The sequence below is a fragment of the Scardinius erythrophthalmus genome, assembly GCF_964197995.2.
Source record: "Scardinius erythrophthalmus genome assembly, chromosome: 24".
Lineage (NCBI taxonomy): Eukaryota > Metazoa > Chordata > Actinopteri > Cypriniformes > Leuciscidae > Scardinius > Scardinius erythrophthalmus.
The window spans coordinates 27,255,994-27,328,082 of NC_138244.1; the positions used below are offsets into that span (position 1 = coordinate 27,255,994).

Sequence of the window (72,089 nt, forward strand, 5' to 3'; positions counted from 1 at the left end):
GAGGAAACGTCTTAGAGCCCCACACAGTCAGAGACAGCACAGCCATCCACAGCCATCACAGAATTCCTCTTCCCGACCAAGTTTTCCACTGCCAGGTTAGAACTAGGGATGTGTCATGATTGTCCGAAACAAGTGCATTTTTGAAGGGGCAAGTGAGTGAGATTTTTACTTCTGGACAAGTAGCCAGTACATGGCTCAACAATAAGGACTGCTCGATGATGCTGAGGACAGCTGATTCATGCGCAAGTGTTATCATTATATATAGATCCAAAGAGTCATGCTTAAAGATGGCCATCTTTAAATATCTGCAAAGACCAGAGCATTAAAATTACAGAAATGTAGGCCTATATTACATGTATAGTCTCTCACTTTATTTGCTTCTATTTTAGAACACTTTTAGAACACTTGATGATTATCTAATAAAATCCTCAGAACTGAAGCAATGCTCTTATGGCTACAGCTACAAGTGCTTGAATGGGATGGATTACTCAAATAAGCAAATTCAGTCATTTACAGCCTAAATTTTAGCTCCCTAAATTACTTGCCTATATGTTTACAACAACTTCCAACATGGTTCTGTCAATCATAAACAAGGGCCAGAACTGTTTTTTTAGGTTAGTAAATGATGACATGATTTCATTTTTTTGTTGTTGTTAATTATTAATTAAATTGGTGTGTGCCTAAAAAGCTGATAATTTGAATCGGGTGTTTTTGATCAGAGAGAGAAAACATTTGCACTGCTAGGGGTACCCCAGAACCAGGTTTGGGAAACACTAAGATAGTTTATTATCACTCAAGATTTTTTCAGATGTTTTCCCTAATTTTAGTGTGTTTTATCTGCAGTCTGAGTCATCTTTGACTGAACTTCACACAATGATTGAGTGGCTAAAGAACAACAGAAGCCCTCACAGCCAAGTCGAGGAGTTAATGATACGTACAGCACCTCATCGTGCTGCGTGGATTCGATCCTCTGGTACAAAAACCTTTGAGGAAATAAACAGAGAATATCCCAGACTTTACGATTTTCCTGGAATGGTGAGTATAATTATATGCATTTTAGGGAATTTACTGAAGGGTTTTCTTGGCCTGTAGTAGAAATCCTACATTATTTAGAAAAGTAAAATGCTTCAATTTAAATGTTTTTGTTTAGATATCACAGGACTTTGGAGTTTTATTCCCTGACAATGCAAACCGCCTTTATGAGTTTTGGGCTCCTGTCTTCACTGACCGGATTTTACCTTTTGCAAGAAAAGAACCCAAGGCTGCTGATGTCCTTCTAGAAAGTCTGGAAACATTGTCAAATGGTAGGACATCCTATTAAAATCACATAAAGTATACCATTTCTAGTCTCTGTACAGGTAGTTTCAGATCTGTTGACCAAATTATAGTTTCATATCACTTTATGAAATTTCCAAAATTACTTTTAGTATCTAAATATCTATGGTAAGCACACTCTTTCTGGCATGTTATTGAATAAAAAAGGTACATTTCTTCAGGAATACTGTAATTATTTAAACAAGAAAAAAGTAGGGTGAGACTTGATTTGATCCATTGGTTTTTGAAAACTGTAAGCATTCTTTCTGTAAACTTGTCGTTCAAGATGTTCGTGGTGAAGTTGCCTTTAAAACCCTTCCTGCTGTTCTGCCATCATCGCCATACCGCACAGATGGGAAAATGGTCCGTCCAACTTATGCTGAAATAAAGTGCAGCTTCATTGACATTAAACCAGTAACTTAAAGCAACACTGCAACATTAGCTGTTAACTGGCTTTTTTATATATATATATATATATATATATATATATATATATATATATATATATATATATATATATATATACTGAAGGGGGTGGATTGGAATCCACTGCTGCTTCAATGTATATGTAATAAGTGTGATTATCATCAAGGTATTAATCAATATTTTTCCTTCTAAATATCTCAGGAGTTGGATAAATTCTCTGGAGATTTTACTTTGTTATAGAAGTTACCAGTGTGATTACTGAAATGTTCTTTTCATGTATTCTTTAATGTCAGTATTTGATATTTGAATGCAGTAACAATGCTTGCCTATTTATCCCGGCCTAAATTAAATAGGGACTTGTTTTGTGTTTGAGAAAGGTCTTCAACATGTTAAAACACATAGGGGTCATTGAAGTCTATAGTTTAAGGGACCATTTGTCAGTTAAAGCCTATATTTTCCATTTAGACTAAAGTGTCCAATCCTGAGAGAAAGAACTTGTTATCTTGATGTTTTGAGAAGAGACTCCTGTTTATAGTTAGAGCCTGGCCAAATCCAACCTTAGAAAAGCTGTGTGTCGGTGTGTGTTAGTCTTCTTGCTTACAGGTTAAGGAACAATTGGCATTGTTGGAGATTGACTGAGTTGTTGTTCGAGACATGCTGGCACCCAGCCACCCAAATCTGCGACCTGGAAGGTCACGACGTGCCTAACTTTAGGGTTTGAGTGTCAGCTGCATAATCTATGGAGATATGCTTCAGTCTATCTGTATATCTGTGGAGAATTACTATGTTTATCTATTTCTTGGCCAATCAGAATCATTCAACCTGTAAGCAATGATGTAGCTAGACCTTGGAAATGGTATAACTGCTGTGATCTTTGTAACTGTAAGCAGGGCGGCCTACGAACTCCTGATATATATATATATATATATATTATTATTAACAGGTTTAGGTAACACCCTAGACTGAGGGTCTGGCCAATACTAATTCAATCAGCATAAGGCTCCAAGAGCCATTTGGGCTCTGAAAGCCATTTGCAGAACAAAAGGTGAGATTCTCAGTGAATCATTCGTGTGCTAATCCCATCAGTCTGAGTGAAACTGGGGCTCCAAGAGCCATTAAAGACAATAAGGAGAGAACAGGAACTGCAACTTTGCTGAGATCTTAACCTTAAAAGCTAAAATCAGTATTCTTCACCGTGATGTTATGTAAGGAAGCATATCTGAAATAGATTCTTAAATTTGTAACCCTTCAGTGTTTATTTTTTATTGTATTCAATTTGTGTACTGTATGTACATATATATATATATATATATATATATATATATATATATATATATATATATATATATATATATATATATATATATATATATATATATATATATATATATATATATATATATATTATTATTGTTTTTTTTGGGGTTTTTTTTGGAAGGCACATCTGTGTACGTTTTTAATTTATGTACAGTATAGCCATTTTTAATAAGTATGTTTATTTATTTTGTGGTGGCACATCTGTGTATGTTTTTAATTTATGTACTGTATGTGCACGCATGTTTTAAATTTAATATGTATATTTTAATATTTGCACATCATAATTGTTTGTTCTTACACGTGTATATTTACATACTAAGCTCACTAATATTTATTACATTCATAATTTAATACTTAAAACATTTATTGTTTATACTCCAATAAAAAAAAAAAAAACATCTATTTGAAAACAATGTCTATTTTATTTATTAAAATAAGGTTATAAATAAATAAAAAAAATTACTCAACTGTTGCAACTGGTATTTAACCCAATGCATTGGGTTAAAATAACCCACAGTTGGGAAGGTGCTATACCACCCCATAGTTTGGTTATTCGTTGGGTTATTTTTAACCCAACATTTTTAAGTGAGATCAAACAGTCAATATACATCAATACATTTTAAATAATTACTTTTACCATTTTATATATATATATATATATATATATATATATATATATATATATATATATATATATATATATATATATATATATATATATATATATATATATATATATGAGTACACCATGCATTTGAACCTTCTTTTTTCACATTTCTAATAAAAGACAAAGTTTTGTTACTGGTCTTACTATTGTGTTTGTTTTGGTTTGAACTCGTACAGATCTAACCAAACCCTTTTTATCTGGAAAAGTCTCTAGTACACTTCCAAGAGTCCAAGAATTGCGTGGGGTTGTAGAATCTGCAATGAGTACAATATCACCAGGCATAAGATTGCGTCTCTCTTTGGTCCATTTTTGCCTTTCCTGTAACAAAGGCAAGTAGGCCTACTCTTATCCATCTTTTCCAAAAAAGATCTGAAAGGTATTGTACTTGTTTCCACATTCTTCTTACATACTGATCTGATTTCTCAAAAAGACCAGGAGGATAGACTGGTTTTCTCTTCATTGTAAGCAGATGATTGGGGGTAAGTGCTTCAAGATCATTTGGATCTCCGGACACTTTGGTGATGGGTCGATCATTGAGAATTGCCTCGGCTTCACACAGAACAGTGTGTAATCCCTCATCATCCAGCGTTTGTTGATTCAAAATGGAGGACAGCACCATTCTTACCATTCTGAGGATGCGCTCCCGTGCGCCACCATGATGTGAAGCTGTAGGTGGATTAAAACTCAATTGAATTCCTTTGTGCGCTAAAACCTTTGTGATTTTATTTTGATTTAACTCTGCCAGTGCTCTTTTCAATTCCTTTTCTGAAATCTTTTCTAGTAAAATTTGTTCCATTGTGAGACCTCATATGACTTGTCCTCTTCTGCATATGAATCGTCACAAAGCATTTATGCAATAATCAGTGTCCAATGAGTATGCCACCTCCAAATGAACTGCCCTACTGGCCATGCATGTAAATTACGCCATAGCGTTTCACACAAGTTCAACCTCTTTTTACATCAATGGGGCCAAAGTAATCTACTCCTACATTTGAAAAAGGAGGTAGATCTGCAGTTACTCTTTCTTCGGGTAAGTCAGACATTGTTTGCTCTCCTAGCTTACCTTTGTGTCGTTTGCAGAAAGTACAGCTTGAAATAATCTTTCTGGCTGTTGCATTGGCTTGAGTAATCCAGTATTTTTCTCTTAATATAGACAGCATATGGTTTCTTCCACTATGGCCACTCTTTACATGAAAATGCCTAAGAATCAGTTTGGAAATATGCTGATCTTTAGATAAAATAACTGGATGTTTCCTTTCCTCAGGCATAGCAGCTTTGCATAACCTGCCACCGATTCTCAGCAATCCATCTTCTAGAATGGGGCTTAATTTGTGAATAGCACTGTGTTTTCTGATTTCACATCTTCCAGATTTCAGTGATGAAATCTCGTGGCTGAATTTTTCCCATTGACAGGACTGGATTATAGCCTTTTCCGCCTCCAAAAAGGTCGTCTGGAGACGAGCACTTTCCTCCAAATGAAGCTTTGATTTGTTGTAACCTGTTCTAACGCATTGGAATCCTTTAAAGTTGTCATCAATTGTTTTCAAATTCACTCTTAAAACAAATTAAATATTTTGCATCAAACTGTTGTCACAACTTCTAATTAAACTATCTTCAACCTACAATCAACATTGAGTTAGACAAACTTAATTTGAAGCATAAACACAAACAAATCGATAAGTTGATTACTTATAAATATTAAATTGTTGTTTAAACTAGTTTAAACATGACTTGCTTATAAAGGGAGTGGTGGCCCTCTAATCTATTTTAGTTCATTTTTTTTTTTTTTTTTTTTTTTTAAGTACAAATCAACCATTTTTATTCTTAAAAAATGTCAGCACGTCATGGTAATTTTGTCTGTACTTCTGCAAATCCATCTTTTGTGTTTTTGATTTTTTACTTTTCTCTTAACTTAAACAGTGATTCCTTACTTTCATTGGTAGTTTGTTTATTGGTATAAGGCATTAATACCTGTTGTTGGAAGGTAAGGCACGTTTGAGTGGGTTTCAAATGTAAGGGAACAGTTCGTTGTTGATGAGATATACACACACGAGTTGGGTAATGTTGTGAGTAGGCCATTTACACAAGGAGCAAGGAAGAAAAAGACAACCATCCTTTCAAAATTTTAAACTAATAAGACTGAAAGATGGACGAAATTTATAGACATGCTCAGCCTAAAAATCTTCTCAAAAACCTGAAACAGTGTTGTCAGTGTTTCTATTAGCGGATTCATCAATTCTCGTATAATTAAGGGCTACAGATAAAGAAACACAAAAGCTCTTTATCTGAGGAGATGGGTGGCTCTTAAAAGAGCCTTTGGGGTAGTTGAAGTCAGGCACGCCTCACTTTGAGCTGGTGTATTTGGTGACGGCCTTTGTGCCCTCGGACACGGCGTGTTTGGCCAGCTCTCCGGGCAGCAGCAGACGCACGGCGGTCTGGATCTCTCTAGAAGTGATGGTGGAGCGCTTGTTGTAGTGCGCGAGGCGAGACGACTCACCGGCGATGCGCTCGAAGATGTCGTTGACGAAAGAGTTCATGATGCCCATCGCCTTGGAGGAGATGCCGGTGTCAGGGTGAACCTGCTTCAGGACTTTGTACACATAGATAGCATAGCTCTCCTTCCTGGACTTTCTGCGCTTCTTTCCTCCCTTACCGGCGGTCTTGGTGACGGCCTTCTTTGAGCCCTTCTTGGGCGCGGACTTTGCTGGTTCAGGCATGATGATGCGAGATCAAGAGACTGACAAAGTTTTGTTCCCTCTTGTGTGATACAGAGGTTTTTATTCACTGCCCTATGCTAATTTTCAAAGGGATACGAGAATTCTCTGATTGTCTGTTTCCATAGGCCAAACCCATAAACTCGTACTTCATTGGACAACTCAAAGCATCGCGAGGGCCAATCACAGGCGGATAAAAAATAGTCCCGCCCACAACTCCCCTAGATTCCCCGTTGTTTCGTTTCCCGCTCTTTTGTTCAATATTTTTGAGAAAATAAGCTGTTCTAATATTGTGCATCATCGAGTAATTTTAAAACCCCTTATAAATCCATTGAGTGAGTTTAAAAAAAAAAAAAACGGTGTAGGCCTACTTATGAAACTATTGTTGAGACGTTTAACCCTTAAACAGGCAACGTGAACCACAAGTTACATTGTAGCTGCCTTCAAAGGCAACTCATATATTTCAATTCAATATGGTTAACAGTTGACAGACTGTTGTTTTTTTTGTTTTTTTTCAAAATGAATTCAAAATGTTTATTTGTGTTTATTTCTGAGAACTCTTATGTTAGTGACAATGCTTGACTAAGAACTGTTCATGCATAGTTAAAAATGCAAGAAAAAATGGATATTTGAGCTTTTTTTGCTGCAAATAAAAAAAACAATATTTAAAGAACTGTCAACTGTAAAAAAAAAACTTTTTGAGAATATACATAACATTGCACTATCCAAATTTAAATGGTTGTAATTCAAGAATGCTTTGGAATATAGACATACGTTTGGTCTTGTTTTAAAATAAAATAAAATGTAACTTCAAAAAATCAAAGTATGAAAAAGTTATGGAAGTTTACATTTACTGTAAATCAGATGTACTTTACTAAATATGTAGCGATAACAAAATCTAAGTTTCCATGAGATTTTGTTTAGGCACTGAACCAAAAAGAGCCACTACTGTTTTTTATGCATTCTCCTTTAACAAATTTATTTCTTTTTAGTCTCAATATCACAAAACAATTATGCAGGCAGATATGGAACCGTGAGACTCAGACCTTTCCGACGATATGTGTTTTGTCAAGATTAGAAATGTTTTGTTATTATAAAGAAGTTAAAATCAATTTAGTAATATGAAACCTGACACTAGGTGAGGAGCTCCTAAAATAATTTAAAGTACCATTTTTATGGTAATGCAAGGTCCGATTTCAAAACGGGTTTCACATGCTGAATCTTCAGTTTGTAAGCTTTTGAACGATATATAATCAGGTGAAGTATAGGATATAATTGTTTTAAACATGCAGTGGTAAGTGGACCAGTAACAGTTAACAGATTAATGACTTGGTCTATACCCTATAATCAGACAACGTGAACTGGGAGTTACAACTCATAAAATCCAAACTATATCAGATATTAAAAATAATAATAATTGGATATGTTTTAAGTACAGATGATATAAAAAAATGACATGAAATTATTTTTTGCTTATTTTTCATTCTTGCCTGTTTGAGGGTTAAATTACAGAAAAGCAAATATAAGCTCATTTGACCGTTTGTGTACAATATATAGCATTTGCGTCTGCATTTTCACTTCTGCTAACTGTGGTACTATTTTGATTTAATTGCTTTTTTCTTAGTTTCGCAAAAGATTATTAGTTCAATTGATTACCATGTGTAAAACAAATGTTTACATTTTTAGGTGTTATATCAATTAAAGAAAAGGAAAATTATGTTAAGGCTCATTTATTTCTGTATTTAGTGGAGTTCATCCTGGACGTTTTATACTTGACTCTATGACTGACATGATCAGCACATTGTCTCTTTATGTGACAGAGTGTGTGGCTCTTAAAAGAGCCGTTGGGTTTGTGTGGTTTCTCCTGGTTTCAGGCGTTTATCCGCCGAAGCCGTACAGGGTGCGTCCCTGTCTCTTCAGCGCGTACACAACATCCATGGCGGTGACGGTCTTTCTCTTGGCGTGCTCGGTGTAGGTGACGGCATCGCGGATCACGTTCTCCAGGAACACCTTCAACACTCCGCGGGTCTCCTCGTAGATCAGACCGGAGATGCGCTTGACGCCGCCGCGGCGAGCCAGACGACGAATGGCGGGTTTGGTGATTCCCTGGATGTTATCGCGCAAAACTTTACGGTGACGCTTAGCGCCTCCTTTCCCGAGTCCTTTACCGCCTTTGCCTCTTCCAGACATGTTTCACTCCGACTTCCTCAGTCAGTCAATGAAAGACAACGAATAGAGTCTGAGTGTGTGGGTGTTAGAAGGAAGCTTTTTACATTCGCTTACAGGACCTGACAGAAACCAGTGCTGCGTCACATGACACACACCCCTCCCCCAAAATATAGCTAGAGCACATGTGATTTAATCCAAACCCTGGCCTTTGTTTCATATTAAAATTCAGGTTTCATAAAATGTATTTCACAAAGATCATAATAAACGCCAGTCTCCAGCACATAAACGCCCTTTAAAGCGTAGTAGTCGCAGATTTCCATTATACAAGAAACATTCATCAAAAACACATGAGAAAACAAATGTTCAAGCACACAAGAAAGTATAAAAAAAATAGCAAACACATTCACAGAAAAATCCACAGTAATGGTGACAAACACGTAGCTATTCGCCACTGTACCCACCGAAAGTCCCATGGTCAATAGACCCTTTTACAGTTGGTAAACACGGTGACGTATTTGTGTGGGCGGAGCTTAGCTGGAGGCAGAAAGATTCCTCTGGCCGCTTCACTAACGTTAGTTTGCAAGTTTTGTTAGCTTGTTTTTTAACAATGACTGGAGAAAATCCGATTTTGTCTTAATGTGCAAGGTCACTCACTGTCCAGGATGCCGATTGTTATTTGCAAAAGTTAATTTTAACGGACGGAACCAGATGACCGTATACGCTCAGTCAATGGACGAACTGACAGGATTAACGTTAACGCTACCTCCGGTTGAGTGGCCTGACTTCTACACCTACCCGATAGAGAAACTGAGGGTAAAGAGAAACTGAGGACATATAAATATATTTAGATGCCTATATAATATAACTATGTGCTGAATGGTCATGTAAAGACTTGTGTGGTGCGATCCGCAGTTCTGCCTAGCCAGCGCCAAGACGACAATGTAAAGAGTGACACTACGGTGCAATTTTAATGATATGAATATTTTCTAGAAATAAAAATTCCAGATACAGCATACTCATTTTTCATTGATTCTTGCACCCAAGAACACAACAAGATGACTTTTAATAATAAAAATAATAATTTAAGCTCCTTATTATGTAGCCGAATCTGTGCTGGTTTGTATTGGCCGCCTCCAGTTTTCCGTTTGTTTTGCCTCCAGCTAGCGCCGTGACGTAGGCGCAAAAGGGGTCTATAAATACCGGTACCTGAAAATATTGAATTAAATTCATCACATGGGGCTGCAAACGCACTACCGTCCTTAAGAACCTCTTTGTTAAAATGAAATAGTCATATAACTGGACATTCGAATTCACAATAAATGTGTTGTTTCATTAAGAAGCAAAATATTGTAAGACACAAACAAACACATACACTTCACACAAAATATTGATTGAAGTGAACAGCACACAAAGGGAAACAATCCATTCTGTCCGGACGTGTTCCAGTGCAGTCAGACTCGCGATCCATATGTCCTAAAAGTAGTCAGCTCAGCTGCAAATATGGCTTGACCCTAACAAAAGGTTTCTCAGTGGTTTACAGTATTATCAGATGTACTTAAAAAGATACTAAAAGTTTACCAAAGTTTGACTCCAAGAAAGTCAAAATGGCGGCCGTCAGGTCCTTAAAATGACCATTACTCCTATACTGTTCTCATCTGACATGAAACAGCAAGCTAAACTCGTTCCTTCAAAAAGTTTTCCTCCGATGAATAGGCGATGTGTTGTTCTTGGCAGGTAATTTTAATGAAGAAAAGGTCAAACTGAAATAACAAACACACAAAATACAGGTAAGTATTTTCTGTATTACCATTAATTAATAAATAAAGTATTTATTTCCCCTTTACAGTTTGCACCTTCAAAATGATACAGGTAGTGGTGGGCAGATTGAGGCTTCGTGAAACAATGAAACAGTTGAAGCAAATGTGCCATATTGTGTCAAGGCTTCGAAACAATCCGACACCCGTCTCAACCGTGACACCTAGTGGTCATTTGCACTTGAAACAACCTTGACAATGAGCTGATTAATTTTTTTTTTTTTATTGTATTTTTCTAATATGTGAAGCTTGTAACCTGTAGGCTCCTCACTGTGCATAATGTTATTTTGGTCATGAAAAATGAATATTAATAAAGGAAATCAAGCCACAATGTCTCACTTTTTTATAGATTTTTATTCAAAAATATAAATTTCTCTGCTGTGGAAGGACTTAGCCTACTTCTTCTTTTTTTACAGATAATTTCTCCAGCCTTTGAAAAATCCTCTCACAAGGGACACTTGTTGCTGGCATGCAAAGATATTTTTAGCGAGGACATACAAATAATTATATTTCAAACAATGCATACCTTGCTTAGATGGCCCAGCAGTGTCAGTAGCAGGCCTATAGGGGAATGCTACCATCCTCTGCACCCTGCAAAATGGCAGGATGAGTGCTCCTCAAATGGCGCATCATGGATGATGTATTGTCGCAGTAGGCTAGCTGCCGATCACAATACACACATCTCACTGTATTTGGGGTTTCCAAATGGAAATGCTCCCACACCACAGATGTACGGCATCTCTTCTGTGGAGCCTCCATTTTTATTTATCTATCTATCTATCTATCTATCTATCTATATATATTTCTATCTATGCATCTATTAAAGGGCACCTATTATGCCCCTTTTTAGAAGATGTAATATTGGTCTTGGGTGTCCCCAGAATGCATTTGTGAAGTTTCAGCACAAAATACCCCACAGTTAATTTATTATAACCATTTGAAAATGTCATTTTTGGGGCCTGTTTTAAAAAGAGCAGTTTTGTGTGTACCACTTTAAATGTAAATGAGCTGCATATCCCCGCCCTGCTGCTGGACCTAGATGATGAAGAGAGTCCAGAATAAACACGAATGAGAATGGACTAAACGTCTCGGAATGGATATTTGATACATTTATGTACTTACAAAGTTTTAATCGCGTCCCCTTTGCCATTATGGATGTGCAACACACACACACACACACGAACTGTGATAACGTTCGCGCAATTTTTTGAAACTACACACACACACTACTGTGATAACGTTTGCGAAGTACAAACGATTTATTTATTTATTTCTTAAGGGGAGGGAGATAGACGTTTATATAGCCTACTGTCTATGGAGATAGAGCAGATCTTAATTTATTTACATTTGTAAATGCTGCAAAAAAAATGCCTACGTGACAAAACTGTCTGACGTTGTTTGTTGAGACATCCTATGACGACAATAAATAGCTTTAGACGCATTTGTTGTTGAACTGGCTGACATCGATTGAAATGACTATTTGCTCAAAAATCATAAAATACACTTACTTTTTCTGGAGGTGACGTTGGATCGCGAACTGTAGGCAATGATCCACACTTGAGGATTAACTTTGACCCTCGTTCACTAAACAGTCAGTCAGAACATGAATCTCGTATTTAGGAAGTTTAAGTGGTGCCTTTTCTTCATAAATAAAATCCATCCGCTGCGTTTTCAGTGGCTCTGATGTCAGTGAAGACTATGTCCATTCTTGCATCCCACAACAGAACACACTTCTTAGGAGACATTACACACCGGCTGTCGTTGAAACAATGGAGGATGCAGATCACAGAGGGCGGGGTCTATGCCAAAACCAGATGTCAATCAAATCACGTCGGTGGGGCTTAGCTCATTTCTACGTCACAGTGAGGGAAATCTAGAACAGGGTGTTCTGAGACAGTGCTTATGATTTATTGAGATAGTAAAAAAACTACTGGGTGGATTTTTATCATTCTAGGGTGGTTTTGCTCACACACTGCCAACACACATTTATGTTCAAACACCATGTAAAAGTGAATTTTGCATAATAGGTGCCCTTTAAAGAAAAAAAAACAGCATTGGGCGTTTATCTGTAGAGTGTTTCAGCCGCCCTTTTCAAACTGGCGCAATAAAATGCAACAGAATTTGATTTGTTAAACATGAAGGACTTATCAGTCTGGCATGGCCGCTCGCTCTAACGTTAACCTAGATAAATGTTCGCTTATATTATTAAGCGCATATCCGAGTGTTTGTGCGGAGTGTGGAGCGCGCACTGCATGGCACACATGGACGCGCCGGCGCCGGTGCCATCCCTCGCATTTTCCTATCAACAGTGGAAACAACTTAAATACTCCATTTCTGGTCATACAGAAAAGAATAATATATCAGTCGCAACTTTATTTGTGTAAACTCTCAACAACAAGAAAACGTTGTGCTTTTGTAAAATAAAAGAAAACAAACGCGCTTTCATGATCTCTGTGAATTGGAGCGCATCTAAAAAATGAACCGAAAAACAGTTAGCCTCACAGACATGAGAAATATAACTATCTATATAAAGTTTATAAATAAAATAAAAATGTCCACCAACGAAAAAAAAAGTCCAATCGAAAGCAAATACGGTAGGCTGCCATCTGATTATGTGATCCTGTCCGTATGAAAGGCGCATTCATTAGCCTACTTTTGCCGGTACTTTGCAGCAAGTTTTATAAGCTTGAGCGCGGAATAGTTATATATACACCCAGGATTGAATATAAACGTGCGATTAGTCCTAATTGCTTAAATAAATTACTACTAGTTTAGAAAAATCCTTTAGTCTATGGCAACTCTAATCAATAGCCTACATTTAATATTTGACATTAATTAGTAATTTTATCCAGCTCTTTACATTAAATTAGTTGAGTTAGCATAATTAGTTCATGAACAAATAAAATAATAAAATAAGGTTTAAATTATACCGGTAACATTTCTATATAGCATTGCTTATTCCACCACACAAAGGACTGTTTATAAGGTGACAATCCGTTATACATGTGAAGATTGTATATGGCTGTATCTTGAAGATTTTTGTATTGTATCTACTGTTATAAAGATGAAGATTGACATTTCGTTAATTAAACAAAATAAGAACACAATGTTGTAAAAAATAAACAACTTAGGCTATGTTCTGTTAGATGTGTTTTGACTACCCTTTAAGTTTAATTATCTCAAGGTAATGAAGATATAGCCTAACAAAAATAAATCTTAGGCTATATATAATTAATATATTATATAAAAAAAAACTTATAGGCCTAAATATATTTTTAAAAAGGGCCTCATTGATTCATTTTGCCTGATTGGGGGCTGTTACTATTTGCATAAGCTTTTTGAACGTAGAAGTGTGAAAAAGGATAGGCTGTCAATTTTATGTGGATTATAAAGGCAAAAAAAAAAGATGTCGTGACATCTCGTTATTACGAGAAAAATATGTAGTTTTAAGACATAAGATCACGTTATTACGAGAAAAGATGACGTTAAAACGACATAAGATCTCGTTATTACAACATAATTGAGGGGAAACAATAATATGTATGTGGCAGCAGCTATGCGTCACCGTAGTACTGCTCTTGATGTAAAGTGTAACAATTATCATCAGTTATCCTCTTGCGCCCTCTGTTGGCATTTGTACATAATATACATATGTGCATTGTTTATATATTTCTTCATGTATTTTAATAGTGTTGTTAAATTAAATAAAATAATTAATTACTTTTAATACCCTACTTTATTTGAACCAATTATATTGCCTCATTTGTAATTATGTATTTAAGTCATACTAAAGGCTATTGTTCACTTCAGATCTATCTTTATGACCAAAAAATATATAGCCTAAATAAATAGTCGACACTGACAGCCCTAGTCTTGAACATTTGACCATGAACCTACATTGTTTTGCATTTTGTGACTAAACGACTATTTCCCTGTCTTATATTTTTTCATTGTTGATTTCTTGAAAATAATAGGCTATTAAAATACTTTCTTGTCACCTTCTCCTCTAAACAATATCGTGAATAGTTTCATTTTGTGTATTCGCCCATTATGGTCAACTGTGTAAATTAAAATTATTACCACCTTCAAAAGTAAAAACTCAGACTGACACATTCCAGAATATTATGTTTATAGATTACAATTAATGAATTTATCTGTTCAACTTTAAAGTTGTTGTTAATAATTGTGCAAAAAGTTGTGACTTTGATGGTGTATAATTTACATAGCCCTCATATCCAGTAGAAAGTGAGTGAATTATTTAAAAAAAAAAAACTATGTTCGTAAACCATTCAGAGATGACATTACTGACATACACAACTTTGTATACAATACAAAATTTGTATCAATGACATTTTCAATGTCATCAGAATACAAGAAAAGAATGATTGATTAGAAAGATAACAAAGGAAAGATAAGAAAAGCTAGGGGGGGAAATAGATATTATTTTATTGTGATGCGACGTTGGAGTCATGCTGTGGTGAGACGTTGGTGTCACGCGTCTGTGATGCGACGTGCTGTGGTGAGACGTTGGAGTCACGCGTCAGTGGTGCGATGTGCTGTGATGCGACGTTGGAGTCATGCGTTGGTTTCACCCGTCTGTGGTGCGGCGTACCCCTTCTGTCACGTAAAAGTACACGACTGTAGACTTCGGTAAGTTATCCGTGGCATTATCCACTCGCCATACATCTGCGCTTCTGGATCTCGAAAAGCTTCGGAACATCAGTTTCACGTCAGCCATCCCTAGATACAGGTAAGTAAACAAATAAATAAACTCAGCACAAAACAAATAATATATTGCTCCTAAATTGGGTCTTAAGTTATTAAATTAAATATACTCACTGACACACCCCTTGACCGAACATAAGATGGATGGATAGAGATGGCATTAACTACAACATGTGCTTCTTCACGTCAGCCATCCCTAGATACAGGTAAGTAAACAAATAAATAAACTCAGCACAAAACAAATAATATATTGCTCCTAAATTGGGTCTTAAGTTATTAAATTAAATATACTCACTGACACACCCCTTGACCGAACATAAGATGGATGGATAGAGATGGCATTAACTACAACATGTGCTTCTTCACATTTGCGTCAGTTTGGTTTGAAATGTGCTGGGGACAGAGACGCATTCGGAAGTGCATTTTCAGAAGTGCTGGGTAAAATGACGCATTCATTTTTTTTTTTTTTTTTTTCTTTCGCACAGGTCATGTTTTGAAAGTCGATGTCCTGTAGCTTAGTAATGTAAATAAATAAAAATGTTTATAATTTTTTTAAAAAGTGTTGCTAACACAATTCAATTTAAATAGCACATTTGGTTTAATTTGTCATTTAATGAGGTCTAATATATGTTGTTAGCGGTGATAATTTTCACGTGAATAAATAAATAGATCCAACAATTTTAAGAGTGTATTTAAGTGGTCCAGTGGCAGAACTTTTGCCAAGTGTGTCAGAGGTTCTGGGTTCTTATCCGCACTCATATTTGTATTGGTATATTAATGCCGCAAGATGTTTCAAAAGTGATAGGGACAATATCGACCTCAGCAAAAAGTGGTGGGGACATGTCCCACCCGCCCCACCCGCAAATTACGCCTATGCTTCTTCAACATGGCCGCAACTGCAGCACAACAGGAAATTATCCCACCCACAAGAAATCCAAATTACAAAATAAAATACACACCTTCAAAATAAAGGCATTCTACATTAAACAGTCTCTTGTAACTTTCTTAATTATACCACAACTCCTTTGTATTCCTCCTAGACCAGGAATACTGGTGCCTGATACATGTTTGGGCCATATAATATTCTAATTAGCATATTTGCATGATGGATAAGTGGTTACAAGTACAATTATATATTAAAGCAATTGGTTACAAGCATATTTATGCGAAAAATAAGTACAATTTCCCTTAAAGGTTGTATCAGCGATTTCAGGCCCAAACATAAATGATCACATTCTAATCTTTCCTAACGATCCACTAGCTGCCCGGCCCATAAGCATGCCGTCAAAAAACGCGTTTCTGTAGGCAGCCTAGGCTCTGAGATCTGCACACAAAAACAATTGGTTTCACCACCACTCAAAACCAAAATAAATAGTGTTCCAACCAATCACCGACAGGGGTGGGTATTGTGAGGTTTTCGCGTGCAGCCGTCATAGGCAGCCGTGCACGAGCGCAAAACCTCACAACACCCACCTCTGTCGGTGATTGTGAATGTGATCATTTATGTTTGGGCCTAAAATCGCTGATACAACCTTTAAAGGGATACTCCACCTCTGGAAAGATGAATGTGTATTTAAATTGGGTCATTTATGTAGAAGAAATGTGAAATTATTTTTGAATTTGGAGCTTTCTAGACTGAGAAAAGACAGAAAATTTATTTTTGGCTCATGTGGATGAAAGACAACAACTCCCAGAATGCACTTGCTTCGCTGCTCTACGAGGCCACTCCCAAGCCACGCCTACCGGTTAGAGAGCAGTTTTAAATAATAAAGCTAACTAGTCTCCGTGAGTCTGCCCGGGTTTTTGAGATCGCATCGCACAAAATGTCCGGGATTCGGCTTTTGCGTTCTACAGTCGCCATCTCTCACGGAGGAGCGGGTATTTTCTTAGCAATGGTAAAACGCACATCAACCGATCATGCCACCGGCCTCGCGTCTTTCTCCCGCGGCCCTAGCCTCGTCCTGCTCGCCACAGTAAACATAATGAATGGCGACTCTAGAACGCAAAAGCGGTGGCGTGATTACTGATGAGCGGCGCCTGTGAGACGCACCGGTCTCGTGGGCTATCTCTCAGTGAGGAGCGAGTATTTTCTTAGCAATGTTAAAACGCACATCAACCGATCACCTGTTTAGCGTTCATGTAAACACTACATTCAGATTCACCAATCGGAATGAATGCAGTTAGATTGAAACAAAAGGTGTGCATGTAAACAATGAATGGTGACCGTAGAAAGCAAAGCCGAATCCCGGACATTTTGGACAATCTCGACGGCCGGACATGCAGGTTTCTGCCGGTGAAATCAAATGCACTGGCACTGATCTGTGATAAGTCTGTTAGTGCATTAGGTCCAACCCCCTATGGGCGGGTTTGAAAGGGTGGCAACTAGTGCTTGTAGTCTTAACAGAAATCCCCCCCTCTTACACTTCCTCCTACAATGACGCAAAATGACGATTTTTGCGTCATTGTAGGAGGAAGTGTAAAGAGGTAAATACAGATTTCTCTCGTCTTAGGGGAAAATGAGAAAATGTTGCACGACCATTCAATAGTATGACTGGGTTTCTAACATTGCAAAGCTTAATGCAAATGGGTGGAGTGTTCCTTGAAGTAATTGCATATTTTTCCTTTCTCATATCATTTTGCCTAGTGTTGGTGGTTTCTGTGGTTCATAAACATTCTTTTGATAAAGAATAAATTCATTAGAACATGTGTGGTACTGTAAAATTAGTCAAAACAGGGCTGCCACGTGAAGGCATGTGCTGATTGTCTGAATCCGTATAGAATCACGCCAAGTCATTGCGTCACTCACTCTTATACAGTGAACTCACCATCTGCTCCTCAGATTTTCCACCGAAGAAGAAGCAGCTCCTTCAGGAGCAAGAGGAGCTTGGCAGCGAACGCAGCGTTCCCTATTCAGAGAACATGGGTTACGCGAGTAACCCGAGACGTTCTCTTTCACAGGTTCACTCAACGCTGCGTAGCGATGACACAATGGGAAAGATATGCCACACATGCCAAGCTAAGCGCTGCCAGATCTGGCCCAACAAGGAACTGTCCTATTTTGTTTTGTTTTTTTTTTTTTGCCAGACCAGACTCAACTAGGACCTAGGCAACAAGTTCATATAGAAAGAACCCGGGAACCAAGGGCTGCATCTAAATCAAAGTTGTAAAACCTAATAAAAGTGTGCGGAGAGGACCAACCTGCCACCACACAAACATCCTCTAAAGGAACTCCCTTGAAAAGAGCCTGGGAGGACGCGGTACTCCTAGTAGAGCAAGCTTTAACGCCCAGAGGTGAAGAAAGCTTCTGCACCTCATAAGCCAGGGAAATTGTGTCTCTCACCCAGTGAGAGATCCTGTGCTTAGAGGCGGCGAGCCCTCAGTAGCCAGCCCCAAAGCATACGAACAACTGAGACGACATGCACCACAGCAGTAGCCACGACATAATCTCTCAAGGTGGTAGCAGCTGCTCCAGCCACAAATTTATCCTGTAGGAATTCCAGCACTGAACCGCCCGGGCAGCTGACTGGGTCCACTGCATGAGCCGAACACCAAGACTCAAAAACCTTCCACTTAGAGTAATACAGCCGTCTAGTAGAAGGTGCACAAACGTTATCAATGGTCTCCCAAACATCAGCGGGAAGACCAGATGCCACTGTCGCTAGCGATTGCCTCTTATCGACCACACCCACAGCCTCCATATCTTGGGTCGAGGATGCCAAATCCTGCCCTGGAGCTGAGAAAATTTTAAATCAGTGACCATTTTAGAGGGTTCACACACAGGCCTCTGTTTCGGGCTAATTCAGAGTTGTTTATTATCAAAGTTATATAACTCCAATTTAAGTTACTTTTGGGTGCAGTAATCTTTACATTGACTGTCAAGTGTGTGTTTTAGCAAAAAAGGGTATGTGTCCAAAAACACGTACTGAGTAGCAGTTAAATGACATAGGCTAAATTGTTTACATCTCTGGTTCACCCCAAACAAAGATAAAACCTTACAGTAATCTCACAAAATAATGTATTCCATAAGTATGTAATCATGTCAGTGCAATTCAAACAAGTCCAATGGGTTCATAGACCCAGAAAACATGGAGTTAGGCACCAAGATTACTTGGCTAGGTCAAATAATGAAGGAGTTAGGATACCTAACACCTAACCCTAAAAAAATTCTAACAAAAGGTTTCTCATAATATATATATATATATTATGAGAAACCTTTTGTTAGAATTTTAGTTAGGGTTAGCAGTGCAGTGTGCTACTTTTTTTCATATTGCGGGTGAAGAAGCCATTGTACAAGTGTACAACACATTCCAGTTCACGGAGCAAGAAGTGAATAAAATTGATGCACTAAAAAGGAAATTCAAAGAATATTGTGAGCCCAGAAAGAATCTGCCGCACATTCGCCATATGTTTTTTTACGAGAGCGCAAGGCTCAGAAGAAACAATTGATGCATATGTCACAGATCTTAAACACAAGGGGAAAGACTGTAAATTTGGCGACCTGACTGATTAATTGATCACGGATAGAATCGTATGTGGGATAAGAGACGACACTGTGCGTGCAAGATTGTTGCGTGAGGCAGACCTCACGTTGGAAAAAGCAATCAACACCTGCCAGGCCAACAAGTTAACGTCAAATCAGATGAAAATGCTAGCTGAAGAAATAGACGTAAAAAAAAATAAGCAGTGTCAAAAACAAAGAAAAGAGGAGGCAAAACAGTGCAAAGTGAACAGAAAAGAACACAGCATGCAATGGAAAGTTACCACAAAGCAAGCATGAAACGTTCAAGATGTGGCTACCAACATGAATACAAAAAGTGCCCAGCTTATGGACGAATTTGCAAAGTATGCAACAAACGAAACCACTTTGTAAAAATGTGTAGAACGCAAGTCTCCACCAAGAAAATACAGGCTGTAGTAGGGTTGCAAAGGGGCGGAAAATTTCCGGTAAATTTCCATGGGAAGTAAAGCTGGGGAATTTTGGAAATATTCATTACCACGGCAACCGCTTGCGCGACCACTCTGAAAGTAACTGTACACATAAGAGACGGATAGATACATTATTTAAGGTTATTTCTATTCGTTAGAATATTGATATATGAACTTGTTGTCAAGTAAGCCCCGTTGTGAGCACGTGCGTCTCTCTAAACTTTCAGTGTGCTGCACTGCTCTAGTTGACTTCTGCGCTGCTTCTACTTGACTTTTCTTTTGAAAACGTAATTCCTTTTGTGGATCCTCTTGGTCTTTCTTCATGTTTCTTTGACAAATATCAGTGTCTCAGTCTCACGCACGCTGCACATGAGTTAACCACGCCTACTTATTTACATGTTGCAGTATACACGGAATAAAAAAATCTGTTACGGTTGACATTTTCTTCCGTGGTAACGATACCGTCATACCGCCCAGCCCTACTTATGTGGTAAATAAAGTTATGCTAGCTTATTTAGCATCTAACTTATCAGCTTGCTATCTACTAGATGAATACATTTGTATGTGATATTTGCAATTTAAACATTTAATAAATATATTTCCCCATAATATCATCAAAACTTACTTCACTTTGTTTAGTCCACAGGCTCAAATGTGTGCCTTCAATAGTCTTGTGCTTTGGGCTTCTGTACATGTGATGGAGGCATGCACAGTGCCAGTAGGGGGTGTGGTTTCAATAGCCATGCAGTAAGCAGTGTGCTATGTGCATGGGATTGAGGAATGGTATGGATATTCAAGTGTATTTGAATGGCATCTGTTTGTTTTAGTCAAGATTATTCTAAAATATACTTTCCTCAACTATATTTAAGTTCCCTATGAAGAGCCAACCTTCAACTTTGAAAATTCCCAGTTTATTCCCGTTTATTCCCATAAATTCCTGTTAATTCCCTTAAATTCCCATTAATTCCCATTAATTCCCATGGAAAGTTTCCATCTTTGAAAATTCCCAGAATTTTGCAACCCTAGGCTGTAGAACAAGGGGAACAAAGTGATGAGCAAGATGATTTCTTTGTTGGAACCATTGATGGGCAAACAACAAACAATGAAAAATGTGCACACAGGCATCACTGAAAAACCAAATGAAAAAAGACAAATGGAAATAAACAAGAACGTTACGTTTAAATTAGACACAGGGGCAGCATGTCATGTAATACCCAACAATGTGTTCAGGTCACTGGAAACTCGAAAACTCAAAAAATCCACCTGTCACTAATTACATATTCTGGCCACAAGATGTCACCTGTGGGACAAGTTCAACTTACCTTCACCTACAGAAACCAAAAGCATATTATTCAATTTCAAGTGGTCGATGGCAACGTACCTGCACTTCATGGACGCACAACCTGTGAAAAATTAGGGATGGTGAGAAGAATATATGAAATAAAGATTAAAGATGATAACCCTTTGAAAACTTTGACGACCTGTTTTCTGGCCTTTGGGTGTTTACCAATTGAGCATCACATCAAAACAGACCCCAATGTCTCACCGGTGATTCATCCACCAAGAAAGGTTCCTGTAGCACTCAAGGACAAGTTAGTTGAAGAGCTACACAAGATGGAAAGCATGGGTGTAAAGCAAACAGAACCAACAGAGTGGGTGAACAGCATGGTAACAGTGGTAAAACCAAACAAGATATGCATATGTATAGATCCACAAGACCTTAATAAAGCAATAAAGTGTGAACATTACCCTTTATTGACAGTGGAAGAAGTGGTATCCAGCATGCCAAATGCAAAGATATTCTCAGCCCTGGACGCTAATCAAGGATTCTGGCAAATAAAATTGGATGATGAGAGTTCAAAACTCTGCACGTTCAACAAGCCAATGGGGAGGTATAGAAATCCTCGCTTATCATTTAGTGTGTCTTCAGCCAGTGAAGTCTTCCAGCGTGCTGTCGCGCTAGATGCTAGAAGGTCTTTAAAGGTCCCATGACATGCTACTTTTTGTAGGCTTTAATATAGTCCTTAGTGGTCCCTAGTACTGTATCTGAAATCTCTTTCCAAAAATTCAGCCTCGGTGCAGAATAATAGCCACTATACAAGCCAGTCCCAGAATGAGCTTCCTTCAGACGGGCCGTTTCGGTGTCTGTAACTTTAAATATTAATGAGGAGGAGAAAGGCGGCACAAGGTGGAGGGTGGGTGTGGCCTTGACCATCTTGCGGCAATGGTACCATGCATGTTTGCGTTGGATATATTGCAATGGCACGAAGACACGCAGTCGTTCAAGCATTTCAGTTTGACCCAGAATCTGATCCAGATGGAGAAGCAACGGATGAAGAAGTTGCAACTCAGAAGCTCCAGCAGGACGTTTCCAAATGGTTAGTTTAAAATATTATGTCTGGATACGGTACTTTATTCAGATGGTTTACAGTTATTATCATGTAGCTAACGCTAACCTACTGTTGCCTTTTCATGAGAGATCTGTAACGTCTGTAATTTATCTTATTACAATTACATCAAGCTCTGCGATCTTGAAATGCGGATATCGCGCGCGCCATATAACCAACAGGAGAACGGTTATCTAAATAACAAAGAAGTGTACAACACTCGCGTTACAGTGTGTGTATTCACACACATACTTGATGCTGTCTACCTTTATATTAGCGCAAGTAACTGCATAGCTAATGTGACAGCCACATTCTACGTGTAACAAGCTAGGTAACCATAAACAGTAAAGCAACACACTTATATATCATTAGTTGACTTAGCCTACTTGTCCGAGGTGTATAGCTGAGCCAAAGAGAGTTGGTACTGATCCAGACTCTAGTTTCAGACGTTCAGCAAGCCCAGCTCTTTATTAACCCAAGTTAAGGAAACAGTCGTCAGTGAAATGTTTGCCGCATACATGCAAAACTTTGGGAAGTTGAGTCGGCGCATTTCCAGAGAAAATTAAATGAATCCACTGGTTCTTCTGGGGCTTGGATGAAGGAACTAAAAAAATCATTCGGTGTACATTTGTACATCCAATTATTGAGCAATTATTATGCTTCGCTCGCTCAAAAGCCATGATATCTCTCGCGGACAAACTAAAATCGCACGCGCGTTCCTACTTCCTAGCTCAGTTTCTCAAGGGCGGAAAATATTCTCTGGAAGCAGAGAAAGGGGAGGTAACATTTCTCCTTATAACGTCCTAAGGAGGAGATTCAAGATCAGCCCGGTTGAGCTTCCATTTCTCAAAGGCAGAGAAAGATAGCAAAATCTCGATTTACACCAATTAAAATTTCTAGAAACTTGTGGAACATATACAGGCTAGGGGAAATCATATTAATGTTAACAAACCTCAGAAAATGAAAATTTCATGTCATGGGACCTTTAAGGTGTGGTCAACATCATTGATGACATCCTAGTATGGGGAGAGACAACAGAAGAACATGATCAAAGACTCATCACACTGCTGGACAGAGCAAGATAATAGAATTTCAAACTAAACAAGAGCAAGTGCCAGATAAGACCACCAACAATAAGATATATTAGACACATTATCTCAGAAGAAGGTCTTAAGCCAGATGATGAAAAGGTGAGAGCAATCGTGCAAATGCCACCACCTGAAAACAAACAAGCACTCATGAGATTCGTGGGTATGGTGCAATACCTATCCAAATTCATTCCAAATGTATCTGATGTCAGTGCTCCTCTTCGAAAGCTGCTAGAAGATGATGTTCAGTGGCACTGGGAGGAAGAGCAAAGAGAAAGCTTCACAAAAATGAAGAATTTACTGACAAATGCTCCAACACTGAGATTCTTTGATGTACAGAAACCAGTGACACTTTCAGTCGACGCCAGCTCAGAAGGCATCAGGGCAGTCATTCTGCAAGATAAAAAAAAACAGTGGCTTATGGATCACGTGCTCTCACAGATGCTCAAAAAAGATATGCGCAAATTGAAAAAGAGCTACTTGCCATAGTGTATGGATGCGAAAAATTTCACAAAAGTGATCACAAACTACTGGAAAGTATTTTTAAGAAATCACTGCACCAAGCTCCACCCAGATTACACTGCATGCTTCTCAGACTTCAAAGATACAGCCTAAAGGTAGCCTACAAACCAGGTAAAAAGCACTAAGTTGTACATACCTGAATGAGCATACAGAAGACTTGATTGGTCAAGAGCTAAAGCTGTGCTGGATAACAACATACTGTATCTGCCTGTGTCTGAAGAAAAGCTAAGTGTTTTCCACAGTACAACAGCTGCTGATCAAGAAATGCAACTAATGTGCAAAATGACCATGGATGAATGGGCTAAGGAAAGAAGTGATGTTTCGAAACTGATTCAAGTGTACTGGACATTCAAAGAAGAAATAAGCTTCAAATCAGTACTCCTTTTTTAAATCTGCAAAGCTCATAGGTTTCAAGCAAACTGAGACAAGAAATGATGATGAAAATTCACGAATCACACCTTGGAGTTGTAAAATGCAAAGAAAGAGCCAGAGATGTTCTGTATTGGCCGAACATGTCAACGCAAATTGAAGAGTTTGTCTCCCAATGTCCAGTGTGCAACACACATAAGAACAGTAATCCAAGAGAACCATTGATATAACATCCAATACCAGGAAGACCTTGGTCAAAAATTGGCACAGATCTATTCCATTATAAATGGTTCAGATTATTTATTGTCTGTTGATTACTACTCTAAATGATATTTTATTAACAAAGTTCGGGAGGAGCACTTTCAGATAATTAACACAAGTGGAGAGCACTCAGCAATCAATGGTAAGAGGTGTATCCACTCAGCAGTCTCACCTCATTCCATTGACAGCTTTGCAGCATCCCCCCACCACCCCTTCTTCACGCTTCTAGTCCTAAGCACTTACACAGACTCCGAGCTCGGAGCCCTCCCACCGGACAGCACGCCAAATACGCATTAAACTTTACCCCCTCAAATTATATGTAAGTGTGAACTTGTGAAATTCCCAGAAATCAGCAAACTGTCTGACACAACTGCTCAGAGTGTAATCGTGGCCATAAAATCTATGTTCGCAAAGCATGGTATACCAGATACTGTAGTCTCGGACAATGGTCCACAGTATGCCAGCACAGAGTTCAGCAACTTTTCAAAAGTGTGGGAATTCGAACATGTGACGTCCAGCCACGCACAGTCGAATGGACAAGCTGATCTAGCAGTCCAAACCATAAAAAACTTGTTAAAGAAAGCTCAGAGTGGCAAAAGTGACCCCTACATTGCTTTGTTGGAATACCGAAACACGCCATTGGATGGTATTGGGTATGATGGTATACTCACCAGTACAGTTACTAATGGGACATCGTTCAAAATCCAAAATACCTACTTCAGTCACCTTATTGTCGCCCGAGAGCAACATATCCAAGACAACCTGAAACTATAAGACAAGACAAACAAAAAACCTACTTTGACAGACACACAAGACTGCTTCCAGATGTCCACATAGGAGAAAGAGTGAGAGTGCAACTAGGAGATGTCTGGCAACCTGCAGTAATCATAAAAAGACATGAGCAACCAAGATCCTTCATCATACAAACACCAGATGGGAAAACATACAGGAGGAACCGAAAACATATTCTAAAGACTGGGGGAAAAAAGTCTCACAACAGAAACAGACAACAGTCAACGACACTAATAGTGAGATGGACTCACAGGTCACTGACACTCAGTCATCTACAACTGACAAGGACACACAATACACAGAACTGCCTGATTCTCAGCCACATGGATACATTACCAGGTCAGGTAGACAAGTGAAAATACCCTCAAGGCAGGCCCGGAGTGGCCATAGGGCCACGGCTCAAATTGGACCGGCAGACTCGCCTGCTTTCTCTTCATTTTTTCACACACACAGAAACACAATGGCCTATATGTGTTACGTTAAGTTAGATTTGAATTTAAACAGCGCATGATCAGACCCATGCATTTAAAAAGTGCCGTTTTCTGCCAGAAAAAAAAAATGTGCCAGAGTTACAGATATTCTTCTTTTTTTTTTTTTTTTCAAGAAGACAGACAAGCACACATGGAAGGGCGACTCAAGGTACAGCGACTATAGTAGATAAACTAGCTACATGTGTTTGTGTATGTGTTTATCCAAAGTGACTTATTTCGTAGAAATTCTTTTTTTATCAACCAGTTCAGGTTTTCATTCTTTTGATTATCAGTTTTAATTCAATTTCAGTGATTTTAATTGTGATTGTTTAATAAAGATAAGCCTGATGCTGGGGGAAATGAGAAAAAGAAAGAGACAGATACATTGATATTCAGTGAGACAACAGCAGCCAGCCAGAAGTTCACTGACAAACATGCCAAACTGACATATTTTTTCAAGACAGATGAACACACAGGAACTGGTGACTCAAGGTATAGTGACTATGGTCAAAGACTATAGATTTAGAAACACAGAAAGCCTTCCCGCCTTCTAAGTTCAAGAGCCAAAAGCTGATTGGTAAAGTCATTATGTTGCTGCAGTTAGATACTCCAGTGGCAGTATGCAGAAACCTAAGTCAAGTCAAGTCAAGTCATCTTCATTTATATAGCGCTTTTAACAATGTAGATTGTCTCAAAGCAGCTTTACAGAGATAAGCGTATAATTTAAGGTAACAGAGATTGTTTCGGCTTTAAGCAGAGTTAAGTTATTTCCATCTAAAGTTAGTTTTAATTGATTTGCTTCCGTCGCAATGATCATTTGTTATTAAATTAGGGGCCGCTAAGACGACACCATTCCCTCTACACAGACTTTAAACGCGAACCTGTGAGAAACACTGATGGCGTTCACATGCGCATTTAGAACTGGTTCTATAGTTATGTGCGTTTGAATATACGCAGGTTTGGAATTCCCTACAAGCCAAGCCTAAACAAAATACTTGTCTTTCCTTATAAATTTTGATAAGGAATTTGATAAGGAATTTTATTTTATTTGTTGCTTTGGGGTAGGACCGCGAGACGAATTTTCCCGACAACGCCTTATCTGTAGAGTGGTAGTGGGATCCTCCATAGGGAGAGACTAGTTGGCACTTCAGCACTGCGTTGTCATCGGTCCAGGCGAAGGTCCTTCGTCAGATCTGGATACGGCCTGGATCCGGCAGGCTGCAGGAAAACCTCGGGATAAACACAGACACTAAAATTAGCGTAGATGCCATTCTTCTCATGATGTAACGAGTACATCAGGATTTTTGGGAAGTGTTCCCGGTTCCGGCTGACCTAATATATGCAGCCTAACATTAAATTATAGAAGTCTATAATGTATTATGTGAAAGCTAGGTCAAAGAGATGTGTCTTTAATCTGGCTTTGAACTGACAGAGTGTGTCTGCTTCCCGGACAATGGTAGGAAGACTGTTCCAGAGTTTTGGTGCTAAATAGGAAAAGGATCTACCGCCAGCAGTCGATTTTGATATTCTAGGTATTATCAACTGGCCGTAATTTTGAGATCGTAATAGACGTGACGGACTATAATGCGTTAAGAGCTCGCTCAAGTACTGCGGAGCTAAACCATTCAGTGCTTTGTAAGTAATCAGCAATATTTTAAAATAAATGCGATGTTTAATAGGGAGCCAGTGCAGTTTTGACAGAACTGGGCTAATATGGTCATACTTCCTGGTTCTGGTAAGAACTCGAGCTGCTGCGTTTTGAACCAGCTGTAGTTTGTTTATTAAGCGTGCAGGGCAACCACCCAGTAGAGCATTACAATAATCTAGCATTGAGGTCATGAACGCATGAACTAATTGTTCCGCATTTGTCAATGAGAGCATATGGCGTAATTTAGATATATTTTTAAGATGGAAAAATGCAGTTTTACAGATACTAGACACGTGACTTTCAAATGAAAGATTGGTATCAAAGAGCACACCCAGGTTCATAACCGACGACGAAGACTTAACAGAGCAGCCATCAAGTGTTAGACAGTATTCTAGATTATTACGTGAGGAAGTTTTTTGTCCAATAATTAGAAACTCTGTTTTTTCAGAATTTAGAAGTAGGAAATTACAAGTCATCCAATTTTTTATATCCGCTATGCATTCCGTTAATTTTGTGAATTGATAAGTTTCGTTAGGTTTTGACGAAATATAGAGCTGAGTATCATCGGCATAACAGTGAAAGCTAATGCCATGTTTCCTAATGATATCTCCTAAGGGTAGCATGTACAGAGTGAACAGCAGCGGTTCTAGTACTGAGCCTTGTGGTACGATATACTGAACTTGTGATAGATAAGACATCTCTTCATTTACTGCTACAAACTGATAACGGTCAGATAAGTATGATTTAAACCATGCTAGTGCATTTCCCGTAATGCCAACATAATGTTCTAATCTATTTAAAAGAACGTTGTGGTCGATGGTGTCAAATGCAGCACTAAGATCGAGTAACACTAATAGAGAGACACAACCACGATCGGATGATAAGAGCAAATCATTTGTGACTCTAACGAGAGCTGTTTCGGTACTATGGTACGGTCTAAATCCTGACTGGAAATCCTCTCAGATATCATTTCTTTCAAGAAAGGAACACAGTTGTGAGGATACTGCCTTTTCTAATATCTTTGACAGAAAAGGTAGATTCGAGATCGGCCTGTAATTGACTAATTCTGAAGGATCAAGTTGCGTTTTTTTAACAAGCGGTTTAATCATAGCCAGCTTAAAGTTTTTTGGTACGTATCCTAGAGACAAAGACGAATTAATGATATTAAGAAGAGGATCTATGACCTCTGGAAGTATTTCTTTCAGTAGCTTAGCCTAAGACTAGTGCTTAGGACTGCACATGCACATTGGCTCGTCTAGCCTGAAAAATAAGTCTTTTTTTTTTTTTTTATGCTATACGAACATAAGAAACAACATTTATGGGAAAGTGCATGTAAGATTTTGTTGCTGATTTAAAATAATTTAATTTATTGTGAGTTCGGCTAGTAGTTTTTGAGATTTTAGGAATCCTCCATTCAAATACATAGGAATTGGTCTTAATCTTAAATGCCTGAAATAAAATAAATGTAAATGTACTATAGCAAAGTCCCTTTCAAGGAAAGTCTGTTCACTTGGCGGCCATATTTGCAAAGCGAATTAGGAATTATTTTTTATTCAGCTTTATCTCTTTTAATTCAATTTCAGTAATTTTAGCATTTTAACTTATTTTAAATGTGATGGTTTAATACAGTTAATTCTGAAGCTGAGGGAAGTGAGTAAAGGAAAGAGACAGAGATCTTCAGTGAGACAACAGCAGCCAGGCAGAAGTTCCCTGAGCTACAAGCAACCAGTGTAGTCGAGACTGATCAGTTTATTTTGCTCATCCGCAGTCAAAGGACCTTAACATCTTTTTCAGTTATCATCCTCAACAGTCACCAAAACATCACATATCAAAAGTTTATAACAGAAAGGATGGAACCAGCCGCAAATTCTCTGAACCAGGGCTGCCAACTCTCACGCATTGAGCGTGAGACTCACGCAATTGACACTTTTCACACGCTCTCACGCCACACATCCATTTTCTCACGCACAGAAAAATTGCGGAGCAAAGGGGTACTTTTAATATTAAACTAATTCTCAGCTCTTAGATTCCGTCAATTTTATTACGAAATTCAGACAAAAATACGTTTGGCGCTTGTAAATGTGACGTGACAGATCGCTGAGCGCCTCGATCAGTTCAAATGCACGTGAACCGATCATCTGTTACTTTTTTATTTAAAGATACAGTACAACTTACCGAAAGTATACATAATATCGACCACTCGTGGATTTTTCAACCACTGAAAGAGGTCAATATATAACAGCAGGAGAACAATTATGTCACATAACGTTACATTTACCTCAGGAAAGCCATTTAATGACCATGTTAATTGAATAGAAAAAATAGCTAGAGAGGAGATTTTGCTGAGCACTATATTACATATTTATTATATTTGTACTTATGCCATTAAATAATTATTATTATAACAAAAACTGCATTATATTTAATTTGTTATTTTTAACCTTTAATAATACCAGCAGATTAGGCCTTCTATGTTTACAGCATTAGGTGAGATTATTTTTTTAAATAAAATTTAAAATAAACATGTATCCAAATGAGTCAATATTGATTCAAAATCGGAATCAAATCACAAGAATGGAATTGAAATCTTGAAATGTTTGTCAAGCAATAATAAAAACTGTATAGCCTACTACCAGTCATTGTACAATGTAAACATTGTAACATGTTGTCACTAAACTTCATGAAATTCTATTTAGTTACCAAATTTTTTTTGGTAAATAAATAGCAAATCCCCCCCCCCCCCCCCCCCCCAAAAAAAAAATCTCACTGCAAGCTAAACTCAAAAGTTGGCAGCCCTGCTGAACTGTTCTGTATGTTTGGTATTTGCACCTCTTGCAGGTGATAGTCCTTTCATAAAGGGAGGTATGAGTGCATGAAAACATGTTCATCAGAGGATTGAGGAACATGAGAAGAGTAATGCCCACATAGATTGTGCCGATTCTTACTTTCTAATGGATAAAAAGGCAAAAGTCTATTGACTGGCAACCAGATGTCTTTACATTGTGAACAAGTAAAGAAAAAGCGTCAGGTAATGGAATGCATAGTAGATGTCACAAATGTCAGTGGAAAATGTGGACTTAGTTACAGAGGAGATAAAGCAGATGCTGCTTATACATTGGAAAACACTGCTGTCAATCATGGCAACTTCCTAGAGTTGATAATACCAAAGTCCTTTTAGGCAAGTCGTGCCACTCGGCCGCCATCTTGGCAACGCCTCCGGGCAGCTATTTCGGACTAACAAGACCAGGCTCCGAAATGAATGGGCAGAGAGTCAGAACTTTACTTTCACTGGTCACTGGGACATAAAAACTGCATGTATAGAAACAGCAGTAAAATATGATAAAAATCGCTGAAAAAGTTTGATGACTTTGCCCCAAAATAAGGTTTAAAATGCCTTTTTCCCCACAGGTTATACCTTTACTACGCATGCGCAAGGGTTCACGTTCAGGACACCAAACTTCATTTACGTCTCTATCCAGAATGCCGGTGTTGTGCCAAGCACTTAAACAATTATATGTATTTAAATGTCTGAAACCTAAAATAAACATTATGTGGTTAAAACACTGAACAGTTGTGATAGAGATGACAAGCGCTGAGCGCGTCCGTCTTTGGCTCAGCGCCAACCACAGCGCGAAAGCACAGGTTGAATAGAGCATCACAGTCCCGCCCACAGCCGGTGCCGGAAGTAAAAATTCAATACAATTTCTCCATTGACAGTTGGGGTATAAGCCATAAAAACGTAACCATACATGGTAGACTTAAAACCAGCTACGGCTGTACTAAGCGATTGCATATGCTCATATAACCGCCAAAAGTTAATGGGGCACTAACCTTGTTTTGAGATAAATGCCTTTTATTCGCGATGTCTTGGAGAAGTACTTCATTACCCACAATCCTAAACAATCCCACAGTGATGCATCTGATTGGTGGAGCTCGTGTAAACCCCGCGAAAGTTCGTGAAGACTCAAGATAGATAAATAGAAAAACTGTTGCGTTTTTTTGCACGGTATCACTGATGTGACATTTGAACCGAGGAGTCTTCATATATGGTATGAGTCATATCAAGCATTTTATGATGCCACTGTCAAAACAATATTTAGCTTAGGCATACCCAGAGCCATAGAGAGCTCTTCATGCATTTACTGAACATTTGTGTAATAATTCATGGCAAGTTAATAAATTGAATATGATGCACTTTCTGGTTTGCTGACCTTCACTTTTTAATTTTCACTTGTTGTTATTAAGAAAATACATTAAATGTTATTAAAATTAAGGATGAACTATAACTTCATGAATAAAATGAGCATGGACCACAAGTGGGAAATTGTTGAGGCATTTGTCAGCAACCTGCCCGTGGGCCGCTGAAACTGATGAGCAGAACGCAGCGCGGACTGCCAGATCTGCACCCGTGAGCCGCGGACCGCCAGCCATGCTTTCCAGTCTATTTACACAATTACTACTGAAAGAACTGCTATAAACGGCACAAGAAAAAGTTCGCGTGGCTGTCGTCAGACTTTAAAGTCGCTCTAAAGGCTCTTTCGCGGTTGTGGCTTCAGTCCATAGACTGTAAAAAAATAGTCGACTTCAGTCGACTTCAGTGAGGCGCGGTGGTTTATGGGATGAGTAGTTCCTTCGCTCGGAAATGAAAATATGTACACAGTCTTGTACCTTAGACTTTTTTTGGATTTTCTCGCCGTTTTTTCACTCGAAATGATATGTTGTATGCCTATGAGTTCAGCCGTAGCTGGTTATCCTCAGACATGCTCTAAAACTCGTTAGATACGGATTTTCGAAAACGTCAATGGGAAAAATGAATGGGAAATTTACTTCCGGCACCGAAGCGCTCTCGGGCTGTGGGCGGGACTGTGATGCTCTATATGGCAGTTATGTCACGTCACTGTACATTCGCTCCTTAGTGGTCAGCTGCTGACTGTTAAAAGCAGATGATTGGCTTTCCAGCGGGAGGGGCGGGACATGTGCATACAACCGACATCTTTGCCGTTACGGGTTTTCCTTATTGTATTGAGGATTGAGGAAGTGGCATGTCTCATATAAATTGTCTCTGATAATACTCTTGAGCAAGTACGATATGTGCCTTCAACAGCACTTGTATTGAACAAAGCAAGAAGCACCATGACACTGGAGCAAAGGGCAGAGGCTCTCTTGTGACTTTTGTGGTTTGAGAACCACTGCTCTAGCTATATTTTGGGGGAGGGGTGTGTGTCATGTGACGCGGCGCTGGTTTCTGTCAGGTCCTGTAAGCGAATGTAAAAGGCTTTCTTATAACACACTAACAATAGGCTTGTTCGACTTCATGCAGCTCTGCGCAGACCGATCGGCGGCTGACTTGAAGCAGTGCATGCCGGTTAGAAATTTTGTCCGACTTGATCCAGCGCCGACGCCACGTGACTGTGACGTATGCCATCAAAGTACCGCGAGAGCGATTCGAGAGTAGCCGGAGAACTCAGCCAGCGCAGCTTCTCAAGAGCGGCTGCACTGGGCTTCACGAGGGCTGATGACGACACAGCTGTTCCACGATTGGCCAAATCCATTGCATGACAACGATCACATGTGTTGCGTGTTTATTCAAACACCTTTAGTTCCTCTAAAGCGCACAAATCAGTTTTTTAAAACAGTAAACACTCTTTTCATGTATTTGTGATGTTATATTGTGTCATGTTTATCAAAGTAAAGGCCCTTTCACACTGGACGCGATTTTGACGCACGAATAATTCGCGCGATGGGTTTATTTTTTGATCAGCTGTTTGTGTAATGAGCGCTTCCACACCGAACGCGAATGTGCTGAGGCGAAAAAACGACTTTTATTTTTTTCGCTTCGATGTCGATTTTTTTTTTTACTTTTGCGGCGACAGAATAGGCTTCAGCCAATTCACATACTACAAGGACAACGATTTGAAAGACAATGTGTGGCGTAGCATTGCCAACCAACCGGTTATCACGACTGTGAGTGTGTTGTGTGATAGTCCTGTGCTGTGTAGGCTAGCAGGCCAAACTACATTTGGGATAGAAAGCTAACACTATTATCGTCAAAGATAGAGACAGAGACCGTGTTTACTTTGAACACGTAACAAAATGCAGTGAGACTATTTAGGGCTGCTTTTAGTAGGCTATACTATACATTCTTTGTGTGATATTTCTAGTCGAATGATTTTTAACTTACTTCGTGTCAGTGGCGTAGCCACGAGGGGGCCTGGGTGGGCCTAGGCCCCCTCATTTACATGTCCGGCCCCCTCATATTTCTGATTGCTTAAAATAAAATAATAAAAATAAGAAATTGTTGATGTGTTAGTCTAATTGATAGATTGACCAATCAAAATACTGCGCGGTAAAATGCGGCTGTTTTCAAACTTGATTTGACGTGTTGTGTGCGTAACCTATGCCGTCATCTTCGCGTGAAGATTATCGAGAGTTCATGCGGTGAATGGCAGCGTTGTGCAAAGTGCAATATTACGCACGAAAAAATGAGCGAGAAGGAGAAAATAAGCCATCTACATCTGAGTTTGCTTCAGCTTACTACAAGACGACAGCGAGTGAAGCGGCTAGGAGACAGAAACGTATATTTCATCACAGGAATAGCGGTGAGACTTCGACTCAGATCGGCACAATGCGCAATGACTTGTTTGCAATTGATGAACCGCCTTCACAACCAGTGATGACCACACATTTAAATCCATTATGATTAATTTGAGTAATAATGTGTTTTCTTTACCAAGAGAGTGGAAAGATGAAAACGACTATTTTTTGTTTCAAACTTTCACATAGCATATTTAGGTTATAAAAATAATAAAAAAAAAAAACATTTAAATCCATATTTGATTTTCAAATATTCTAAAATATAATAAAGGATTAGTTTCCCCTCAAAATGCAATAAATTCATGACACTTTTTTTTTCCAAAATGCAATTAATCCATTGAATCAATACACAAATTATTTTTCATATTTTAACTGTTGAAATACACAACAAAGTAAGTTGATCCACATATGACAGCCTCGGAACTTGGTCAATACTAATCTTATACAGGCACTGGACTAAAAATAGCCGACATTAAATCACCATCCCTAAGAAATACCTTCTGAACTTTTTTTTACAGCGATCAGCTGTAAAATGGCTTGGTCCTGCTTGGTTTTTCGTTGACTTTGAGTAAAACAATTGAAAGTTTTTCAAAAGATCCCCTGGGGTCAAAATTTCAGCGTGACAGAAGTTTGATGCTGTCGTGTGAGAACCATTTTTTTACAGTCTATGGTGAGAACAAGCAACAGTCGAGATTTTGTCCTCCTCCCGCGTGCCTCATCTTCTTAATCTCCTCAAGTAGCCTAAATTATTAGATTTCGATCATGGCTACGTTTCTCCCCCACCGCAGAAACCACCATAGGGTCACCAGTGCCGTCAAAATTATTATTATTAGGCTATTATTATTATTATTATTATTATTATTATTATTATTATTATTATTATTATTTCGTGGATTACAAAGTAGAAGGGAAACTAGGATGCCGGGTTTTTTCAAAGCGCCGCCGTTACGGGTTACAAAGCGTGGAATGGTGCGCTGACTGCACGGATATCGCATTTTACGAAAAATTAAAAATGGACTTTAACACCGACCAGATAGCCTACAATACAGATTTTTGCGGGAACTAAATATATATATATATATATATATATATATATATATATATATAGCCTATATATAGCATATATATATAGGCCTATAAATATATATAGGCTATATATTTAATTTTGGAACCAAACTCTTTATATATTTGCTGAGTAAGATGACATGATTGACACTTTATAATCGCCCTCGTAGGCTACTTCACGTTAAAGATAATAATCGCCGAGCTATGTCGCCAGCCTAGGCTATATTTATATATAGCCTATATATATATATATATATATATATATATATATATATATATATATATATATATATATATATAGGCCTATATATTTAAATAGATTAGTTGCCCCCTCATTTTAAGATTGGCCCCCCCAAAAATAAAATTCTGGCTACGCCCCTGCTTCGTGTGTTACATGTAATGTGTAGTTACATTACAAAACGCACTGTTGAAGACGCAAAAAAAAACTGCACATAAGCATACTCCCCTTCAGACTTTCTGTTCTGTAAGATTGGGTGCACCCAAAACCTTCTTTTCTGTCTTTTAAATAAAATGAAAAGCTCGTCTTCACTGGATGCTATGACTATGACTGGATGATGATGATGATGATGATGATGAAGTGTCCATGTTTTCTCAGCTGTCGGCGCGATTCGCGCGAAAGTTTTGGAATGTTGAAGCTCTCTGAACGTCACAGACGTCGCAAATTCGCGTCGCGGCTGATGTGAATGGTTTTGATGCGAACTATTCGCACACGAACTATTCGCTTTTTCGTTTCGCTTTTTCGTTACGCATCCGGTGTGAAAGGGCCTTAAAACTGATTAAAAAACGTAGACTCCACTTCATTGATAGTAGCTTATGTTGAACTTTATTCTTGTTCAAACAGACGCTGTAAGAAGCAGTACATAAAGTATTGAATGAAAATGTCTCTGAAACATTATTTGGCAAATATTGCATTTATTTCACTTCAGCTGTGGTAAAGTATGCAAACACCACGTGAGCGGTCACTACGGGACCCAGAAAGTGTCCGACTTCACGTCTCCGTTTGCAGCTCCTCCCCGCCTGCACGCGGCTGCTCTCGCCGATCGGGTGCATCCAGCCGCAGCCGATGTCGAACACACCTAGTATCTATCCGTTGTCTTTCATTGATCGACTGAGAAAATCAGAGTGAAACATGTCTGGAAGAGGCAAAGGCGGTAAAGGACTCGGGAAAGGAGGCGCTAAGCGTCACCGTAAAGTTTTGCGCGATAACATCCAGGGAATCACCAAACCCGCCATTCGTCGTCTGGCTCGCCGCGGCGGCGTCAAGCGCATCTCCGGTCTGATCTACGAGGAGACCCGCGGAGTGTTGAAGGTGTTCCTGGAGAACGTGATCCGCGATGCCGTCACCTACACCGAGCACGCCAAGAGAAAGACCGTCACCGCCATGGATGTTGTGTACGCGCTGAAGAGACAGGGACGCACCCTGTACGGCTTCGGCGGATAAACGCCTGAAACCAGGAGAAACCACACAAACCCAACGGCTCTTTTAAGAGCCACACACTCTGACACATAAAGAGGCAATGTTTTGATTATATCAACCATAGAATCAAGTATAACATTTTTCGTTAACTGAATACAGGATGAATTCAACCAAACAACGCTTCACAGTAATAAACTGAGACTCTATCAACAGATAACACCTAAAAATTTAAACATTTGTTTGTGTTGCACAAGTTAATCACTTGAACGAATTTTATTTTACGAAAGTAACAAAAAAAGCAATTAGATCAAAATAATACTACAGTTAGCAGAAGAGAGGATGTAGAAAATGTTACACAAATTGTCAAATGAGCTTATATTTGCTTTTTTTTTCTGTCATTTAAACATTTCAACAATAGTTTCATGACCACCCACATGACCCCAGTTTCTCTCTCCCAAACTCCTTCAATGGATTTATAAGAGGTTTTAAAATTACTAGATGCAAAATATTGGAATCGCTTATTTAAAAAAATAATAATAAAAAAAAAAAAACTGCGGGAAACGAAACAACGGGGAATCTAGGGGAGTTGTGGGCGGGACTATTATTTATCCGTCTGTGATTGGCCCTCGCGATGCTTTGAGTTGTCCAATTAAGTATGAGTTTATGGGTTTGGCCTATGGAAACAGACAATCAGAGAATTCTCGTATCGCTCTGAAAATTAGCATAGGGCAGTGAATAAGTACCTCTGTATCACATAAGAAGGAACATTACTTTGTCAGTCTCTTGATCTCGCATCATCATGCCTGAACCAGCAAAGTCCGCGCCCAAGAAGGGCTCAAAGAAGGCCGTCACCAAGACCGCCGGTAAGGGAGGAAAGAAGCGCAGAAAGTCCAGGAAGGAGAGCTATGCTATCTATGTGTACAAAGTCCTGAAGCAGGTTCACCCTGACACCGGCATCTCCTCCAAGGCGATGGGCATCATGAACTCTTTCGTCAACGACATCTTCGAGCGCATCGCCGGTGAGTCGTCTCGCCTCGCGCATTACAACAAGCGCTCCACCATCACTTCTAGGGAGATCCAGACCGCCGTGCGTCTGCTGCTGCCCGGAGAGCTGGCCAAACACGCCGTGTCCGAGGGCACAAAGGCCGTCACCAAATACACCAGCTCAAAGTGAGGCGTGCCTGACTTCAACTACCCCAAAGGCTCTTTTAAGAGCCACCCATCTTCTCAGATAAAGAGCTTTTGTGTTTTACTATTTATTCTATGAGAATTTTGATAGATTTTTTAGTGCTAATATGAACACAGATGACAACACTTTTTCAGGTTTTTGAGGGGATAATTTAGGCTGAGCACATTTCACAGCTATAATTCATGTCTTTCAGTGTGCCATTAGTTTAAAAATGTGAAAAAGTAGGCTTGTCTTTTTGTTTTCTGATTATTGTGAAAATGGGGAACTATAACAGTGTTTCCCAACTTGTGTAAATCTCATCAACACCAAACCACAACTCTATTTCAAGTGTATTTTTACCTTTCTACACAGGCATTTGTGCCTTATATCAATTAAAAATATACCAATGAATATTAGAAATCACTATTTATTCTACTGTTTTCAAGAGAAATAGTCTAAAATATCTGAGAAAAAAAGTCCTAAAACAAGATGGATTTGCAGAAATCTTGCATACAAAATTACCATGTGTTGATCATGACAGTAAAAAGAAAGATTGCCTTGTTTTCTATCTTGAGATTTAAAAAAAAAGAAAAAAATTGTTTTAATTACTTTAGCTGTGTGTGCAGATAAGTCAAATACAAAATGTCATGTCTCTGAATTTACTATTTATGTGTGTGAGTAAACTGATCATTCTACAAACTACTACCAACATTTCATCCAAATTTAAAGTAAAAACATTGCCATTTAGAGATTTTTTTTTTGGCAACAAAAAAAAAAGTCAACAACTTATTGTCTTTAGATATAACATGACATCCATTCAAACAAACAGACAGAGAAAAGGGGGGAAAATAGACATATTATCAATAATTAAGCAATCTGAAAGAAAGTTTATATTAATTTTTAAACAACACATTGTGTGAACACAAGACTAATGTTTTAACTTCAGAAAAGTTTAACATTTGGTGGTGTAACCCTGATTTCTGTCACAGCTTTCATGCATCTTTGCATGGTGCATCAAACAAATTCATAGGAAAAAAAAAATGTAAATAATAAATCAGGTCCATAGTGGATAGAGACTTTGGACATTCCAGTTCAACCCATTTCAAGAGTTGCATGAGAAGTGGATAATAGAGAAATAATATTAGGCTCTGTCCCAAATGGCAACTTGCAGTCTTGTGGAATTACAATGGCCACCACGTGCGCATGTCCATTAAGTCCACGAGACCGTAAGGGTGTCCTATTTGTCATTTTAGGTTTAAATTCAATCCACATGTATTTTATAGTGCTTTTCACTATTCATATTGTTTCAAAGCAGCTTTACAGAAAATGCATGTTTCTACATTACAATTTAGATTAATCTGTAATCAGATGTGACTGTCCAATTAATGTCCATATATCAGAAATGAACAGTTCAACATAATGCAGATCGTGCAGTTTGCTAACATGTTTTAATTTAAGGCAGAAACAATGAGCTCATTAAAGTAATTATTACAAGATGTGATCAAAATTGCAATATATATATACAACACCTGCATCACACCTCTTTGCTTGTCTCTGCACTCAGATTTCAGTTGTTCTTCTAGCAGCTGTTCTGAAAAACAACAAATATTAATTTGTATTTGTATTATATATATATATATATATATATATATATATATATATATATATATATATATATATATATATATATATATATATATTATTTTTTTTTTATTATTATTTTTTTTTTAAGGCAGGAAAATTATTATGATGAATGATTAGTTTTCTTTTTAAGAATGACAGTGCGTTGAGTACAATGTACTTGGTGGGTAATATAATCAAAAACCTTCACAGAATCAGCAGTTTCAAATGTATGCTCTCTAAGGCTGCGTCCACACTGCAGGGCTTAATGCTCAACTCCGAACTCCGGTCAATTTTAACATTGAGCTAATTTTTTTGTACATTTGGAGTGCTGTCAATACAGAGAACAACGACAAAAATCGGTGTTGCCTACACCGAGTTATTCTATTTTTAAAATTTGCACCCTGTTGACTTCAATGGGGCAAGTACTAAACCTGCTTTTAGCCTCTTAACATCCTTGATGTGTCATTACAAGTGCACAGAAAATGTGAGTGATTCCTTCTGAGTGAACACGAGTGAATCTGACTGCAGTAGATGTGAAAGATATGTATAAAAATGATGTTATTTAAGCCAGCGCAAATACCTGTGTTTACATCCTGTTTTCGGTTGAAGCCCAAAGTAGTTGATTGCCGAGTTCACGCGCATAGGTTTAGTTACCTATGATCACGCGCGTGAACTCGGCAATCGATTACTTTGGACTTCAACCGAAAACAGGATGTAAACACAGGTATTTGCGCTGGCTTAAATAACATCATTTTTATACATATCTTTCACATCTACTGCAGTCAGATTCACTCGTGTTCACTCAGAAGGAATCACTCACATTTTCACATTTCCACGGTCTCGTGGACTTAATGGACATGCGCACGTGGTGGCCATTGTAATTCCACAAGACTGCAAGTTGCCATTTGGGACAGAGCCTAATATTCTAACTAAAACTCGCTACTAGTACAGGTCAAGCGCTACGAACCGGAAGTAGGGAACCGGAGTCGTCGTTATGGCAGCGCGCATTGTTTAGAGCAGAATAAGGTGGATACATTGGAAAACACTTGTCAATCATGGCAACTTCCTAGAGTTGATATACTCTTGAGCAAGTACGATATGTGCCTTCAACAGCACTTGAACACTTGTATTGAACCAAGCAAGAAGCACCATGACACTGCAGCAAAGGGCAGAGGCTCTCTTGTGACTCTTCTTTCTAAAGACATCATCTTTAAAGTTGTGGATGTCATCAGCCAAATTATAAAGAGCACAATTGCAGATGAGATTAAACAGGCAGGCATGTTTTCGGTCCAAATAGATACCACCCAAGATATAACCTTGGTATTGACATTGGCACATGTGTGGGCAACTCCACTGATGGTGCAGCTAACATGCAGGGACAATATCAAGGGTTCTCTGCATTTCTCTCAGAGCAGTCTCTTACACAGATTCATGTCTGGTGTTAGTCACATATTCTGAATCTGGTACTGGCCGACACAACATGCAGTGTTGTAGAAAGTTTTCATTGCTTAATGATGTTGCAGTTTTACTCAGAGAGTCATATAAGCGTATGAAGAGGTGGGAAGAGACAAGTAACAACAAACGTCATAGAAGACTGTGCCCAATAGGGGAAACCGGGTGGTGGGCAAAGAACCAGGCTATCACTGAGGACTTTGGGTGTTTTGGTAAGCCTCAAGATGCTCTGCATGTTGACCTGCTGCTGACTCTCGCCTCAACTGAGGAAGATATGAGTATGAAGCCAACAGTGAGGGTCAAAGCAAAGGGATACATTGAAGCCCTTTTAAAGTTTGAAACAGTCCTCACTGCTCAAACCGTTCTCCGAATTTTTGAGCATACATCCCCCCTCTCCAAGTACCTACAGATAAAGGCTATGGATATTCTAGCAGCTCAGCACCTGGTTGAGGGGACAAAGGAAAGCCTTAACAAATTTATCAGAGACTTTGAGGGAGTGAAAGTAGCAGCTGATGGGTTTGTGGGTATAGGGCCAATCAAAAACTGCAGTTCTATCTCAATGCTGTCCTCTTGTAGACTGCACTTCCAGAGAAACGGGTTCGGAAAAAAGAAACACATGCCTGGAGAGCTATCAGAAGATGACCCTCTGACATCACCAGATGCTGACTTTGAGGTCAATGTGCACAATGTCATTCTGGACACTGTGGCAGGTAGCATACATAGAAGGTTTTCAGCAAATGCAGAACTCTTGATCCTAATAACTTTGGCAAAATTTAGGCAAATGGGCTCCCTAGTTCAGTTTTTCAAGACATCAGCAAGTGTCTCCTTAAATTTGGTAAGTGGACCGTTGTATATGGAACCAGAGGTAGAACTGGAGAACACAACCTGTTCCTGCTGCAAAAACTCTGCCATGTGTGTCTCTCATCCTCTCACAGTACAGCCTTCTTACTGATGCCTACCATGTAATTGGTTTGGCATATAAGTTTCTGTTGACAATCTCAATCTCTCAGATCGCCTGTGAGAGAAGCTTCTCAACAATGAAATTTGTTAAGAACAGGCTAAGAAGTTCAATGTCTCAGGAGCACTTAGAGGCATTCACGCTAATGGGCACAGAAAAGGAAATACTCATGTCTATAGACAATGAGACAGTTATTAAGAAAGTTGCAGAAACCAGTGCACTGTTTAGGCAGTTGCTGATGTTGTAAGGCTTTGCTATTTTCAGTTCTGAGTGTAAGCCAACACTTGAAAAGAATGAAGGCCTATTTCTTTCTTTCTTTGCATATTGAGATGCATATTTGCATAGATGCATATTGATTGTCAGTTTAGTTAAAGATGACTGCTTTGTAGTTTTTAATTTAAAATGCAAATATTTGTTTTCATAATGCAACAGTTGTATGTTTTGTAGCATAAAAGTTTCATATAATGTATTTATTACATTAATATGTATATGTATTAACATGTTTTATGTTATATATATTTTATGCCATTACATATATAAACAAAAGTCAAAAAAGTACATTTCTTACTGCAATACGTCATTTTTGTTTTGAATGCATTTTTTTTTTTATAAAGTAACAATTGGACTAACAATTTGTAGCAGAAAACTCAGTATGTGATTTGTTATTTGGCTACATTATATTATTCATATTTCTTGAATCAAGTTAAAAATAAATAATACAGGATAGTAAGAACAGATTTGTGACTTCATGAATCCAGGTTCAACCCCGGTGTGAGGGGCTGGACTTGGGCATTAAGTGTCGGCTTGGTGTGTCCCGGGCTGAAAATGGCACAAGGTCTGATTAGTGGTTTGCACTTTACAAATGTACATCGCAGTAACCTGAGTTTTGTTTTTGTTTTGAATAAATTGTGCAGTTAGAAGAATGAGCTCAATGTTCATAAGATTGCTCATAAACAAAGAGATTAGCCTATATTTAGGTTGTATAACTTTAATTCAGATATGTTGTAAAGAGTTTACATCTTAGAATTGTTTACAGATGAGTATTTTGAGACTGACTTTAAACAGACAAGGCAGTTTTATAGATTGATGTCAATATGCATAAGTTATGTAATGATAATTACAAGCTGGATAGTTCTAAACTTAAAGGAGTAGTTCACCTCAAAAAGAAAATTTCCTGATAATTTACTTTCTTTCGTGGAAAAGAAACTTTTTTTTTTTTTTTTTTGAGAAAAACATTTCAGGATTTTTCTCCACTCAATGGACTTCAACGGTAACCAAATTGTTGAAGTCCAAATCAATGCAGTTTCAAAGGGCTCTGCACAATCCCAGCTGAGGAATAGGGTCTTATCTAGCAAAACGATCGGTCCTTTTTATATAATTAGGATTATATTTAATGCGTATAGTAATGGTAACTGATGATTAGAGAAGGGTAACTAAGATAGTGTCAATGTAATGAATGGATACAACTTTCTACTCATTGAGTTAATTTAGAAATTATCTCGTTTTGTGCAGTTTTGGTGGCTCTTAAAAGAGCCGTTGTGGGTTGACGCAGACGCGGGTTTAAGCGCGCTCTCCGCGGATGCGGCGGGCCAGCTGAATATCTTTGGGCATGATGGTGACCCTCTTGGCGTGGATGGCGCACAGGTTGGTGTCCTCGAACAGACCGACCAAATAAGCCTCGCTGGACTCCTGCAGGGCCATGACAGCGGAGCTCTGGAAGCGCAGGTCCGTCTTGAAGTCCTGAGCGATTTCTCTCACCAGCCGCTGGAAGGGCAGTTTGCGGATCAGCAGCTCGGTGGACTTCTGATAGCGGCGGATCTCCCGCAGAGCCACGGTCCCGGGCCGGTAGCGATGAGGCTTCTTGACGCCGCCGGTGGCCGGAGCGCTCTTACGGGCGGCTTTAGTAGCGAGCTGCTTCCTCGGGGCTTTACCACCGGTGGATTTACGAGCGGTCTGCTTGGTTCTGGCCATTGCTGCGGGCTTTTTCTTTCTTGCTTGCGCTGGAAGGAAATGCTGCTCTACGTTATACACCCGCTTTTAAAGCAGTGAACCGCCACGAGCTCATAGTGACGCGATGATGCAGGCCTTCTGATTGGCTAATATGTGACGTATGCGCATGAGTGCCAGCCAATGACTGCGCGTTTCCTCTTTTCAAACAAGCGGAGGGTTTCCCGCTCGAGCTGCTTTTGTTCCATTGACTACTTTGCCCGCCTTTATACTCACAATATTGTATTTATTTGTTCTGAAATACTCGCCTTAATTCCCAATGCTTGTGCAGATCTCGGATTAGAACAAAATCACTTTACAGTATAAAAGCACTGCAGCGAGACAGACTAGGGTTTCCATCCTCCAGGTAACATCGACCAATATCTGTTTCCATAAAGCCAATATGTATATTACGTTTTTATTTTGGATAACTTATTAAAATATTCATTATCAGAGCTTGGCAGACAAATTTATTTTAAGATTAGGGAAGATGGATTGGGTGGTAAACACATTAGGGGGTCATCGTGTGCTTACAGCATGCACAACATCAACTATAAGGTTAATCATCGATGTAAACAATCATACAATAGTCGTTTGGTGGGTAATTTTCCCCCCAACCAGAGTTTAAACTGTTTGTAAATATAAACAAAGAAAAGCGCTCGTTGTCAGATAAAATGGGTGGCTCTTAAAAGAGCCGTTGTTTCAGTAACCCAGTCTTCAATCTGTTTATTTGGATTTGGCGGGTTTCTCGGTCTTCTTGGGCAGGAGCACGGCCTGGATGTTGGGCAGCACGCCACCCTGAGCGATGGTCACTCGGCCCAGGAGTTTGTTGAGCTCCTCGTCGTTGCGCACCGCCAGCTGCAGGTGACGGGGGATGATGCGGGTCTTCTTGTTGTCCCGAGCGGCGTTTCCAGCCAGCTCCAGGATCTCAGCGGTGAGGTACTCGAGCACCGCCGCCAGATAAACAGGGGCACCGGCACCGACGCGCTCGGCGTAGTTTCCTTTGCGCAGAAGCCTGTGAACACGGCCGACGGGGAACTGCAGTCCCGCCCTGGAGGAGCGAGTCTTAGCCTTGGCTCTGGCTTTACCACCGGTTTTGCCTCTTCCGCTCATTATTATATTTAGATTGGTAACTTCAAGCACCTCAATCAAAACTGACAGAATAAAATTACTTAGTCTTCACACACTGTCTTTAACCGAGAGTGCCAGTCGCTCATTGGTTTAGAGTCTGTAAAGATTCAAACCAATCACTGAACTTCCCTCCAAAGCCCAACCCCCTTTCTGGCGGGGATTACTATGCACAAGTATTAATGACATTTAAGACAGAATATATATATATATATATATATATATATATATATATATATATATATATATATATATATATATATATATATATATATATATATATAGTCGAGGTAAACAATCGTACACTCTAGTCGTTTGCTGGGTAATTTTCCCCCCAACCAAAAGAGTTTATACTGTTTATAAATATTAACAGAGAAAAGTGCTCGTTGTTAGATAAAATATGTATATATGTATATACGTCTGATACTGTACAGTATACTGTTCCTATTGTAATATTGGGGTTTAATCACTGCCCTTATTTTATTATTATTTTTGGTCGTTTGTACTATCACAATTCTCCAACATAGTGTTGTGTGTATATATTCTATCTGTACTGTGTTGTACAACATCCAACACTGTGATCACTGTCTGAACCCTCTTCAGCTTTTTTGGCCATATACAATACATTTATGTACAAAATAATGGATAACATGACCTTTTTTCCCTTCAAAACTGTGTTTTGACTTGTTTGTTCAGATTGCTTGGATCCAAGAAGTCAAAATCACATCAGATACTTGCTTTAAAATTTAACACAAATCATGGATATTAACGAGTTTTGCACTTATTCAGAGTTAGTGGGTGGCTCTTAAAAGAGCCGTTGAGGAACAAACACTGGACTTTATTTCTTTTTGGGCGCTGCCTTTTTAGGCTTGGCGGCTTTAGGTTTAGCAACCTTTGCCTTTTTAGGGCTCTTGGCTGCTTTCTTAGCGGCTGCTGGCTTCTTCGCCTTCTTGGGGCTCTTCGTCGCCTTCTTGGGGCTCTTTGTCACCTTCTTAGCGGCTTTGGCTGCGGGTTTCTTGGCCTTCTTGGGCGATTTCTTGGCGGCGGGCTTCTTAGCCGCTGCGCTCTTGGGCTTCTTGGCAGCAGCGGGTTTCTTGGCCGCGGACTTCTTCACTTTAGGAGCTGCCTTCTTCTTGGTCTCGGCTTGCTGTTTGTTGAGCTTGAATGAGCCCGAGGCGCCGGTCCCTTTGACCTGCACCAGTGTGCCTTTAGTCACAAGGCTCTTGATGGCGATCTTGACGCGGGAGTTGTTCTTCTCCACGTCGTAGCCGCTGGCAGCGAGCGCTTTCTTCAGCGCGGCGAGGGACACGCCGCTCCTCTCCTTGGATGCGGACACAGCTTTGACAATGAGCTCGCCGACGCCTGGACCTGCTTTCTTGGCCTTCGTAGCGGACTTCTTCTTGGGCGCTTTAGCCGGGGCGGCAGCAGCGGGTGCTGGGGCGGTTTCTGCCATTTCTCTCTGCTCAGATCAACAGTCTTCAAACGCTGTCTCTAGTTTCAACAATGTTTAGCGCTCGCGCGGCGCTGCGCTCTTAAATAACACATGAGAACCTTATAGACTCAACCTGCCCGCTCGGCCTCTGTGCGCGTCCACGAGCCCCTCACGCGTGTGTTTTCTTCTCTTACATTTGGTTCAAAACTGGAGTGGTAAAATAGTTTGGTACAATCAAAACCAAGTGAACACTAAGCAGAGGTTCTGAGCTTTCATTGGAGACTAAAATACGCGACAGTAAATGTTTATGTTGCTTTCGTCAGATCAAATCCTTGGCGAGCATCAGACACGGGGGAAAGCCGCGTGTACATTTGACAGATCGTTTAAGTGGAAAGGTTAATAAAAGCCTGAACGCCTCATCTGTGTGTTCAGCAAACAGTCTGAAATAGACTTTAATGAAATCAGCATCAGTGAGGACCGTGAGGAGGCTTTCATACAGATGTTGATATGGGCAGCTTGAAGCACACGAACATCATCCGGAGGCTCCGAGTCTCTCTGTGACTCATGTCTGGTCAGCAGATGATATGTCCTTAAAATAATAGTAATTTGTATTACTTTTAATAATAAATATATAACCTTTCCATAAGACGATGTACATCATATCACCTAAATAAAAATGTAAATCGTCATATTTGTTTATCCTTCATCTCAGTTTTAGGCATGTGAATGAGGATCATGTAAAAGCTCATCTGAATGAGCTGCAGAGCAAGTGACGCAAAAAAAAACTTATTTTTCCCCACTGTTTCATATTTCCCTCGTTCAATAGCTTGTACTTTTCTGGACAATGTTTGAAACTTTGTATTTCAAGCATTTCTTATGCCAATTGCCTCCTTAAGATGAATCACTTGTCTTTGTCCATAGGTCACCTTGGATATAATCATCTGCTAAATTAATATGATAAAGAGCAGGCCACTTATTGTAAGTTTGTTATATTATGATTTAACCACTGTTGAATGCTAATTCGTAAACTAGTCATTTCATTTGCACTATATGTTTGATATATTTGCACAGATGTTGGGATTTTGGTCAGACTGTGTACAGTAAGTTCAGCTCTAACCCAAACAAACGCCAGATCAAGATAATGAAGGTGTTCAGAATTACACAGGCAGGTTTAACTGGGATTTGTACTATAAAGTATGAGGACACTGGAGCTGAAGAGCTGATAATAACTAAGTAAAAGCGGTTTGAATTAAACACTCAAAAACAACTCAAAATGTAGTTTTGTTGGGTCTCAGTTGTTTGGAATTTTTTAACTTAATCCCTAAAACATGTTTCTTGGAATTGAAAACATCAGGCGATTTGAGGGTATTCTGATCCAAGACAATATTTTTCTGTTAGATTTGTTTTCAGGTAGACTCTCTGCAGCCTCGAAGCATCTGTCAGTAATCAGATGGAAACAGGCCTCAACCCCTGTGATGTGTGGCATCAGAGCAAGATCAATGATCAAGACACAGACAGTGTAGTATCACATTCTAAACTTTATTAAGGAAGAAGGGTCATATTTATACAAGATAAACAGAACATCCACAATGCAGGCCATCCAATCATAATACTGAAAGATCAACCCCATACGGTATATTAACAAATATAATAACAAGTAAGAGATGTCAGAAGTTCAAATGTATGTGTGCGTCTTGAGTTCGAGTGTACCAGTGTGTCCAAGGCATGGTTCTTGTTTTGTCTAGGTTTGTCCGTGATGTGCACATAACAAAACAGAAAGAAGCAGTCTTACAAAGCAGTAGGGCAGTCTTACACAAGAATAATCAAAAGTGGAGCCTTAAGAACAAATATTATAATTTTCTTACTTTTGTTCTTGTGAAAAGAAATGGGGCTCTCATGACACACAGTAATTAAACACCATTTTCCTCATGTTTCCCTAGAGATTTTGAGGACACCAATGACAAGAGGATCCAACAATTAATTTTTTATTACATCTTAATAATGCAATACTCAAATACTGAAGCTTAATGTTGTACTAGATGCAGTATTTTTTTTTAAAGAAACGGTTCCTATTAACTTTGCTAATATTACCAGCCAATCGGATTTCTCACTGACTAGTTTATCAAAAACAAAAATGGCATTTATCTTTTTATGATCTACAGTGTGTTTTAAAAATGTGCTGTAGGCCTACATGTTATAGCCTAGTATATAAAAAGTGTTTTAGGTCATAGAATATTAACTGGATGGCCCGTTGTAAAGGATAAAGACCATTTAAAATGACTAACTTATAGAAAACAAGGAAAAGCAAAGGCACAAATGCAAACAGGTCAGAGGCAGAAAGTTCTGTAAGAAAACACACAAGCAGTCCCTGTATACAGTCACATATTACTGTCATTTATTGTTCTTGAAGAGCCTAAATGTAAAGAAGTCCTGTTACCGTTTCTTGCGTAAACTTTATTCATGACAGTGTGAGACAGGAGGTGTGAGCTTTATCCGTGTCAATAAACAGATGGATGAGCTGAATGCTTGGAAAGGCTGGAAAACAACGTCCCACTTTAAGATTATTTTTAATAAAGAACGAGAGCAGTGCTTTAACTTCTCCACAAACAATTTCACATTTTTGCTAGTCTCATTCAATACTTCATTAATTAAATTTAACTCAAGATTTATTATTTTTCATCCATGTGCTGATGAATAGATTTATTTTTGCAATACTTTATTACACAGATTAATTAAGATTCTTGATCACCAAGCAAGATATATATATATATATATATATATATATATATATATATATATATATATATATATATATACATATATATGATAGATTCTGGTTAAGTGTGTACATTAGATTCTGGCCTCCAAAAGCAGCAAGTGGAGTGAGGCTGTCATCGTAAAAAAAAAAAATATATATGAATAATAATTATTATTATTATAAGCAGGTTTTATAAGAACTTCTAGTTACCGGTAGTTATTTCAAATGAAGTAAACCCACAAGAAGCAGTTGGGTAACAGGATACAAATCTGAAGATTACTCAAAGCTAAACTGTACTTTAAACTTTTCTGCTTTGGAATACAAGACTCAAAAAAATGGAATGGGCACCCAAAATAAATATATTTAGCACTTAAAATAAAAAGGTAAATAAAAAAATACAAGAACATAAACTCTTCGTTTGAGAAGATGGGTGGCTCTTAAAAGAGCCTTTGGGTAGTTGAAGTCAGGCACGCCTCACTTTGAGCTGGTGTATTTGGTGACGGCCTTTGTGCCCTCGGACACGGCGTGTTTGGCCAGCTCTCCGGGCAGCAGCAGACGCACGGCGGTCTGGATCTCCCTAGAAGTGATGGTGGAGCGCTTGTTGTAATGCGCGAGGCGAGACGACTCACCGGCGATGCGCTCGAAGATGTCGTTGACGAAAGAGTTCATGATGCCCATCGCCTTGGAGGAGATGCCGGTGTCAGGGTGAACCTGCTTCAGGACTTTGTACACATAGATAGCATAGCTCTCCTTCCTGGACTTTCTGCGTTTCTTTCCTCCCTTACCGGCGGTCTTGGTGACGGCCTTCTTTGAGCCCTTCTTAGGCGCGGACTTTGCTGGTTCAGGCATGATGATGCGAGATCAAGAGACTGACAAAGTAATATTCCCTCATGTGTGATACAGAGGTATTTATTCACTGCCCTATGCTAATTTTCAAAGGGATACGGGAATTCTCTGATTGTCTGTTTCCATAGGCCAAACCCATAAACTCGTACTTCATTGGACAACTCAAAGCATCAAAGCGGGCCAATCACAGGAGGTTAAATAATAGTCCCGCCCACTGCTGCATGAACGACACCCTCCCTCAAGTTTCCGTTGTTTCGTTTCCCGCTCTTTTATTCAATATTTTTTTAGAAAATAAGCGGTTCTTCTAATATTGTGCATCATGTAATTTTTAAACCTCTTATAAACCTATTGAGAGAGTTTGGGAGAAAAGAAACGAATAATGGTCAGACACCCTTTAAAAACAGTGTATCCTCATGAAACTATTGTTAAAATGTTTAAATGACAGAAAAAGCTGATACAAGCTCATTGGACCGTTTGTGTTCAATATAACATTTTCGTCTTGATATTCACTTCTCTTAACTGTGGTAGCCTACTATGTTGATCTAATTGCTAATCTGAATTGTCAGTTTCCAAAACAAGAATATTCGTTAAAGTATTATTTAACACAAAAACAAATGTTTACATTTTTATGTGATCTGTTAAAAAAAATTTAAATATATAGTCTCGGACATGGCGTTTAGGAATTAATTAAGTGGTTGATATAATCAAAACATTGCCTCTTAATGTGTCAGAGTGTGTGGCTCTTAAAAGAGCCGTTGGGTTTGTGTGGTTTCTCCTGGTTTCAGGCGTTTATCCGCCGAAGCCGTACAGGGTGCGTCCCTGTCTCTTCAGCGCATACACAACATCCATGGCGGTGACGGTCTTTCTCTTGGCGTGCTCGGTGTAGGTGACGGCATCGCGGATCACGTTCTCCAGGAACACCTTCAACACTCCGCGGGTCTCCTCGTAGATCAGACCGGAGATGCGCTTGACGCCGCCGCGGCGAGCCAGACGACGAATGGCGGGTTTGGTGATTCCCTGGATGTTATCGCGCAAAACTTTACGGTGACGCTTAGCGCCTCCTTTCCCGAGTCCTTTACCGCCTTTGCCTCTTCCAGACATGTTTCACTAATGTTCAAGCTCTACTCTTCACAGCAGAATCAAATAGCTGAAGGTGAGGTGTGCAAGTAGAAATTTACATTCGCTTACAGGACCTAGTTGAAACATGCAAAGGCGGTGCTATGCATATGATACCCGTCTGTTGACCAGAGAACCTGGGAGATCCATATGATGATCAGTATTATTTTGTTATTGCAGGGCTTCATACAGTAACGGTACTGATCTTATACCCCACAGTTCACAGGTCGACATTTCGTCTAGTCATTGAAGACATGAACCTTTTCGAAACTTTGAAAATTATTCATTGTTTCAAAGCGCTCGACACGCTGCTGACGCCTTTACGGCGTAAATGTAATGAAACATTTTTTCACGTTTTATTGAAAGTGTAATATATTAAATGCATTTAATACATTATGAAGAGTTTATTTATAATGTATTGTTTTGAAGGGATAACAATTGAAGGGATTGTTTTCTGGAGAGCTTGTCTAATCAGTACAATAAAACTGACCAAAAATCTTCCTTTTGTTATACAAACGTTGAATTACAGTTCTCTTACGAGAGGTTCTCTCGTATTGCGTAGTTGCTTACGCTACGGGAAAGCCTTTCTTTCTCGAGATACTGAAGCCAAAAATTATCCTTAATTTTTATAATCTTGTCAACGCAGTGCGGCAGCCTGCAGACCTAGGGCAAGCTTACTAGCGTGCCCATTGGCTGCCCTGCGGCAACTGCAGCAGCCTACCGCTGAGCCCTTGGCGTGACGTCACGACCAATGAGCGCGCTTGGCGCGCTTAATGCGTCACAGCCCGCGAAAAGGGGTGTGGCTTAGCGTATATAAACAGGGCTCGGAGGCTGCTTCTCTGATTTCTGTCTTTTCAGCGAAGCTCTACGCATCGCTGCTCTCTGAGGAAGCCGCCGTCGAATCAAGCGACCAGCACGCCGAGGATCTCAGCCTGAGGACGCCGGCCGCCTTCGCCGCCTTCAGCTTTCCCTGCCTGCTTCGCTATCCGGCGAATATATCCTTTTACTGCTCTGTGTTGTATGTGTTTGTGTGTTCGCCCCGCGACACACTTTGCATCTAAAAGAGCGCGAGGAGTTGTTGCAAATGCCTCGCTCATCCTGTGGCTCGTGCAGAGCCGCGCTCAGCGACGGAGACCGCCACGTGATCTGCGCTCTCTGCCTGGGTTTCGACCACGCAGCCCGCGCCCTTCACGGGCGGCTGCGAACAGTGTGAGGACTTGCCGATGTCGACCCTGCGGGCTCGACTCGCCATGTTTCACGATCCTCCACCTTCTCCGGCTGCCTCTTCCGGGCCGCGTAAGAAAAAACGCCGCTCTCAAAGGCCTTCCGAGCCGGTGGTTATAGCTGAGCGCTCGCCGGAGCCCCTCCCGCGAGCCTCGCTCTCTCCTTCTCCCCCGCCCTTCACCGACGCGCAGCGGCCGGCCTCTGCCCGCACTGCCGTCGCCTCAGGGGATGAAGCAGACCAGCTGGTTACTCCCCTCTGTCAAGCCGCGCAAACGGCGCCGCTCACAAGGGATGTCAGAACGGACGGTCACGGGCTATAGCTTCCTTTACGTTACAAGGAAGCTACCCCCCCCCCGGATGACGCACGCCCTCTCCCCCTCTGTTCGAGCCGCGCAAGGCGCCGCTCACAAGGGATGTCAGAAGTAGACGGTCACGGGCTGGCTTCCTTTACGTTATAAGAAAGCTACCCCGCGTCTCGGTCGCGCGCGTCACTCTCCGGCCACCTCCGTTTCTCACACATTTCTCAGTCCCCTCCTAGCTCAGGCGACTAGAAATATCTATATTGCAGTAAACGAGCCTGTTATACACGCACGCCTGCAAACAAACGATGTCACAGCACATAATGACATCTTCCCGCTCTCTCTCCCTTTGTTCGAGCCGCGCAACTGCGCCGTTCTCAAGGGATATCAGAGCGGACGTCACGAGCACCGGCGAAAGGAGGAAGAGAGAGTGTTTTCGTCCCGCTTAGGCCGGACTTCCTCCAATCCTCGCATATTTCTCAGTCCCCTCTAAGTTCAGGCGGCTGGAAATACTATTATTGCAGTAAACGAGCCTGTTGTAATACACGCGCGCCTGCAAACAAACGCTCGGTCATATGCTCGCACTGACTGGAAGCTCATGTGTGCCCCTTTGGCTCAGTGGCAGAACATTAGACTTCCGCACCAGAGACCCGTGTTCGAATCCGGCTCTGGCAGCAGAACAACTTTTTTCTGCTTGCTTCTCTCGAGCTCGCGGCCAGCTTTCTTACATACAGAAAGCAAACCCGCATCTCACGGGATACATATTTCTCAGTCCCCTCTAAGTTCAGGCGGCTGGAAATACTAATACTGCAGTAAACGGGCCTGTTTTAATACACGCGCGCCTGCAAACAAACGCCGAAACGAAACACGACGCTCGGTCATATGCTCGCACTGACCACAAGCTCATGTGTGCCCCTGTGGCTCAGTGGCAGAACATTAGGCTTCCGCACCAGAGACCCGTGTTCGAATCCGGCTCTGGCAGCAGAAAAAACTTTTTTCTGCTTGCTTCTCCGAGCTCGCGGCCAGCTTTCTTACATACAGAAAGCAAACCCGCATCTCACGGGATACATATTTCTCAGTCCCCTCTAAGTTAGGCGGCTGGAAATACTAATGCTGCAGTAAACGGGCCTGTTTTAATACACGCGCGCCTGCAAACAAACGCCGAAACACGACGCTCGGTCATATGCTCGCACCAACTGGAAGCTCATGTGTGCCCCTGTGGCTCAGTGGCAGAATTTTACGCTTCTGCACTGGAGAACCGTGTTCAAATCCGGCTCTGGCGGCAGAAAATATTTTTTCTGCTGTCTTCTCCGAGCTCGCGGCCAGCTTTCTTACATACAGAAAGCGAACCTGCATCTCACAGGATGGTGCTTGAGTATTTATGAGCGTCTAAACATATGAGCCATCAAAGCATTTGCTCTATAACGCCGATGGTGTTACAAGTGTAGAAAATGTGCCCACTCCCATGTGCTCACTGCTACACACAAACACGGTCCCCATGGTAACGCGTTCAGAGCGCTCTCTCATAAAGCGGTCACACGCCGCTCGAGTAATAAGTGTAGTAAATGTGCCCACAACTCTGTGCTCACATCTACCTGTAACTCGCTCTGCCACTCGGTTACCCCGGGCAACAGCGGCTCAAGCCGAGGGTGTTATAAGTGTAGAAAATGTGCCCACTCCCACGTGCTCACTGCTTCACACAAACATGGTCCCCATGGTAACGCGCATAGAGCGCTCTCTCATAAAGCGGACACAAGCCGCTCGAGTACTAAGTGTAGTAAATGTGCCCACAACTTTGTGCTCACACCTACCCGCTGCTCGCTCTGCCATTCAGTTACCTCGGGTCGCACACCCTCTAAGCTCCCAAACTCTGGCCGTGTCATAAGTGTAAACTCTGCGCCCGCTCAGGTGCACGCGCACTCACTTTTAGACATTACAATCCCCACGCCGCTTTCGCGCCAGGGGTGTTTGTCAGCAAATCGCGCTCCATCCTCTGGGACCGAGCTACCGAACGCTGTACAGCCGGCCAATACTGTTTACCAGCCCCCGTGTTCGAGCACCAGCGGCGCGCACGCCGCTCCATCCTCTCTGATACAGGTTCCCCAATCCCGCGCAGCGCGGCGATCTGAACCCAGAGACCATTCGACCCCTAGCTATGCATGCGGAAGCATGGGAAGCTATTCAGGGCGCGTCAGAATGGGTGCTGAGTACTATAAAACACGGCTATTCGCTTCAATTCGCTCGTCGCCCTCCGCGCTTTCTAGCACAGACGGAGACGAAAGTGAGTTCAGAAGCTGCGCACCTGCTTCAAGCCGAAATAGCGAAGCTACTGCGCAAAAGGGCTATAGAACAGGTTCATCCTTCTCTAAGCGAGTCGAGCCTTTACAGCCGCTACTTCCTCGTACCCAAGAAGGACGGAGCGTTCAGACCTATTTTAGATCTGAGACATCTGAACAAAGCCCTCATGAGACGGCCGTTCAAAATAATCACAACCAGAAAAATCCTCGCGCAGATTTGCCCAGGAGACTGGTTTATCTCTCTCGATCTAAAAGACGCATATTTTCAGATCCAGATAACTCCCCGTCACAGGCCATTCTTGAGATTCGCCTTCAACGGTCGAGTATATCAGTACACAATCCTGCCCTTCGGCCTGTCTTTGGCACCCCGTACATTACGAAATGCATGGACACGGCTCTCGCTCCCCTGAGAAAACAGGGAATGCGAATACTGAATTATCTGGACGATTGGCTTATTCTAGCGCTGTCAGAGACGGAACTTGTGTCTCACGGAACAGCGCTTCTCAGCCATCTGGAGGATCTGGGTCTCTCGGTCACTGGACCAAGAGCTCGCTATCGCCCCGTCAGTCAATTTCCTTCTTGGAATAGAACTGGACTCGGTGGCTATGACGGCCAAACTGTCGGAGCAGCGCGCGCGCCGCATCCGCCTCCTCGCCGCATCCCTCCAAATAGGCAGCCGGGTTCCGCTGAGGACATTCCAGCGTATCCTGGGGCATATTGCCTCAGCTGCAGCAGCGCTCCAGCTGGGCTTACTGCGCATGCGCCCGCTTCAACGCTGGCTGAAAGCGCGCGTGCCCCACCGAGCCTGGGCGGCCGGCGGCTTGCGAGTCAGAGTGAATCAGAGCTGCTTTTCAGCCCTGAAGCCCTGGCTGGCAGCCGAATGGTATCACACAGGAGTGACTATGGGAGTGATTTCACACCGGAAAGTTGTCTCGACAGACGCTTCCAACCTAGATTGGGGAGCGCTCTTCGAAGGCAGACCGGTCTATGGCCGCTGGTCAGACCAGGAGAATCTCCTACACATAAACTGTCTAGAGATGCTCGCGGTCGAGAAAGCTCTCAAACACTTCCTCCCATTCCTCCACGGTCACCATGTTCTAGTCCGCACGGACAATACATCAGTAGTGGCCTATGTGAATCGCCAGGGCGGTGTCAGATCAGACGCTCTGCACCCTGGCGGAACGCCTCCTCGTGTGGGCTCAGCACTCTCTGCGCTCGCTGAGAGAGCCGCGCATGTGCCTGGCCACCTGAACGAGGGCCCCGACAGACTGTCCAGGGACAGCGTTCCCCCTGGGGAGTGGTCTCAACACCCCCAAACAGTCCAGTCACTGTGGCGCCGTTTCGGCAAAGCGAAAGTCGACCTTTTTGCGTCAAAAGACAACGCTCATTGCCCAGAGTTCTTCTCGAAGAACGAGGACGCGCTGGCCCAGACCCGGCCCAGCGGCCCGCTGTATGCTTTTCCCCCGGTCTCTCTGCTGCCTCAGGTCATCAAGAGAATCAGGGAAGCGCGCCACACAGTGCTCCTCTTAGCCCCATACTGGGAGAACCAAGCTTGGTTCCCGGATCTAATACAGCTGGCAGACTCAGCCCCCTGGCCGATACCGGTGAAGAGAGACCTTTTCTCTCAAGCCCGCGGCTCGATATGGCATCCCCATCCAGAGCGCTGTCTCTGCATGCGTGGAGCCTCAACGATTACACGCTGATCTGCCAGACGGGGTCATGAACACGATCATACAATCTAGAGCCCCCTCTACGAGGCGGCTCTACATGTCGAAATGGTCAGTGTTTAACAGATGGTGCACTGCTAAGGGGCTCGATCCACAGACATGTGGGGTATCGCGAGTACTGTGTTTCCTTCAAGAGTTACTGGACGCGGGCAGGTCCCCCTCCACGCTCAAAGTCTATGTCACGGCCATTTCAGCGCTCTCTGTTCAGAGCTGGGCCGCGCATTAGGAAGGAACGAGTTCGTCATCCGCTTCCTTAGAGGAGCCAGGAGGATGAACCCCCCGCGACCCCCCTCGGTTCCTATGTGGGATCTTTCACTGGTCTTGGAGGCCCTGAAAGCGCATCCCTTCGAACCCTTGGAAACTGTGGATATGAAATACCTCACGCTCAAAACCGTTTTTCTGATAGCACTGTCTTCAGTCAAACGAGTGGTGGAACAGCTCTTTGTTTCGTTTGGCGGGCGCACCAAGGGTCTCGCCGCCTCGAAACACAGCCTGTCCAGATGGATAGTGGACGCTATTGCTGCTGCTTATGTGTCTAAAGACCTGCAGTGCCCATTGGGCATTCAAGCTCACTCCACCAGAGGCATGGCCTCGTCGTGGGCGTGGTCCAGCGGGATTCCCATTCATGACATTTGTGCAGCGGCAGGCTGGGCCTCCCCCTCCACATTTGTTAGGTTTTACAACCTGGATGTTCCCGCCTTGCAGGCGAAAGTGTTATCAGTCTAAGTCTCGCGTATGCCAGCCCACTATCTGTGCGCGGGCTACGTTGTGTGATTTAGCTCTACTGGTTGAGCTGCACTATGCAGGGAATTGTCAGTTCGGACCGGCCGTGCCGCTCCTAACCCCCTAGTGTGTGCTTATGTACGGCGCTAGCCCTCTTCGGGCCGCCCGGCTCTCTGCTATCACGTTCCCCGGGCTCTCCCTGGGACTCATTCAGTGGATGCTGGGCGCGCACGGCGTTGACAAGGGCGTTCCCGTAGCGTAAGCAACTACGCAATACGAGAGAACCTCTCGTAAGAGAACGTTTCGGTTACTCACGTAACCTCTGTTCTCTCTAGAAGAGGGAACGAGTATTGCGTAGCCCGCCGTGCTCGCACCACGAGCTCATTTCGCTTCATGCGACAGAAACCAGAGAAGCAGCCTCCGAGCCCTGTTTATATACGCTAAGCCACACCCCTTTTCGCGGGCTGTGACGCATTAAGCGCGCCAAGCGCGCTCATTGGTCGTGACGTCATGCCAAGGGCTCAGCGGTAGGCTGCTGCAGTTGCCGCAGGGCAGCCAATGGGCACGCTAGTAAGCTTGCCCTAGGTCTGCAGGCTGCCGCACTGCGTTGACAAGATTATAAAAATTAAGGATAATTTTTGGCTTCAGTATCTCGAGAAAGAAAGGCTTTCCCGTAGCGTAAGCAACTACGCAATACTCGTTCCCTCTTCTAGAGAGAACAGAGGTTACGTGAGTAACCGAAACGTTTTTCTCAATTGTTTACACACAAATACTGGTACCTGAGACACAATGACCACAACACGTAACTCATTCACCAACCCCCTGAACCAATTCTGCTAAACTACAAGCACAATTCCTGCTTTACACTCAAATTGCAGTTCTAAAACACACTTTTTTCAAAACACTACACACAATTCTCTGCTTTTGGCACAATTTTCATGCAGAAAATCTCTTGTTTTCTCAAGGAACACACTGCCATTCAGATATGCACACTGACTCATCACATGGGCAAACACCCGTCACACAGTTTTACAGTTAGCAACCAGAGCTTTAGCATAAAAGGGCAACAGGAGAGCTCTTCAGTGGAGCAATGGATGCCAACATTGGATTATTTTTTTTTTTTTTTTTTTTTACTGTAACTGTATACAGTCAATTCTTCTGTTGTTTTGTTTGTAGACCACTGTATGTGCAGCTCTGTGTTGGTTGGGGATGTACACTGTGTACATTGTTTTTTGTGGGAAAAATAAAATATATTACAGTTTTTGCCCGTTGCTTGAACACATTTTGCAAAATTTCGCTCATTGTGCCAAAACTCTACACACAAGTAAACATGACACAACACTGGGAAATATACCATTCACATCTGTGTCACATTGAAACTCTACTATCAAAACCTAAACTCTGCTATCAAATCCTAACATTCATTTGCCAAAATTTAACTCTGATGACAAAATGACACATACTTGCATCATATGCATACACTTTCAGATCAGGGGGAATACACTAGTCTACTTTATATAAAACACTGCAGTCTTTGATTTTCACTGTTTATTCAGAAGGCATATTTTCAGGAGGCACATTTTCAAACAACCAAAAATTGTGCAAAATAAAAAATTGTCCACAATTGCCCTTTGGCCAATTACATTACGACCCTGTCGTCTTGTTTTGCTCAGGTCGAATTCAGCTTCATCAATGAAAATGAATTCATGAGGCTGTGCAGCTCCATCCATGGCCAAGATTCTCTGTAACAACAAAAAAAAACATTACTGTACTACAGTGCTACACATACAGAACCCTCACCCCATCACACAGGTACCCGTGTAGCTCTCCGAATGGATCCATGTGGTACTGATATGGTACATATTCAGCTGCTACTGGATTTCACCAATACTGTATTGTAAATGTAAAGGACAGTTACACTTACCCGTACATATTCAGCTCGAAGTCCTTTGACCCTGACACGCTTCCTCTCAAATGGGAACCTGTAGAGCTGCTTCATGGTGATGTTGTGTTTTCCCAAGATGCGTCTGATGGTGGTGATGCTCACATGGTTTATGTTGTTGAACACTTGCCTGTCTGCAAGTATTTTCTGTAGTAGCTGGTGGAGACGGATGGCATTGTCTGCCCTCACTAGGTCCACAACGGCAAGTTCCTGCTGTTGTGTGAACAGGCGTTGGCGTCCTCCCCCAGAAGGTCTTCTAGTCATTCTAGAGAAATACAACCACAAATTGTCCTCGGTTTGCTTCTTTTTCTTACAGTACTTTACTGTATATACTGTATAATCCACTGTACTGAAACATCTCAATATAAGTAATCATGGTATGTTTCACAAAAACTACCACTTTGGCTGCAAAAGGAGCATTAGCACCCTGCAATACCCTGTTGTTTTACATGATGTGGTAATGTGATATACTGTAGTACAGTGCTGTAAATACCATCTGAGTAGAGTAGAAGGTAGAGAGGTGAAGACATGCCTGTTTTCTAGTCAGAATGTTCTTACAGATGCCACTGTGAAGCGGCTTAGATGTGGGTGGACTCTCTGCCCAGCCTCATAGTCAGGCCATGGTTGATGACATGGTCCACCAAAGTTGCTCTTATATCATCAGAAATAGGGGTCCGTGCATGGCCTCTTCGACCTTGACCTTGTCCTCTTCGTCCTCCTCATCCTCCTCGTCCTCCTCTTCCTCTTCCTCTTGCTCTCCCTCCATCCATTCTTGCAAAGTTCTTGAAATGGCTAAACTGAGGGCTTTTTGTAGCTGGCTGATTGGTGTTCAGTTTTGCAAGTAAGTGTCTTCATGTGTGTATTTGAGTGGTTGCAATTACCCGATGTGTTTTGTATTTTGGATACATGTGTTTTCCAAATGGCACCCTGAGATTTCATTTTTGAACTAAGTGTCTTATGTATGAAATAGAGTGTAATATGCAGGACCAAGTGTGTTGCATAAAGGAGTAAGTGTGTTGCAGAATTGCAACTAGAGTGCAAAGCAGCGCTTTTGTTTAAGGTATGGGTACATGTGTTTGAGGTATGGTAACAAAAGCTTCAAGTTGTGTTACTTTAGTCTAAGCATGGGTCTATAGTGTTCAAGCAACGGGCAAAAACTGTAGTAACCGTGTATTTGTGTGTTCTGAGTATAAAAACAATATTCTCAAATATTTTACAACACACTTATATATGTACTGTCTGTAGTAAGTGTAACACTGAACAAAAAAAGGCCTAAGTCATTATGATGAATGGAGAAGAAGTGTTTTGCATTCATCATAGTGTTTTACATTGAGTACATCATTGCTCAATGATTTTACTTTGTTAAATTGTTAAATCGATTTTACTTTGTTAAGAAGTTACCAGTGTGACTACTGAAATGTTATTCTCATGTATTCTCTAATGTCTGTATTTGATATGAATGCAGTAACAATGCTTGCTCATTTATCCCTTCTTCCAGAAATTAAATATGGACTCGTTTTGTGTTTGAGAAAGGTCTTCAACGTGTTACTGTAAAACATGGGTCATTGAAGCAAATATTTTAAGGGACCATTTCTTTGTTAAAGAAAGAACGTATTATCTTGATGTTTTGAGACAAGACTCCTGTTTATAGTTAGAGCCTGGCCAAATCCAATCTTGGAAAAGCTGTGTGTCGGTGTGTGTGTTAGTCTTCTTGATTACAGGTTAAGGAACAATTGGCATTATTGGAGATTGACTGAGTTGTTGTTCGAGACATGCTGGCACCCAGCAACCCAAATCTGCGAGCTGGAAGGTCTAAATTTTTTAGCCAATCAGAAACTGCAACCTGAAGCAAGGATGTAGTGTGTAGGGTATAACTGCTGTGTGTGTGTGTGTGTGTGTGTGTGTGTGTGTGTGTGTGTGTGTGTGTGTGTGTGTGTGTGTGTGTGTGTGTGTGTGTGTGTGTGTGTGTGTGTGTGTGTGTGTGTGTGTGTGTGTGTGTGTGTGTGTGTAACTGCTGTGATCTTTGTAACTGTAAGGCCTACGAACTCCTGTGTGAGTGTTGAAGCTGAACTTCTGCTGATGAAACTGCAAACTATCTTCAGTAAAACTTTTCTTCAATTTATTATAATTCTGACTCCGGGTCTTCTTTCAAACATCTGGTCCTTGGGTCCTAAACTGTTACCCCCTAACAGACTAAATACTGAAAATAGAAATTAACCAGATCCAAATGGCCACCAAGAAGTCAATATTTAAGCAGCCATTAATTTTAATATTAACTGTGCAAAATTAACAAATTACTCAGTGTATTATATTCTCTATATATATCAAAAGTGTTACGGGTTACATTCAGGTTACATTGTCAGTAGATATGAGATTCAGTTTTCTTTATTATTATTATTATTATTATTATAGCAGGTCTTAGCAGTTAATAACGCATCTATCTGATAATAGTGATGTGCATATTGCAACATCTCTGCAATTCAGCGCTCCAGTCAAGTAATGCATATGTAAATTGTGCAAGCTTATTTTTTCCACTAGATTGAAAGATCTGAAAAAGTTCATACATTTACCCACCCATAGACTCTCCCCTTGAAGTAATCAGGACAGAAATGGTTGAAAGTGGACAAAAGAGATGGATTAAAATAGAGGTATAAACGGGAATGAGTCTCCCTTGTCTACTTGTGATCCAATTGACCAAAACGCATCTTAATAGGTGTAAACAGGGCCAATGATGCTCAACTGGTTTGAGATATGGGGAATTTGGTGGGCAATACTTTTCTCCAAACCATTCCTGAACAATTTTTGCAGTGTGTCAGTGTACATTATCCTGCTAAAAGAAGCAACTGCCATCAGGGAACACCATTGTCCTGAAGGGGTGTATGGTCTGTAACAATGTTTAGCTAGTGGCAAATGTCAAATAATATCCATACCAGGACTCCCAGCATAACACTACCTCCACCGGCTGCCTTCATCCCATTGTGCTGCCATCGTTTTCAGGTAAACAACACACACGGCTGTCCTACAAGAAAACATGATTCATCAGACCATGCAACCTTCTTTCAATGGTTCTACCCTTTTAGGCACTTTAGTAGTGGACAATCATGGGCAATCTGACCAGTCTGTGGCTAAGCAGAATACCTGCTGCGTTTCTATTACCCTTCAAATTGCTCAAATTGAAACTGTGAATTGAAAATACGCCCAATGGAAACACATCAATTTCGCTAAAACTCATATGTATCGCAAAAAAGTTTTTACGCTCGCATGAGGTGGATTTTCAGGCAATTCGAAAAAAGAATATTTCGCAAAACTGCAATGGATTTTTCATATTAACAGTTCAAATGGTGTACGTATCAGTCGATCAGTCTTTTATTTATTTATTTATTGATTTATTTATTTATTTATTTATTTGGGACAGTGCACATTCATGAACAATCTACACTTCTGTACAGACTGTAAATGAGCCAGATTATAGCATAAATACTCATTTTCATCTGTAGTCCCGAGGCAGGAAGACAACAACACAAAAAGATAATATGACAATTTACAACATGGACATTGCAATATACAGTATCAGGGTAAGTGGGACATTCTCTAATGTTTGTTGGGAGGCTGTTCCAAAAGTGACTTCCTCTCATAGACAGAACAGTTTGTCCAAAGGTAGTTTTTTTTTTTCTGTGCGGGATCAGGTCTCCTCTAAATGAGGCTCTGGTGCAAAAACTTCTGTCAGACCTTGGTTTAATGTATGTAGAAAGTGGAGGTGGGGCTAGTCCGTGAAAAACTTTAGAAATTAAACAGATATTTTTAAAATTAATAAAATGTTCAAAATTTAGCATATTGTATTTTTCCCAAATATTACACTGATGGAATGACGGAGGCTTTTGATCAAATATTTGTATAGATTTTTTTGAATAACATTTCTATGGGGTTTAAAATTGTATCTCCAGTGAGTGGCCAGGTTGTGACGCAGTAATCTATATGTGGAAATATCATTGAATGTAGGAATATTTTAGCAGAAGTAATAGTCATTGATGGTCTGATTTGTTTAAAATTATGTAAATTAAATTTGATTGTATTCGCTGTATTCACGAGTTTGATGTGTGTTTTAAATGAGAGTGTTGGGTCCAGTGTGACCCCTGAGGTACTTGAACTCTTCTACAATGTCAAATTCCACTCCCCCCAGGAACACGTTGAACCGCTCCAGTTTTATGGATTTTTTGAGGAAAATCATAGCAACAGTTTTCTTTTTGTTCAATAGCAGGATTTAAGGAGCCAATGTCACGGTTCATAAATCCTATGTCTCTTTCTTGTCTCGTGTTCTGTTGTTGTGTGTGTGTGTGAGTGCTGATTGTGTGGGCGTGCCGGCTCATTAGTGCTCATCAGCGTTCCAGCTCATCATTACCGTCACCAGCTGCAGCTCATCTCATCACCCTATATATACTCACCACTTTCTCATCTCCTTTGTCAGATCGTTGTTTGTGGTGTCCCGGTGTGTTTTCCAGTCTGTGTTCGAGTCTTGTGCCTTCGGTGTTCCTGTTCGTGTTCCTGTGGATTTACTTTGGATTGTCTCACCTCTGGACTCACCTCATCGCACTGCTGCACATCCATCACCGGGTTCATCTGGCCATCGGGGTCCCTGAGCCGCTAGCCTGTTCTCTGGACTTTTTCATCATTTATATCACAGTAAAAGAGTTTACTTGCATCTTGCTTCCTTCCATCATTTCATGATAGAACGATCTGACCCGACCATGGAAGCAGCGACCATGGCTCTTCAAGTTCACTGGAAGCATTTGTGAGCAACAGCATACAGAGAATGGACGCTCAAGAGAAAAAATTCAACGAGACAGCTCGCGCTGTTCAGGCTTTAGTGGCGCAGGTGTCCGGGCTCACCCAGCAGATTCAACAGCTTCGCGTTCCCACTGCGCCACCCACGCCGCCGATTCACCCACCACCACCAGCACAGCCCTCCCAGTCGGAGCCAACCAAGTTCGTATTGACGCTTCTGACTCGGAGAGCGGCGCTAAGGGGAACGGCGGTGTGGTAAAATCAGGACGAATGCTGCTCCTCGTTCCAGAGGCTCTCCGACGAGATGAGGCGGGTGTTTGATCGCGCTGTTGCGGGCAGAGAGGCTGCTAGAGTGCTGGCAGATTTACGACAAGGCGAGAGATCCGTGTCGGATTTTTCGATTGAGTTTCGAACCCTTGCAGCAGAGAGCCAATGGAACGAGGAGGCGCAGTGGGACATGTTCCTGCATGGGCTGGCTGACCGCGTCCAAAAGAAGATCTACGCCATGGACCTTCCCACCAAGCTCAATGACCTCATTGCTCTGACCCTGAGAGTGGACGCACGTCTTTCCCGTGTAGATCGATGTTGTCAACCTAACCATCCTTCTAGAGGGATCGAGGGACAGCGGGGCGGAGGCGGGGACGCGGTCAGCCCCGTCCACAATCACGAGCCCATGCAGGTGGGTCGAGCCCGGCTTTCCCGGGAGGAGAAGGAGAGGCGGAGATCCCTGGGCCTTTGCATGTACTGTGGAGGAACTGGACATTTCGCTTACAGTTGTCCGTTAAAAAGGCCCAGCCCGACAGTAAGTATAAGGCTACTGTCAGGTGGGATCTCTGCCGAGAAGACCTCATCAACTGCTACTCTCCTTCCAGTAAGACTCCGATGGTCAACTCACCTCCACGACTGTCGGGCACTTCTGGATTCAGGGGCTGAAGGCAATTTCATGGACCACACTTTTGCACACAAGTTTCAAGTTCCCCTCAGACCCCTCACGCACCAGATTGCAGTACACGCCCTCAATGGTCAAAAGCTCCCCACCATTTCACTGGCCACCGAAGACATCACCCTCTTCACATCAGGCAATCATTCTGAGACCATCTCCTTTTACATTCTGGACACTCCTCTTGCACCCATCGTCCTTGGTCACCCCTGGCTCACCCGTCACAACCCCAAAGTGGACTGGCAGTTAAAGTCTGTGTCGGCGTGGAGTAATTTTTGTCATAAGTCTTGTCTTGTGTCTGCTTGTCCATCTGTTTCTGTCCCTGTGTTTCAGGAGGAGGCAGTGGATTTATCTAACGTGCCCGCGGAGTACCTGGACCTGAAGGAGGTGTTCAGTAAGTCTCGGGCTGCTTCTCTTCCCCCGCATCGTCCCTATGACTGTGCTATAGAGTAGCCAGGTACGTCTCCGCCTAAGGGCAAGTTATATTCACTCTCTGTCCCAGAGAGAGAGGCCATGGAGGAATACATTTCTGATTCTCTAGCAACGGGGTTCATCCGCCCTTCCTCTTCTCCAGCGGGGGCGGGGTTCTTTTTTGTGGGGAAGAAGGATGGATCGTTGCGACCTTGTATTGATTACCGGGGGCTGAACAGCATCACGATAAAGAATACTTATCCTTTGCCGTTGATGTCTTCAGCCTTCGAGAGGTTGCAGGGAGCATCTATCTTCACGAAATTGGATTTACGGAATGCTTATCATTTGGTCCGCATCAGGGAGGGGGATGAGTGGAAGACCGCTTTTAACACCCCCAGGGGGCACTTTGAATACTTGGTTATGCCTTTCGGTCTTTCCAACTCCCCAGCGGTTTTCCAGGCACTTGTCAATGTTGATTTGTTGACTTGTCATATTGATTTGTTCGTCGTCTCTCCAGGAACACGTGCAGCACGTCCGACAATTGCTTCAGAGGTTGCTAGAGAATGGGCTTTTTGTCAAGGCGGAGAAATGGCCGAGGCTGCGTTTGCCAAACTGAAGGGTTGCTTCGTTTCAGCCCCCATCCTGATAACCCCTGATCCTTCACGTCAGTTCGTGGTGGAGGTCGATGCGTCAGAGGTGGGGGTAGGTGCAGTGTTATCCCAGCGTTCTCCTTCAGACGACAAGATGCATCCTTGTGCGTTTTTGTCCCATCGTTTATCCCCTGCCGAGCGTAATTATGACATTGGCAACAGAGAGTTGTTGGCAGTCAAGTTAGCATTGGAGGAATGGCGCCACTGGTTAGAAGGGTCGGGGGTACCTTTTATCGTCTGGACCGATCACAAGAACTTGGAATACATTCGGACTGCTAAAAGACTAAACTCCAAGCAGGCTCGGTGGGCTCTTTTTTTCGGTCGTTTTGATTTTACTCTCTCGTACCGCCCGGGTTCCAAGAACATCAAACCCGACTCTTTATCGCGTATTTTTGACCGTTCCGAACGCCCGTCTACTCCCGAGTGCATTTTACCAGAGACTCTATTTATCTCTACACTCACATGGGAGATCGAATCGAAGGTCAAGAAGGCGTTAGAAGGGGTAACGCCTCCGGTCTCGGCGGGACAGAATGTAAAAAAAAAATGTAAAAAAAAATGTAAAAAAAAAAAAAAAAAAAAAAACATTTTAGTCGCATAACATTGGTTAATGGAAACGCAGTAATTTTGCGATAGGTTTTTATTGACATTTAGAAAATATTGCAAAAGTTTTGCCCAAATCTGTTGTGGAAACCTGGCTTGTGATGCTCTGAGTGTTCTGACACCTTTCTTTCACAGGCAGCATTAGGTTTTTTATCAATTTGAGCTACAGTAGCTCTTCTGTGTGATGGAATAGCCTTCGCTCTCCACGTGCATCAATGAAGCTTGGGCGTCCATGACCCTGACGTTGGTTCTCCAGTTGTCCTTCCTTGCACCAATTTTACGATTCACTGCATACCAGGAAAAGCCCAGACATTTTGGAGAGGGTTTGATCTAGTCGTCTAGCATCACTATTTGGCCCTTCTCTCTCAGATGTTTTTGCTTGCCCGTTTTTCCTGCTTCCAGCACATGCAATTGAAGAATTGATCATTTAATCGTTGTTTAATATATCCCAACCCTTTGACAGGCATTACAGCGGGGCAGACAAGAAAGAGGAGATGCAAACAACAGCAGTCGTAGTTTATTTAACAAAACAAAAACAAAGAAGGAAGTCCACAGGTGAGAAAACAATAGGATAACTTCACAAACTTAGTAAAAACAATAACAGACAAAGAACTAAAGGAAACTGAGGGCACATAAATACACAAGCTAATAAGTAACTAAACAAGACCTTAAAGGTGCCGTAGAATGGAATATTTTATTATTTTATAATGTTTCCTGGGGTGCCCTTATAATGTTAGTATGTTTATTAGATCAAAATTTGTTATAATTTAGAAATAAAAGGCATATTTCCTAGCCTGATTTCATACCCTGATCTGGACACTCTGTTTGAAGGGGTGTGTCTGCTGTGAGACTTCAGTGTAAACGCCCACTGCTGTGATTGGCTGACATGCTTGCATATGAAATATCTGGCATTACATGTAGAGCTATCTGGAAAACATTTACTATTACAGCGATTATACGTTTTTACTATTACAGCTATCGGGATTAACGAATCATGATAAGTTTTTTAAGTATTTAGATCTATTCCAGCATTGAGCAGATGACAGCCTGTCGATCGCGTGAATGAAGATCTTATCACTGCAACGCGATTTACTGATGCATAAACAGTGTTAAACGACTTTGAGAGAAAGATTATCTGTCTGGACTTGAACAATTACACATCAGAAATTCACATAACCCACTGGTTCTCCAGAGGCTCGGATGAAGGAGCTAAAAAAATATTTTTGTGTTCATTTGTAGTTAACGTTACATCCAAACACTGAGCAACTGCCATGCTTCGTTCGCTCGTCTGCAAGCCACGATGTCTCTCGAGGAAAAAACAATATCACGCTGGATCTAGATAACACAGTGTAAATTATCGTTAATAAAATCACTACTTGCCGCTTGCGGGAATATAACGTTAGTTGAAATTGCCCCCTTCGTCCGTTTGAGACGCCGAGAGAAGCCTGGCTGCTTGATATTGTTCCAGGTTAGAAAAACAGTCCGCGGTGAAATGGGCAGAGCAACTAACAACTTCGAATTAAACTGTAGCGGTATCCGATTATAGATAGATTATAGATAGATTATAGATAGATCTGCCATTTTCTCTATGATCCTCGCTTGTTTCTTCACCTGCAGAACTTCCGATGATTCGGCTGTGCAGTTCCGCCTGGCACTGAGCATGGGCTGGCTTATGCAAATTTTTAGAGGCGTACATATTAATGATCCCAACTGTTGCGTCACAGTTGGTGTTATGTGGAGATTCGCCTGTTTTACAGGGGTGTTTTTCAAAAACGAGATTTAAATAAGAAAGAGAAAACTATGGTGTTTGAGACTCACTGTATGTCATGTCCATGTACTGAACTCTTGTTATTTAACTATGCCAAGATAAATTCAATTTCACATTCTAGGGCACCTTTAAGTAACCATGGAAGACTAGGTTTAGTCAGAAAGATGGAGGACCCCGGTGGAACCGAAGGGGAAGAGGGCCTAGGCACAACAGAGCCCCCTCCATCAACTCCGTTCAGAAGCCAGAGAACCGCACAAAGCCGATGGAGAGGAATAGCCAGAGAACCAGAACCAGACGAAAGGAGTTGAAGGGGGATCGATCGAGTGAGTTGAAGTTTTGAATCTTTTCAGAGTTTCAAGAATATCTCAGAGTTTTAGTTGATAGATGTTTCAGTTGTTTTTGTATGATTTGTATATGTCAGTGTACTGTCAGTGTGTAAACTGAACAAATGTTAATAAATACTTATAAAGCGATTTGAGTCTTTTGTGACTAAACAATTCTTGCATTACCGGGAAAGGTATATAATTCAGAGCTAATTAAATATATTACTTTTATATTTATATTCATATTAGGCTAATATTAATTAATATTAATATTAATATTACTTTTATCATTATTAATTCTGAAATGATAAAGTTTTTACTTAAAGGTAAATTAAAAATTATTTGGGGAAAAAGTTGGAATGCAATCAAATTTAGTTTATGTAAATAAAAGGATTGAACAAACTTAAATAACATAAGTGTGATGACCTAGTTAAATTAAGTTGATAAAAAGTTGAAAAACTAAGAAAAGATGCCTTTACCAATTAAAGTAATTTGTTAAGCTGACACAACTGTTTGCTTTTTTCAGTGTATGTAATGTATGAATGATCCTGAAACATTAGACATTAGAAAGTATACATCATTCAATATATGTATCTATATAAACTTTCATAGGTTTTCTGAAAGTCAAAAGGAAATTGCTCTACATTATAACAATTTTGCTTATGCCGTAAGTACAAATGCATTTAATATATGCTGATAAATATTCAAAAGTGAATAATTAATAAAAAGTAATACAATAATAACATACTATTAGATTAATTTAAATTATTTAATGAGAGGTGTAAAATAATATTAAATAGACTAGCCTATATCAAGAATGTCATGTTTGTTTTTGTTCTAGAATAAAAATAATAAATTTTCATCCTAATTTAAAATGAACATGTTTTACTTGTATTTAAACATATTTTATTGAATGACCAGGTTTGATTAACAAGGCTTTGGAGTTTTCCACTAGAGTACGCTGTTGTCCAGGCATGCTTATGCCAAGTAATTCATTCAAGTTTTCCCAGTTATTTTATTTTATTGTTATTTTTGACATTTTTGTGATTTTAATTGTTTGTGCATCTGTTCTTAAATTTAAATAATCTTAATAAGATGTTACCTAACCTAAACAAGACGCTTCCCTGTGTCACGATAGCAAACTGAAAGACGCTTTGTGATTGGCTAACACCTCATCGAGCACAGCTCTGATTGGTGTGTGTCATTTACAGTAATCATCAGTGTGTGACCGACGATAGTTGTCTGAAATGTTTCTGCGGTCGCTGCCAAACTCCAGTAAATGTTCTGTTTACCACTTTACCATCTTGTACATAATTATTTGAGGTAAGACGAACCTGTTTCCTCTTTCAAGACGGCTTAATAGTTATATCTTCAGTGGTTTTGCTCTTTTGTTTTAGAGCTGTTAGCAATAGCAAGTCTGAGGGACTAACAGAAAATGAACGCTAATATTAGCACTCATATTGTCATTATTTATTTACTGCATCAATGAAACATGCATGTATACACAAATAATTACAACTAATCAAAAACCATACTTGATCAACCATTTGACCCATGCAGTTTGTGGTTTCTTCTGGTTTGCAAATGGCTAGTTAGCATCGGATGCTATGTTTACCATTAGTCATGAAATACAGATTATGTTTTATTACGCATAGTGTTGAATTACAAATGATGTGTGATCTGAATCGGCGTCAGGCTCAGATACTGATTCCAGACTGAACATATGGATGCCATGATGCCAAGTTTGTGAATATGCACACAAGCATATGTTGTTGTTTTGAGATCCTGTTATTTTCCCTTAAATTGTGTGCTTACTTTTATCAGTGTTATCAGCATTTTCTAAGGCCTTTATCTATTTACTAACGAATATAAGTGTTTACAGCAAATACAGTGTTCATGATTGTAATACATGAGCATAATTGTTGTAATGTTCATATTGATTTGCAGTGAGGCACGTGATCATATTGTGAATTGAAACTTCAGAACTGCCTGTTGTTTCCTTTTTATCATTTGATGCATTATTTCTGAACAAAATTATTTAATTTGCAGAAGAATAAAAAATAAAGAAACCTGCCATTTAGGCTAAACGTTTTGAAGTCTTTATTGACAAGATTTTTACGAATTCACTTGAGATTGTCCAATGAAACTGATTTTGTGAATCCCCCACACAATTAAATAAGTGGTGAGAAAATTGTAATGATTTCTTTTACGTTGTTGGGAAATAGGCAACCAGTTTAAAATAATATAATGCAGTGTGGTCGGTTTGCATCCTTACTTCACAGTTTGTGTCATGGGACTGTCGTCACCTGATAATTGAGCTAGGTAGATTTGAGTTTCATCTGCTTTTAACATTATTGCCATTATTTGACCTAGTGGGAAACATACAGATTAAACAGGAGAGGTCCAAGGATAGATCCCTGGAGGACTCCGCAAGTTATAGCTAATGTCATTATATTAAAATACTATCAGGCCATATTCACTATTCAGGCCCTGAATTTTAGCATAGGACTGTGATTATTGGGCGTAACTTTTAAGCTGTCTTGCAAGTTTGGTGCTTATAATGCAGGAATTCACCCAAAATACATATAGCAATGTGGACTGAATAAATTAAGACGGATAAACAGATCAAATCAATATTTGAAATCTTTCTGTAAGACTGTAATATCACCAACAGTGAGAGTGAATCAGCACTATCAGGTACCTGTACTGTAATCGAGCTGCAAGCTGCAATAAAACCCTTTCGCTTGCGTTTACAATCAGTGATGCTGTTAACAGGAGCCACTGCAGCAGGAACATGTGTTTAATGCTAGAGTGGGACCCAATATATAACACAGCATCCATCACTTCTACTTACACACCACACACTAACAGATTTCCAACCAGAGTCTCGACTGTGAACACAGGAAATCTCGCGAGACCTCAGAATAAGCATGGCGGATGATATGCAGGAAGAAATTGCGATGATAGTGTTTGGAAAGGTTTTACACAACACGTTGTATGTGCTGTTGCCACAAATCAACAAGCTGCTGTCCACATCAGTTTCACTTTGTGCTGCACCATGACTGCGTTTGTTATGCTTCCGTCTTCCATCATCTCGCTTTCTGATTGGATATTGTTTCGTTTCACGTGATAATCTCCAGAGTGTGCGCGCGTTTGTCCTCAGGGTTGGATTGTTAGGAGGGGGGAAATCGGCACAAAATCAGCCCGATTATCTTTTGGTGTGTACCCAG

At 40.8% G+C, this 72,089-nt stretch overlaps 10 protein-coding genes and 1 long non-coding RNA gene across 11 annotated transcripts in view; 4 read left to right on the forward strand and 7 right to left on the reverse strand.

Moving 5' to 3' along the window:
• Nucleotides 1-847: 847 nt before the first annotated feature.
• Nucleotides 848-1,726, forward strand: LOC308684345. The gene is made up of 3 exons (XR_014029356.1): nucleotides 848-1,035; nucleotides 1,151-1,304; nucleotides 1,601-1,726. It is a non-coding gene; the product is annotated as an uncharacterized lncRNA (long non-coding RNA).
• Nucleotides 1,727-5,653: 3,927 nt separating this feature from the next.
• On the reverse strand, nucleotides 5,654-6,441 carry LOC308684757 (histone H2B; the record flags this gene model as incomplete). The annotated part of the gene is made up of 1 exon (XM_081356025.1): nucleotides 5,654-6,441. The coding sequence occupies one exon, from the start codon at nucleotides 6,439-6,441 to the stop codon at nucleotides 6,067-6,069; it is 375 nt and encodes a 124-aa protein (XP_081212151.1). The 3' UTR covers nucleotides 5,654-6,066.
• Nucleotides 6,442-8,316: 1,875 nt separating this feature from the next.
• LOC308685260 (histone H4) lies at nucleotides 8,317-8,662 on the reverse strand (the record flags this gene model as incomplete). Its single annotated transcript, XM_081356928.1, has 1 exon — nucleotides 8,317-8,662. Exon 1 carries the CDS (start codon nucleotides 8,626-8,628, stop codon nucleotides 8,317-8,319), a length of 312 nt encoding a protein of 103 aa, XP_081213054.1. The 5' UTR covers nucleotides 8,629-8,662.
• A 27,756-nt stretch (nucleotides 8,663-36,418) lies between these two features.
• On the forward strand, nucleotides 36,419-36,730 carry LOC308685118 (histone H4; the record flags this gene model as incomplete). The annotated part of the gene is made up of 1 exon (XM_081356651.1): nucleotides 36,419-36,730. One exon carries the CDS (start codon nucleotides 36,419-36,421, stop codon nucleotides 36,728-36,730), a length of 312 nt encoding a protein of 103 aa, XP_081212777.1.
• A 775-nt stretch (nucleotides 36,731-37,505) lies between these two features.
• On the forward strand, nucleotides 37,506-37,897 carry LOC308685136 (histone H2B; the record flags this gene model as incomplete). Its single annotated transcript, XM_081356697.1, has 1 exon — nucleotides 37,506-37,897. One exon carries the CDS (start codon nucleotides 37,506-37,508, stop codon nucleotides 37,878-37,880), a length of 375 nt encoding a protein of 124 aa, XP_081212823.1. The 3' UTR covers nucleotides 37,881-37,897.
• A 5,570-nt stretch (nucleotides 37,898-43,467) lies between these two features.
• LOC308685135 (histone H3.2) lies at nucleotides 43,468-43,878 on the reverse strand (the record flags this gene model as incomplete). Its single annotated transcript, XM_081356696.1, has 1 exon — nucleotides 43,468-43,878. One exon carries the CDS (start codon nucleotides 43,876-43,878, stop codon nucleotides 43,468-43,470), a length of 411 nt encoding a protein of 136 aa, XP_081212822.1.
• A 741-nt stretch (nucleotides 43,879-44,619) lies between these two features.
• LOC308685244 (histone H2A-like) lies at nucleotides 44,620-45,006 on the reverse strand (the record flags this gene model as incomplete). Its single annotated transcript, XM_081356911.1, has 1 exon — nucleotides 44,620-45,006. One exon carries the CDS (start codon nucleotides 45,004-45,006, stop codon nucleotides 44,620-44,622), a length of 387 nt encoding a protein of 128 aa, XP_081213037.1.
• Nucleotides 45,007-45,859: 853 nt separating this feature from the next.
• Nucleotides 45,860-46,474, reverse strand: LOC308685134 (histone H1-like; the record flags this gene model as incomplete). Its single annotated transcript, XM_081356695.1, has 1 exon — nucleotides 45,860-46,474. One exon carries the CDS (start codon nucleotides 46,472-46,474, stop codon nucleotides 45,860-45,862), a length of 615 nt encoding a protein of 204 aa, XP_081212821.1.
• A 3,199-nt stretch (nucleotides 46,475-49,673) lies between these two features.
• LOC308685138 (histone H2B) lies at nucleotides 49,674-50,060 on the reverse strand (the record flags this gene model as incomplete). Its single annotated transcript, XM_081356699.1, has 1 exon — nucleotides 49,674-50,060. One exon carries the CDS (start codon nucleotides 50,058-50,060, stop codon nucleotides 49,686-49,688), a length of 375 nt encoding a protein of 124 aa, XP_081212825.1. The 3' UTR covers nucleotides 49,674-49,685.
• Nucleotides 50,061-50,846: 786 nt separating this feature from the next.
• Nucleotides 50,847-51,158, reverse strand: LOC308685139 (histone H4; the record flags this gene model as incomplete). Its single annotated transcript, XM_081356700.1, has 1 exon — nucleotides 50,847-51,158. The coding sequence occupies one exon, from the start codon at nucleotides 51,156-51,158 to the stop codon at nucleotides 50,847-50,849; it is 312 nt and encodes a 103-aa protein (XP_081212826.1).
• An 18,908-nt stretch (nucleotides 51,159-70,066) lies between these two features.
• ankrd27 (ankyrin repeat domain 27 (VPS9 domain)) overlaps nucleotides 70,067-72,089 on the forward strand; it is a 46,009-nt gene continuing 43,986 nt past the window's right edge. Inside the window, exon 1 of the mRNA XM_081356710.1 lies at nucleotides 70,067-70,182. The gene's annotated coding sequence lies outside the window, so the exon portion shown is untranslated. The remainder of the gene's footprint in view (nucleotides 70,183-72,089) is intronic.